A 71,636-nucleotide genomic window follows, 5' to 3' on the forward strand; every position below is an offset into this window, starting at 1 on the left:
AAAAATAAAGTTGAAAGAATAATATAATGAATACCTCTGTACCTTTCAATCTAGACTTATCAACTGTAAGCATTTTGTTTTTGATATTTATTTTATTCGACTGGGTCAGGTCTTAGTTGTGGGACACACAATCGTCGTGTCATGCAGGATCTTTCATCAAGGCACACAGACTCTCTAGTTTTGGCATGCGGGTTCTGGAACATGTGGGCTCAGTAGTTGTGGCCTGCAGGTTTAGTTGCTCTGCAGCATGTAGCATCTTAATTTCCTGACCAGGGATCAAACCTGTGTCCCCTACATTGCAACGAGGATTCTTAACCACTGGACCACCGGAGAAGTTCCTTTGCTATCATTTTTAATAATTCTAGTTTTTATTCTAGTACTTTGAGTTGTGTCATTCTACTACATTCTGGCCTCCATTCTTTCTGATAAGTCAGTCATTAATATTGAGTCATTCTTGTATATAATTTTTTTTTTTTTTTTTTTTTTTGCTGTTGTTGTTGACGGCACTGTGTAGCTTGCAGGATCTCAGTTCCCTGACTAGGTATTGAACCCAGGTCAAGGCAGTGAAAGCCTGGAATCCTAACCACTAGGCCACCAGGGAACTTCCTACATGTTTCTTTCTTTTTTAAATTGCTGCTTTCTTGATTTTCTCTCTATCTTTAGCCTTCAAAAATTTGACGAAGATCTCTGCTTTTATCCTACTTAGAGTTTTTTGTGCTTCTTAGATCTATAGATTGATGATGTTCATTGAATTTGGGAAATTTTGATTATATCTTCAAGTACATTTTTCTGCCCCTGTTTTTCTCTCCTCTTCTTCTGGGGCTCCTATTATATATGTCTTAGAATGCTTGATGTTGGCCCATGGGTTTCTGAGAATATCTTCATTTTTCTTCAATATATTTTTCTCTCTACTCTTCAAATTGTGTATCTATTGGTCCATCTTCAGGTTCATAGATTATTTCTTCCAGTTTGAACTTACTTTTAAATTTCTCCAGTGAATTCTTCATAACTATTATTATGCTCTTTAATGACAGCTTCCATATGATTCTTAAAAAAATTTTGCTAGCAGTTCTAGCATATAACCCTTTATGTGAGACAGCAAAAGAGACACAGATGTATTGAACAGTCTTTTGGACTCTGTGGGAGAGGGCGAGGGCGGGATGATATGGGAGAATGGCATTGAAACATGTAAATTAACATATGTGAAATGAATTGCCAGTCTAGGTTAGATGCATGATACAGGATGCTTGGGGCTGGTGCACTGGGATGACCCAGAGGGATGGGATGGGGAGGGAGGTGGGAGGGGGGTTCAGAATGGGGAACACATGTACACCCATGGTGGATTCAAGTCAATGTATGGCAAAACCAATACAATGTTGTAAAGTAAAATAAATAAATAAATTAATTAAAAAAGATAAAATAAAATTTTCTCATATGTAAAAAAATAAAGTAAAAATAAACTATATCTTGGTTTGTTAAAAAAAATATAATTTATATATGTATAAGTATATGCACATGTATATATTAATATACATAACTCAACCATAAAAAAGAATGTAATTCTGTCATTTGCAATATTGTAGATGAATGAGCCTACAGAATACTAAGCTAAGTGAAATAAGCTTAAGACAGAGAAAGACAAATACTTTATGATGTCACTCATATGTGGAATCTAAAATAATAATACAAATGAATGTATATAATGAAATAGAAACAGACTCATAGATATAGAAAATAAACTAGTGGTTACCAGGAGGGAGAGGGAAGAGGGAAAGGGCAAGTTAGGAATATAGGATTAAGAGATACTAATTACTATGTATAAAATAGATAAGCAACAAGGTATAATGTACAGAACAGGGAATTACAGCCATTTTTATAATAACTTTTAATGGAGTATAATCTATAAAAATATTGAATCAGTATGTTGTACATCTGAAACTAATATAATATTGTAAATGAACTATATATAAGCTTTTAAAAAAGGAGTGTGAATATGTGCCAAGAATAGAAACTTTGTGTTTGTTCATTCTCACCCACTAACACTCAGAAAGGCATTCTTCTCCCCACTCCTCTCCTCCCATCCTATCAGACCAAGCTCCTTAGTATGGCTTCAAACACCTCATCCCTTGCTGCAAGCTGTACTGGTTCCACTGGCCTGGAAGAAAACTCACATTTCTCATCCACACTCCTTCTTTCCACTTCTCTTGTTCTACCCTTCCATCCACCTTCCTCTCCAGTCATCACCCTCATCATAAGAGCACTCTCATGCTTAGCCCCGTCCCAAGACTCAGGATGAGACCACTCCCTCTCCTAGTCTTTCCTTTCCTCCTCTTTGTCAATGGTAAAGCAATGGTAAAATTCCTACAAGCCCTGACATCAAAAACACCTCAGATTCTTTGTGTTTCTCAGATTCTTTGTTTCCCATTTCGGTCTATGCCTCCCATTGTATATCCCAGTGTCTTTGTGTATCAATGTTTGAGCATCAGAGTGTTTGTGTATATCCCAGTGACAATGTGCCCAAGTGTCAATGTGTTTTAGCTTCTGTGTGTCCTAATGTCTTTATGCCTTAGTGTCTTTCTGTTTCAGTGTTAGTATATCCTAGTGTTTGTATGTCCTAGCTTTTCTCTATGCTCAAGTATCTATGTGTCTTGGAGTTGGTGTTTGGATATCTCAGCATCTGTGTTTCCTGCTGTTGGTATTTACCCTCATGTGTAAATGCCAGTGTCTCTGTGCCCCAGTGTCTGTACATGTCACAATGACTATATTGAACAATGTTTTTGTCTTAGCATCTGCGTATATCTCAGAATCTTTGCTTTTACAGTTTCAGTAATTCCTAGTGGCTGTATACCTCAATGTCTATGTTTCCTAGGTCTGTGAATTGCAAGGTCTGGGTATGTTCCAATGACTGTCCTACTCTGTGTGTCCCAGTGTGTGTGTCCCAGGGTCTCTGTGTGTCCCATGGGCCAAATGTGCCTGTGTTTGTGTCCCAGTCAATTGTTCTTATTGTCTCTCTTATTGTCAGTTCAGTTCAGTTCAGTTCAGTGACTCAGTCGTGTCCAACTCTTTGCAACCCCATGGACTGCAGCACGTCAGGCCTCCCTGTCCATCACCAACTCTCGGAATCTTCTCAGACTCATGTCTATTGAGCCTGTGATGCCATCCAACCATCTCATCCTCTGTCGTCCCCTTCTCCTCCTGCCTTCAATCTTTCCCAGCATCAGGGTCTTTTCAAATGAGTCAGTTCTTCACATCAGGTGGCCAAAGTATTGGAGTTTCAGCTTCAACATCAGTCCTTCCAATGAATATTCAAGACTGATTTCCTTTAGGATGGACTGGTTGGATCTCCTTGCTGTCCAAGGGACTCTCAAGAGTCTTCTTCAACACCACAGCTCAAAAGCATCAATTCTTTGGCGCTCAGCTTTCTTTATAGTCCAACTCTCACATCCATACATGACTACTGGAAAAACCATAGCCTTGACTAGATGGACTTTTGTTGGCAAAGTAATGTCTCTGCTTTTTAATATGCTCTCTTATTGTCAGTATATACTAATTCCTGTTTCCTGGTGTCTATACATCCTATTTACTGTATGTTCCAATGTTGTATATTTCCTAGTGACAGTATATTCCAGTGTTTAAGAGCATTACAGATATGGTTCTCATATCTGTAGGCCCCAGTGTTTGTATATCCCAATGCTTGTGATTCCTGGTGTCTGTGTTGTAGAATCTGTGACTGTCCTAGTGTTAGTGTGTCCCAATGTCTGTGTACCTCATGTGTATGCACTGATATCCATGTGGTCCAGTGCCTGTATATCCCAGTGTCTGTTTCTTAGTGACTATGCACCAGTATCTATGTTCCCAGGGTCTGTCTCAATGATTATATATCCCCAAGTCACTGTATATCAAAGTTTCTATGTGTCTTAAGTTCTGCCTGTATCTGTGTACCATGATGTCTATGTATACCAGTTTCTCTTTTTCTCTGTAAATTAGTGCATTAGTGCCCATGTGCCCCCAGTGTCTGTGTGCCAGCATGTTGGTTGTATAGCTTAGTTTCAGTGTTTCTGTGTGCCTCAGTCTCAGTGTCTATCCCACTCTATGTGCCCTAGTGTTTTTGTACTAGTGTCTGTGTGTCTCAATATCTGTGAAAAGAGTGTCTGTTTGTCCCAGTGTCAGTATATCCCCATGTCTGTAAGTTCCAATGTCTATGTATCCTAGTGTCTGTGCAAGTCCCAATGTACTGTATGTTCTATTACCTGTCAGTGTTTGTTTGTCCCAGTATTTGTATGTTCCAAAGTGATTGTGTGTTCTAGAGTAAGCATGTTGCAGTGTGTCTATGTATTTCAGTGTTTCGTGTGCTTAGTGACTGTATCCCAGTTTCTGTGTGTTTGAGTCTGTGTGTCCCAGTGTCTACATATTTCAGTGACTGTGTCCCTTTGTTAGCATGTTGTAGTCTGTCTGAATCTCAGTGTTTGTGTGCCTCATGACTGTATCACACTGTATGTCCTAGTGTTTGTGTTCCAGTATCTGTAGGCTTAAGTGTTTGCTACTGTGTATGTCAGTGTCTGTATGTTTTCTGCTGTCTGTATATCCTAGTTTGGGAGGACCCTGGTGTTTATGTATTCCATTGTGTACCACACATCTCTATGTATCAGTGTTTGTGTGTCTCAGTGTCTGTATGTCCCAGTGATTTTTTTTTCTCAGTGTTTATGTACCTTGTTTCCCAGTGTCTAGGTCCTTCACATTTCACTAGTGTCCCTAGTGACTGTATCTCCCAGTGTTTCTGTATATCCAATTGTCTATGTGTGTCAGGGGCTGTGTCCCATTGTCTATACACTCAAGTAGCTGTGTCTAAATGTTTATGTATCCCAGTGTCTATGTACTTTAATGTCTATAAGTCCCTGTTTCTGTCTACTTCTGACTGTGCAACAGTTTGTGTGTCAAAATGACTGTGTGTCACAGTGTATATATAATTCCCAGTACCTATAGATCACAGCCTCTCTGTACTCTAATGGCTGGGTGTCCCAATATTTGTTTATATCCTAATGACTGTATGTTCTAGTATCTGTGTGTCTTTATGTCTGTGTATGTTCCAATCTCTGTGCACAAAGATAGGAAAACACAGATACTAGAATACACAGAGGCTCACAAATGCCCTGACACAGAGATGCACAGAATTTTTATATGTCCCATGGTTTGTGAACCCCAGTGACTGTTTGCATGTTGTGTATGTCTCTTAATTTCAGTGTTTGTATACTTCAGTACCTGTAGCCCAGTGTCTGTGTGTCACAACATCTGTTTGATCCTGTTTTGTGGTGGTTCTATGGTGGTTCCATGTCTGTATGTGCCTCAATAACTGTATGTCCCAAGATGTGTCCCAATTTCTGTGTGTTCTGATGTCAGTGTACCTCAGTGTATGTATATTCCAGTGTTTGCTTGTTCCACTGTTTGTGAGGCAAAGTGTCTGTATGTCTTAGTGTTTTTATATGTCCTTATGTTTCTGTGCTTCAATATCTATATTCTATTTTTGTGTATTCTAGTCTCAGTATGATCTCGAGTTTCAGTTTTTTCATATTTCAGTCTCTTTGCCTCAGTTTCCTTGTGTCCCAGTGGTGCTGTGTCCCTGTGTGTGTGTGTGTGTGTCCCAGGTTCTATGTATCCTTCTGTTTGTATATCCCAGTGTCTGTGTATACCAGTACCTGTGTGGTAGTGTCTGGTCCCATTGTTTCTGTGTGCCAGCATCCCAGTGTGTTCTGATGACTGTTCTAGTATCTTTGTGTGTTGTGTTAGTATATTCCAGTGTCTCTCTGTGTTTTAGTGGTTGGCTATATTTCCCAAGGGCTATGCGCCTCTTAATATCTGTATGAGCAAGTGTTTGGCTGTGTTTCAGTGTCTGCATATTTTAGTTTCTCAAGGTTTCTGTGTCTCAGTGTCTCTGTGTCTGGTGTCTGTGGTTTCCTTTGCATATTGTAGTTCACCATCTGCATATCCTTGGTTCCCTATAATTCTGTGAGTTTCTGTTTCCCGTTCTTTATGCACCTGTCTTATACACTCTATTGGTCTTTTTATTTCAGTGTCTGTATGTTCACTTCTCTGGGTTTCTCGGAGTCTCTGACTGTATTCTCCTGCTTCTATCTGTTGTCTCTGTGTGTCCCTGATCTCTGTATGTTAGTATCTGTGTATCCTTATCCTTCAGTGTACTTGAGTCTTTGCATATCTTGAACCTCTGTGCTCTAGTGGTCTATATCTCCCTATCTCTGTGTGCCCATGGATCTCTGCATATTAGTGTCTGGGCATCCAATGAGCCTTTCTGCTTGAGTGTTGATGCAACCCCTTTTCTGTTCACCATTGAATTTTTGTGTTCCTGAATCTTTACATGTTCCTGGATCTTTGCACTTTCCAGAGTCTTTATGTCTTTGGGTCTTTGCTGTTCCTTGAATCTGCGTGTCCCTGAGTCTTTGCATGTGATCTAGGATCTAGTGTTTGTGCATCACTGTGTCAGGGCATTCATGAGCCTCTGTGTGTTCCAGTATCTGTGTGTTCCTATCTTTCTGCATCCCCAAGTTTTGCATATCCCTGAACTTTCATGATCCACTGTAAGTGTGTCCTGGAACCTCTGTATTCCTGTTCTGGGTGTCTCTCTCTGAGCCTCTGTGTTCTAGTGTCTGTACTCATGAATCTGCATATGCCTCCTTCCATGTGCCCTTTGTTGGTGAATCCCTGAGTCTGTGCATTTCTGGAGCTTGGCTCTCCATGTCTGTGATTTAGCATTTACCCTACTTCTCCATTTATTTTCTCCAACTTTTGCCAATGTTTCTGTATTAGTTTCTTGATGTTGCTATGGCTGTGTCTTAAGTTGCTCTGTGCCTCAATACCATTCTTTCTTAGTCCATAGATCTTTTTATTTAGATTCTCATGACTGTGTTCTTGTTTCTGTGGGTCTGTCAGGGTGTTTCTTTGTATTGGTTCCTCTTTTTGTCTTGCTCTGTCCTTGTTTTTGTTTTGATCTGACTCACCATGTCTGTGTCACTGTCTCTCTATTTGTGTCTGGTGTCTGGATCCATGTCTTTTTATTTTTTATCCACTATCTCTGTGTCCCTGGGTCTGAGTCACTGTCCCTATCCTTTCATTTGTGGCCTTGGTTCCTTTTTTGTGTGTCTCTATTTCTGGGCATCCCCAGGTGTATCTTGGTTCAGTGTCTTTGCCCATTTGCTTATGTTCTGTGTGTTTGTCTCTCTATGTCTAGGTTTCTTTATTCCTATTTTGATCCTTCCAGAAGTGTGTCTATGTTTCTGTCCCTATGTCTATCCTGTATCTATATGACTATGTTTGTGGGTTCACATCCCCATGTCTACTTGTTCTAAGATTTCTCATTCTGAATTCCTGTATCCCAGTCACTGTGTCACAATATCCCCATTACTCCTGGGCTTATCTTGCCTGTCCTTATGTCTGTTACCTGATCTGAAACTTATCTCTTCAATGGTGTTTGTCATGGTTGAGGTGTCTGATTCCCATGTCTTTGTCGTTGGATCTCTAACTATATAAATCTATGCTTCTGTCTCATTCTTAGTGTGTTCCTCTGCATGTGTGTGTGTCCTTGCCTCTTTATCACCAAGTCTGTATCTGTGTAACATTGAATCTTTGTCTATGTCCTTATAGGTTTCAGGTCTTATGTCTCTGTGTTCTCTTCTCATCCCACATCCCATGTCTGCATGCCATCATGTCTGTGTGTTTCTACCTCTCTGTCCTTGGTGTGATCTTGGCCAAAGACCAAGACTGTGGTCTTGGTCAACGTCAAGACCAAGACTAGGGTCTTGATCAATGTCAAGACCAAGACTAGGGTCTTGACCGATGTCTCCCTGGTTACCTCTGTGTCCTTGTGTCTCTGTGTCTGAATCTCTATCTTTTCATTTTGTATGTTATTATGTCTCAGTGTCTTCATATTAGTCACTGTGTGCCTGTTCCTGGGTGACCTCATTTTTATCTCTCTGCCTCTATCTTTGTGACAGAGATAGCACCTCAAAACGGGGATATAGAAGCTCAGCCAGAGAGCATCTGTTTCTCTGGGTTTATGTCCCTGATGCTATCACTCTGGTTTCCTGCCCCCATCTTTGTATGTCTATATACCCCTATGTCTATTCTGTTTATTTTGAAATCCTTGCATTTCCATATGTCTCTATCTTTACCCATTCATATCTATGTCCTCATAGCTATTTCTGTGTGTGATCTTGTGACTTTGGTTGTGAGTAGTATATGTGTATGTCTACTGCTGTGTCATGGGATCCTTTTTTGTTCATTCATTTCTTCATTCAGCAATTATTTACTAAGCACCTACTAAGTGCTAAGAACTGGGGATACATTGTTACTGCTGCTAAGTCGCTTCAGTCACGTCTGACTGTGTGCAACCCCATAGACGGCAGCCCACCTGGCTCCCCCGTCCCTGGGATTCTCCAGGCAAGAACAATAGAGTGGTTTGCCATTTCCTTCTCCAATGCATGAAAGTGAAAAGTGAAAGTGAGGTCGCTCAGTCGTGTCCGACTCTTAGCGACCCCATGGACAGCAGCCTACCAGGCTCCTCTGTCCATGGGATTTTCCAGGCAAGAGTACTGGAGTGGGGTGCCAACATAGATGATTTAGAAAATGTCCTTGCTCTCAAGTAGCTCACTGTCTAAGTAAGGGATCCAGACAAGTAAATAGTATGCACACAGTATGTACAAGTAAGTACATAGTATGAAAGGTGAATTTGAATGGAATGGGGGTGGGCTGTGGGAACACAGGTGTCCAAACTCAATCTATGGGAGGGGTCAGGGAAGGCTTCCTAGAGGAAGTGACAACTAAGACTTGAAGAATGTGCAACATTTACCTGAATGAAGCCAAGGAAGGGAATCCCACATAGAAGGAAAAGCACATGCAAGGGCTGATTGGTGGGTTTGTTAGAGGAACTGTGTATGTGTGCATGCATAGTCACTCAGTCATGTCTGAGTCTTTGTGACTCTATGGACTATAGCCCACCAGGCTCCTCTGCCCATGGGATTCTCCCAGCAAGAATACTGGAGTGGGGGCCATTTCCTCTTCTAGGGGATCTTCCTGACCCGACTGAACCCACATCTTCTGCATCTTCTGCCTTGGCAGGCAGATTCTTTACCACTGAGTCACTTGGGAAAACCTAGGGGAACTGTAAGAGCTTTAAATAAGCCATGGGAGCCAGAGAAGGTTGTGAGGAGTACTGGTGCCTCAGGTTTTTGTTTTAAGGAAGTCACTTCTAAGGTTGCTCTGAAGTATGGATTAAAAAGGGTACAGACTGGAGACAGTAAAGGCTGTTAGGAGGTAGGAGTCTCGAGGCCTCTAGGTCCATAGATCTGCATATCTTCGTGTACGTGTTCTGGTGAATGTATCATTTAGTGCCTATGTTAGTGTGTGTGTCCCTGTGTGTTTTCATGTCCTCAGAGCTTTGTTCCTGGTCAACCCTGTGCCCTGGCCTCTGAGTCACCTAAACTCAGGTCTCCTGGCTGTGAGGTTCAGGGACCATCACAGGACATAGGCAATGTAGGGTTGGCCCAGAAACCACTGTACATGAGAGCATTTCACCAGTCAGCAGGAAGCTAAGTGGGGCAACAGTCTTGGTGAGTCCTTCAGCAGCTTCTTGCCTAGGACCACAGGCACATCTGGGCCCTGGTGCCTCTTCAGTTTTGGCCCCATAGGCCCTGCCACCAGCTTGATGTCTGCATGCTAGAACTGTCCTGACAGAGAGAGATAGAATACCAGTCAGGTCAGTGTCCTGAGTCCCACTGATAACTCTGAGAGGATCCTAAAGCAGGGAACCTTGAAAGAAAAGTAGGAGAGAGGAGAGGAGGCAAAGGCCTGGAGGAGGGAAGAGACTGAGCACTGTGTGCTTTGTGGAGGAGTCAGATGGGACAGGAATGTAGTATGAAAGTAGAGAGCCAAAGTGGATGAGTTGGCAACAGACAGGGTACAGTTTGGCTTGAAGGAGATGACAAGTTAGATTAGAGAAGTGAGGAGGTTCAAAGGAAGTAAAAATATCTGTCCAATCCACCATCACTGCCCAAGTTCTTTGGTGGGGGTCTCAGCCTCAGGTTCTGATAGTGTCTCCTGACCTACAGTTTGGCTTTCTGCAATCCCCCTTTACAGCAACATCCAGAGGGATCTTTGTAATACTCAGATCTGACTGTATCTTTCTCCTGCTTCCCTGATGGCTCAGATGGTAAATAATCTGTGTGCAATGCAGAGATGAGGGCTCAATCCCTGGGTCGGGAAGATCACCTGGAGAAGAGAATGGGTACTCACTCCAGTATTCCTGCCTGGAGAATTCCATGGACAGAGGAGCCTGATGGGCAACAGTCCATGTGGTCTCAGAGTCCGACACAACTGAGCAACTTTCACATTCACTTTCTCCTGCCTATGCCTTTTCATGACTCCCATTGTCTTCAGGAAAAGTCAAATTCTTCATGTGGGCACTCTGGTCTGACTACTCCAGCTCCATCTCCTCCAATCTCCACTCTTTTCCTCTACACATTTGCTTAGCTTTCCATACTCAGTGCAGGTCTCTCTCCTACAGGAGATCTTTCTTGAGCTCCAAGGCTGGGCAAGGTGCCTCACCCTGGATTCCTCCAGCTCCCTGGACTGCTTTCTGTCTAGCACTGATAACTCACTGGGATCACTATCCATGTCTGGGTTTGTCTTCTTCCTAGACCAGGAGCTCTCCAAGGGCAGAGCTTGGTTTTGATTCTTCTTTGGGGTTTGAGGGTCGAGGTGCTGGGGGCTAACTGACCTTTCACTGTGGCAGAGTTTCTCTTCGGACTGGTGCTCCCTGACCACTATCAGCCTCAGTAACACTTACCCAGTAGGCCATGGGCTAAGGGGCTGAGACTTGAGCCACTGACCACATAGAACTCCAGGTGTGGTAGTTGCAGACTGCTGGGGTTCTGGTAGTGGTGCTGGAGACCTAGGAACTCAAGGTAAAGCCCAAGGTAGAGGGTTTAACATGCTGCAGCAGTCACACTGGAGCTCTAGCTAGGGCCTTTTCAGTAGTGCAGGCTGGTCCCAGGACAGAAGCAAGGTACCCTTACCTTGCACAGATATGGAACTGTGGGTAATGGAAACAGTGTAGGCCCAGGGTTTACAGGGGCCCACAGGGCCAGCACAAGATTGGTATATGCCTACAGACCTACCTGGAAGTAGGTACAGATCTGGTCCTTGTGACCTGGCCTTGATGGTACCCTAAGCAGCTGTCTACTCACATGCAGCCCTGCGGGGAGAAGAATGCTTACCGGGAGCACAGAGTTTCACATTGTCATTCACATGGTCACTCATAGCACAGGAGGGGTGAAGTCTCAGTGCCTGAAATTCAGATGAAGTGGTGCAGATTTGTGGTTAGAGTGCTAGCTCCTGAGGATAGTGCTTCTACCATAGCCTATCCAGCTGCTCGTTCCTGTGCAGTGTGTGAGCATGTATGTATACGTGTGCATGCTTACCCCAGTGGGGCTGTTTGCATGTGTGTGCTTGCCTCTGAATGTGTAAATGTGTGTGTTTAGTTCCATTCATCTGACTATCTCTGGGCATATCAGTGCATCTGTATATTTGGGAAAAATGTTATGGTAGAGTGTGTATTTTTTGGTTGTATGTTTATATATGTCTCTGGATATGTGTCTCTGGGCTTCCTAGGTGGCGCTAGTGGTAAAGAACTTACCTGCCAATGCAGGAGACATAATAGACTGGGGTTTGATCCCTGGGAAGATTCCCTGGAGGAGGAAATGGCAACTCACTCCAGCATTCTTGCTTTGGGAATCCCATGGACAGAGGAGCCTGGTGGGCTATAGTTTATAGGGTCGCAAAGAGTTGGACAAGACTGAATAGACTTAGGACTCATGCTGGATATCTTAGCATTATAAATCTTGGTCAATAGTTTATGTCATGTGTGTCTGGTTGTGTGTTGGTACATATTATGTATCTGGGGGTGTCAGTGAGTATGCATCTGTCTGTCTATCATGGAATTTGTGTACATTGGTGTGTTTTATGTATCTAGAGTAGCAGAGTGTGTGTGCCTCTGTGTGTTGAATTCTTGTGAATTGGGATGACTCTGGGGTTATCAGTGTATGTATGTTTATATATGTGTCATTGTGTATATCTGGGCATGTATTATGCAGCAATATGTATCTGGTTGCATATTTGTATGTTACTATGTGTAGGTGTGGAAAGTGTCAAAATATATGTCCCTGGATGTGAGTTTTTGTGAGTTTACTGTATGCCCTGGTATGTGTATGTGTATCTATGAGTGTCTTGGTGTTAGAGTGTATTTGTGTTTTCATGTGTCTGAGTATGCACTTGTATGTTAGTGAGGTGCACTGCTATGTGTTTGTATTAGTCCACAAATGTCTGGGGGTGTTGACATGTATATTTGGCTGTGGAGTTATATGAGATAGTCTTTGGTGCTCTCCCCTGTCTTTGGGTCATCTATGAGTTGTAGCAGATTCCCTGGATGCTCATCCAGTGTGAAGAAGTTCCTCTCTTCTGAGTGTGGGATGTGTATCACAAAGTGGGGTCCCATTTATTGCAAGGCAGGAGGCACAACTCTGTAGTTATAACCTTAGAAGGTATGGGAGGTGAGGAGAGGGAAAGAGAGAGGAGGGGAAGATAGTAGGCCATGTTTATTTCCCCAGAGAGACAGTCCAGCCCCAGTCCCAGTGCACAAGCTGTCCTATACTCAAATAAGTCAGTAAGGGTGGCTGGCTTATTCAAGGATGAGAAAGTGAAGATGCTTGGCAATATGCCTGCAAAAGATAGGAGGACTGTGTTGATAGGAGACTGATTATTACATTCCTAGTAACTCTGGGGCCCCCTGGCCTCTGAGTTACCCCAAATTCCTGAGCTCAGTATTTAAGTCTTTTCTGGTATCTAGTCCCTGCTTAGCTCTCCACTCTTCTCTGTATGCTCCAGCCTAACTGAACTGAATATTCTTATGGGTACCTTGCCTTATCTTGCTAGTGACCCCATTGTTTCTGTTTCTCCTGCTACTTGGAATGTTCTCCTTCTTTTAACTAGTAATATTCAATTTCTACTCATTCTTCTAGGTCAGCTCAAATGCTATTTTAAAATTTTATTGATTTATTTTATTTTTGGTTGCACTGGGTCTTTGTTGAAGCACCTGGGGCTCTTCCTTGCTGTGTGTAGGCTTTTTCTAGTTGCTGCAAGTGGGGGCTACTCTTCCTTGTGCTGCATGGGCTTCTCATAGTGATGGTTTTTCTTGTTGCAGAGAATGGGCTCTAGGGTGAGTGAGCTTTAGTAGTTGCAGCATGTGGGCTCTAGAGTGTGGGCTCAGTAGTTGTGATGCACGGGCTTAGTTGCCCCACAGCATGTGGGATCTTCCCAAACCAGGGATTGAACCACTGTCTCCTGCATTGTCAGGCAGATTCCTATCCTCTGTGTCACCAGGGAAGTCCCATGTTAATATTTTATTTTTTTAATTTTTATTATTATTATTTTTTTTTCCAGTGGGTTTTGTCATACATTGATATGAATCAGCCATGGATTTACATGTATTCCCAATCCCGATCCCCCCTCCCACCTCCCTCTCCACCCGATTCCTCTGGGTCTTCCCAGTGCACCAGGCCGGAGCACTTGTCTCGTGCATCCCACCTGGGCTGGTGATCTGTTTCACCATAGATAGTATACATGCTGTTCTTTTGAAATATCCCACCCTCACATTCTCCCACAAAGTTCAAAAGTCTGTTCTGTATTTCTGTGTCTCTTTTTCTGTTCTGCATATAGGGTTATCGTTATCACCTTTCTAAATTCCATATACATGTGTCAGTATGCTGTAATGTTCTTTATCTTTCTGGCTTACTTCACTCTGTATAATGGGCTCCAGCTTCATCCATCTCATTAGGACTGGTTCAAATGAATTCTTTTTAATGGCTGAGTAATATTCCATGGTGTATATGTACCACAGCTTCCTTATCCATTCATCTGCTGATGGGCATCTAGGTTGCTTTCATGTCCTGGCTATTATAAACAGTGCTGCGATGAACATTGGGGTGCACGTGTCTCTTTCAGATCTGGTTTCTTCAGTGTGTGTGCCCAGAAGTGGGATTGCTGGGTCATATGGCAGTTCTATGTCCAGTTTTTTAAGAAATCTCCACACTGTTTTCCATAGCGGCTGTACTAGTTTGCATTCCCACCAACAGTGTAAGAGGGTTCCCTTTTCTCCACACCCTCTCCAGCATTTATTGCTTGTAGACTTTTGGATAGCAGCCATCCTGACTGGCGTGTAATGGTACCTCATTGTGGTTTTGATTTACATTTCTCTAATAATGAGTGATGTTGAGCATCTTTTCATGTGTTTGTTAGCCATCTGTATGTCTTCTTTGGAGAAATGTCTGTTTAGTTCTTTGGCCCATTTTTTGATTGGGTCATTTATTTTTCTGGAATTGAGCTTCAGGAGTTGCTTGTATATTTTTGAGATTAATCCTTTGTCTGTTTCTTCATTTGCTATTATTTTCTCCCAATCTGAGGGCTGTCTTTTCACCTTACTTATAGTTTCCTTTGTAGTGCAAAAGCTTTTAAGTTTCATTAGGTCCCATTTGTTTAGTTTTGCTTTTATTTCCAATATTCTGGGAGGTGGGTCATAGAGGATCTTGCTTTGATTTATGTCGGAGAGTGTTTTGCCTATGTTCTCCTCTAGGAGTTTTATAGTTTCTGGTCTTACATTTAGATCTTTAATCCATTTTGAGTTTATTTTTGTGTATGGTGTTAGAAAGTGTTCTAGTTTCATTCTTTTACAAGTGGTTGACCAGTTTTCCCAGCACCACTTGTTAAAGAGGTTGTCTTTTTTCCATTGTATATCCTTGCCTCCTTTGTCAAAGATAAGGTGTCCATAGGTTCGTGGATTTATCTCTGGGCTTTCTATTCTGTTCCATTGATCTATATTTCTGTCTTTGTGCCAGTACCATACTGTCTTGATGACTGTGGCTTTGTAGTAGAGTCTGAAGTCAGGCAGGTTGATTCCTCCAGTTCCATTCTTCTTTCTCAAGTTTACTTTGTCTATTCGAGGTTTTTTGTATTTCCATACAAATTGTGAAATTCTTTGGTCTAGTTCTGTGAAAAATACCGTTGGTAGCTTGATAGGGATTGCATTGAATCTATAGACTGCTTTGGGTAGAATAGCCATTTTGACAATATTAATTCTTCCAATCCATGAACACGGTATGTTTCTCCATCTGTTTGTGTCCTCTTTGATTTCTTTCATCAGTGTTTTATAGTTTTCTATATATAGGTCCTTTGTTTCTTTAGGTAGATATACTCCTAAGAATTTTATTCTTTTTGTTGCAATGGTGAATGGTATTGTTTCCTTAATTTCTCTGTCTGTTTTTTCATTGTTAGTATATAGGAATGCAAGGGATTTCTGTGTGTTAATTTTATATCCTGCAACTTTACTATATTCATTGATTAGCTCTAGTAATTTTCTGGTAGAATCTTTAGGGTTTTCTATGTAGAGGATCATGTCATCTGCAAACAGTGAGAGTTTTACTTCTTCTTTTCCTATCTGGATTCCTTTTACTTCTTTTTCTGCTCTGATTGCTGTGGCCAGCACTTCCAACACTATGTTGAATAGTAGTGGTGAGAGTGGGCACCCTTGTCTTGTTCCTGATTTCAGGGGAAATGCCTTCAATTTTTCACCATTGAGGGTGATGCTTGCTGTGGGTTTGTCATATATAGCTTTTATTATGTTGAGGTATGTTCCTTCTATTCCTGCTTTTTGGAGAGTTTTAATCATAAATGAGTGTTGAATTTTGTCAAAGGCTTTCTCTGCATCTATTGAGATAATCATATGGTTTTTATCTTTCAATTTGTTAATGTGGTGTATTACATTGATTGATTTGCAGATATTAAAGAATCCTTGCATTCCTGGGATAAAGCCCACTTGGTCACGGTGTATGATTTTTTTAATATGTTGTTGGATTCTGTTTGCTAGAATTTCGTTAAGGATTTTTGCATCTATGTTCATCAGTGATATTGGCTTGTAGTTTTCTTTTTTTGTGGCATCTTTGTCTGGTTTTGGAATTAGGGTGATGGTGGCCTCATAGAATGAGTTTGGAAGCTTACCTTCTTCTGCAATTTTCTGGAAGAGTTTGAGTAACATAGGTGTTAGCTCTTCTCTAAATTTTTGGTAGAATTCAGCTGTGAAGCCATCTGGTCCTGGGCTTTTGTTTGCTGGAAGATTTTTGATGACAGTTTCGATTTCCTTGCTTGTGATGGGTCTGTTAAGATCTTCTATTTCTTCCTGGTTCAGTTTTGGAAAGTTATACTTTTCTAAGAATTTGTCCATTTCATCCAAGTTGTCCATTTTATTGGCATAGAGCTGCTGGTAGTAGTCTCTTATGATCCTTTGTATTTCAGTGTTGTCTGTTGTGATCTCTCCATTTTCATTTCTAATTTTGTTAATTTGGTTTTTCTCTCTTTGTTTCTTAATGAGTCTTGCTAATGGTTTGTCAATTTTGTTTATTTTTTCAAAAAACCAGCTTTTAGCTTTGTTGATTTTTGCTATGGTCTCTTTAGTTTCTTTTGCATTTATTTCTGCCCTGATTTTTAAGATTTCTTTCCTTCTGCTAACTCTGGGGTTCTTCATTTCTTCCTTCTCTAATTGCTTTAGGTGTAGAGTTAGTTTATTTATTTGGCTTTTTTCCTGTTTCTTGATGTAAGCCTGTAATGCTATGAACCTTCCCCTTAGCACTGCTTTTACAGTGTCCCATAGGTTTTGGGTTGTTGTGTTTTCATTTTCATTCATTTCTATACATATTTTGATTTCTTTTTTGATTTCTTCTATGATTTGTTGGTTATTCAGAAGCGTGTTATTTAGCCTCCATATGATTGAATTTTTAACAATTTTTTCCCTGTAATTGAGATCTAATCTTACTGCACTGTGGTCAGAAAAGATGACTGGAATGATTTCAATTTTTTTGAATTTTCCAAGACCAGATTTATGGCCCAGGATGTGATCTATTCTGGAGAATGTTCCGTGTGCACTTGAGAAAAAGGTGAAGTTGATTGTTTTGGGGTGAAATGTCCTATAGATATCAATTAGGTCTAGCTGGTCCATTGTGTCATTTAAGGTTTGTGTTTCCTTGTTAATTTTCTGTTTAGTTGATCTATCCATAGTTGTGAGTGGGGTATTAAAGTCTCCCACTATTATTGTGTTACTATTAATTTCCTCTTTCATACTTGTTAGCGTTTGCCGTACATATTGCGGTGCTCCTATGTTGGGTGCATATATATTTATAATTGTTATATCTTCTTTTTTGATTGATCCTTTGATCATTATGTAGTGTCCTTCTTTGTCTCTTTTCACTTCCTTTATTTGAAAGTCTATTTTATCTGATATGAGTATTGCGACTCCTGCTTTCTTTTGGTCTCCATTTGCATGAAATATTTTTTTCCAGCCCTTCACTTTTAGTCTGTATGTGTCTCTTGTTTTGAGGTGGGGCTCTTGTAGACAGCATATATAGGGGTCTTGTTTTTGTATCCATTCAGCCAATCTTTGTCTTTTGGTTGGGGCATTCAACCCATTTACATTTAGGGTAATTATTGATAGGTGTGGTCCCGTTGCCATTTACTTTGTTGTTTTGGGTTCACATTTATAAAACCTTTCTGCATTTCCTGTCTAGAGAAGATCCTTTAGCATTTGTTGAAGAGCTGGTTTGGTGGTGCTGAATTCTCTCAGCTTTTGCTTATCTGTAAAGCTTTTGAATTCTCCTTCATATCTGAATGAGATCCTTGCTGGATACAGTAATCTAGGTTGTAGGTTATTCTCTTTCATTACTTTCAGTACGTCCTGCCATTCCCTTCTGGCCTGGAGGGTTTCTATTGATAGATCAGCTGTTATCCTTATGGGAATCCCTTTGTGTGTTATTTGTTGTTTTTCCCTTGCTGCTTTTAATATTTGTTCTTTGTGTTTGATCTTTGTTAATTTGATTAATATGTGTCTTGGGGTGTTTCGCCTTGGGTTTATCCTGTTTGGGACTCTCTGGGTTTCTTGGATTTGGGTGGCTATTTCCTTCCCCATTTTAGGGAAGTTTTCAGCTATTATCTCCTCGAGTATTTTCTCATGGCCCTTCTTTTTGTCTTCTTCTTCTGGAACTCCTATGATTCGAATGTTGGGGCGTTTCACAGTGTCCCAGAGGTCCCTGAGGTTGTCCTCATTTCTTTTGATCCTTTTTTCTTTTTTCCTCTCTGCTTCATTTATTTCCACCATTTTATCTTCTACCTCACTTATCCTATCTTCTGCCTCCGTTATTCTACTCTTGGTTCCCTCCAAAGTGTTTTTGATCTCATTCATTGCATTATTCATTTGTAATTGACTCTTTTTTATTTCTTCTAGGTCTTTATTAAACAGTTCTTGAATCTTTTCAATCTTTGTTTCCAGGCTATTTATCTGTAACTCCATTTTGTTTTCAAGATTTTGGATCATTTTTATTATCATTATTCTAAATTCTTTTTCAGGTAGATTCCCTATCTCCTCCTCTTTTGTTTGACTTGGTGGGCATTTTTCATGTTCCTTTACCTGTTGGGTATTTCTTTGCCTTTTCATCTTGTTTAGATTGCTGTATCTGGAGTGGGCTTTCTGTATTCTGGAGGTCTGTGGTTCCTTTTTGTTGTGGAGGATTAACCCAGTGGGTGGGGTTAGACGATTGGCTTGTCAAGGTTTCCTGGTTAGGGAAGCTTGCGTCAGTGTTCTGGTGCGTGGAACTTGATTTCTACTCTTTGGAGAGCAATGGAGTGCCCAGTAATGAGTTTTGAGATGGGTCTATGTGTTAGGTGTGACCTTGGGCAGCCTGTATGGTGATGTTCAGGGCTATGTTCCTGCGTTGCTGGAGAATTTGCGTGGTATGTCTTGCTCTAAAACTTATTGGCTCTTGTGTGGTGGTTGGTTTCAGTGTAGGTATGGAGGCTTTTGGACAGTCACTTATTACTTAAAGTTCCTTGTAGTCAGGAGTTTTCTGGTGTTCTCAGGTTTTGGGCTTAAGTCTCCTGCCTCTGGATTTCAGTTTTATTCTTCCTGTAGTCTCAGGACTTCTCCAACTATGCAGCCCTGATAAGAAAACTTCTAGGTTAATGGCTAAAAGATTCTCCCCCGTTAGGGACACCCAGAGAGGTTCACAGAGTCACATGAAGAAGAGGAGAGGGAGGAGGGAGATAGAGATGAACAGGAGGAGAAAAAGGGGGACTCAAGAGGAGAGAGACAGATCTACGCAGCTGTCTGTTCCCAGAGTGTTCTCCGTAGCCCAGTCACCTACAAAGATTCACAGAATTGGATTGGGAAGAGAAGGGGAAAGGAGGAAATAGAGGTGTTCTGAGGTAGAAAACAGAGAGTCAAGATTGGGAGAGAATAATCTTCGGTTTAAAAATAGGGCTTCTCTTCTTTTTTTTTTTTTTGTAAGGTTATAGTGTATTGAAAATGAAAATTAAGGAGTAGTAGAGGAGTACTAGAGGACTTTAAAAGAAATAAGAGAAAAAGAAAAATAGAAAATAGAAGAGAAAAAGGAAAGAAAAAAAAGAAAAAAAAAGAAAGAAAAAGAAAAAAAAAGAAAAAAAAGAAAAAAAAAAAAGGAAAAAAAATTTTTTTTCCCCCTAATTAAAAAATCGTAAAAGTCTATGGAAATGAAAGTTAAGGAGTAATGGGGGAGTAATGGGGGATTTTAAAGGAAAATAAAAGAGAAAAAATAAGAAAGAAAAAAGAAAAAAGAAAAAAAAATAAAAAAAAGAGAAAAAAGGAAAATTATATCTAGGAGTTTCTCTGGAGCTGTTGCGGTCAGTGTGGGTTTGGCTCAGTTTCAGATAGCTCCTCGTTCCAGCTTACGCTCCTCGATATCTACAGGCTCCTCCGGTGTAGTCAATGTTTCCTAGAGGGATTTTAATCTGTTGCACCAGTCCCTTCTGAAGCGGTTCCCTTTGTTTATTTGGCTTCTGTTTGCCAGTCTCTTCAGAGCCTCATTTCTGCCCTGACACAGGCGGGCGGAGGTGGACTCTTATTCAGGTAGCTAGTTCCGTCGCTCTGCGGGGAGGGGCTTGCGCCGCGGGGCTTGCGCCGCCGGGATGGGCTGGGGCTGCCAGGAGGGGCTGACGCTGCTCTCTCCTCTGCGCTGCTCAGGCTCCCGGCTGTTCTATATGGAGCGCGCCCCGCGCTGCGCGAGGTTCCAGCCCTCGGGTGTTCCACAAAAGCGCGGAGGGAAAAGCTTAGCCTGCTCTCAGTGCCTTCCCCGTCAGAGCGGTCCAGGCAGCCAGGGGCTTGGTGGGCGCACCCCCCCCAGGTGTGGCGCGCCCACTCCCTTCCGCGGACCCAGTCTCAGTTTCCGCTGGCGCCAGTCGGGTGCATGCGCCTTCTGCCCTCCGCGTCCCCAGCCCCAGTCCCCGCCCGCGCCGGTCGGGTGCCTGCGCCCTGTGTCTCGCCGCGACCTTCCCCTCCCCCCTGCCTCCTGCCTCCGGCGGGGCTGGGCCGGTCCGCAGCCTGCGAGCTCCTCTCTGGACCCTCTCGGTCTCTTTGTTCTGCGAACTGCCGGCAGTGTGGTTGGGCCGGCTAATTTACTCTCTCTCCTTTGGTCTCCCACAGTTCAAGTTGGCAACTCACAGAAGCTCCCTCCGATTGTCCTCAGGGCACTCAGGCCCGGACCCTACCCCAAGCAATGCCGCCTAAGAGCTCCCGGGACGGATCTCCGTCCTTAGCTCTTTTGTCTCACTTTTTATCTTTTATATTTTGTCCTACCTCCTTTCGAAGACAATGGGCTGCTTTTCTGGGCGCCTGATGACCTCAGCTAGCGATCAGAAGTTGTTTTGCGAAGTTTGCTCTGCATTCAGTTATTCTTTTGATGAATTTGTAGGAGAGAAAGTGGTCTCCCCGTCCTACTCCTCCGCCATCTTGGCTCCTCCGTCCCATGTTAATATTTTAATTTGCATTTTCATTATGACTTAAGAAGTTGGATATTTGTTCTTTTTGAAGTGCTGGTTTTAAGTCAATTTTCAATTGGATTGTCCTCATTTTTCTTACTGTAGATTTCTAGAACTTTGTTATATATTATTAACATAATGAAAGCTTGGGGGTCTTTGTCGGGGGAGCTCTTTGTTCACCTTTCGCTAGTACTGCAGAACTTTCCTGAGATTTCATGCTGCCTCTATCTCCTCCAAAGATCTTTTCAGAATTGCTGTCCCAATGTGGATTCCCTGCCAAGTGTAAAAGAAATAGGAGAAATCCTTCACACTCTGAGGGCAAAGATGTCTCCAGCCCACCAAAAGGCATACCTTCCTTCTGATTAGGAAAGTCTTCATTGGCTTCCCAATCTGACCTTGTGTGTTGCCAAGACTGAGACCTCATGCTCCCCATGGCATCTTAGTTTTTCAAGCTCAGTTATGTTCAAAATTCTTCCTTATAGCATTTATGCACGCATTCACTTGATCATTTATTTATTCATTCAGGTGCTGTTTAAGCATCAGGAACATGGTTGTGAAAAAGTCAGTCATGATTTCTGACGTGGTGAAGCTCATATTTTAGTTGGGAAGGCAGGCATGAATGAAATTATAATTACCAATTGTGACAAATGCTATAAGAAAGAAAGAATAGAATGACTGAGGGAGTTGCAGGTACTCAACACAGTATGGAGCAGTAGTAAGGGGTAAGAAGGACATCTGAGTTGATATTTAAGGCATGATCTGGAGCTTAAGTGACAATGGAAGAAATGAGGGTGGTATGTAGGGGCAGGGCAAAGCAGGTCAGAGCAATTTTCAAGCAGGGGGAACAGCTTGGAAGAGTCCCCGAGTGAAGGCAGGGGAGAGGGTAGGGCCTATTGGAGGAACAGGAGGAGTGTGAGTCGGAGAAGGTGAGGTCAGAGAGGTATGGGATAGAGGGCAGGTCATGCAGGGACTTGCAGCTCATAAAAAGGACTTTGAACTTTATTCTAAAAAGTATGATAAGAAATGATAAATATGATAGGAAACCCTTGAGGGGAGTTAAGTAGGGAAGAGACATGAAGTGATATATGTTTTTAAACGATCCCTTTGCTGAGGAAGAATGTCCAAGAGAATGTCTCAAAAAAGGAAGCAAGAAAACAAGTGATGAGTCTGGAACAGTTTTCTAGGTGAGGCACAATGGTAGTCTGCCCTAAGATAGTGACAGTTGGGGTAGTGAGAAGTGGGTGAATTTGACAAACAGAGATAACTGTGTCAGGAATTAAAGACAGATGGGATACTGGGAGGGAGGATGGTGAAGGAAAGGGGTATGTCAAGAATGTCATGCCCAAATTTCTATCCCTGTGAATTATTGTCACCCCCAACTGGTTCTAATCCTACCCTATAAGGTCACCTGGGAAATGTCACTCCTCTCAGGAAGGTGAATAGTGAAGTAGTGAATCACATTCATCATGGGACCAAAGTGTGCAGGTTCAAATCTCTTACTAGATGTGGAATAAGTTAGGTTACTTCTCTGTGCTTCAGTTTCCCCATGAGTAAAATCCAGATAATAAGAGTTTTTTGGTGAGAATTAAATGAAGACTACAAGTACAATCTGTAGATCAGTACCTGTACATAGGAAGAGCTAACAAATGTAAAAAACTAGAAATAAAACCACCATATGACCCAGCAATCCCACTCCTAGGTATATACCCTGAGGAAACCAAAATTGAAAAAAACACTTGTACCCCAATGTTCATTGCAGCACTATTTACAATAGCTAGAACATGGAAGCAACCTAAATGTCCATTGACAGATGAATGAATAAAGAAGTTGTGGTACATATACACAATAGAATATTACTTAGCCATAAAAAGGAATGCATTTGAGTCAGTTCTAACGAGGTGGATGAACCTAGAGCCTATTATACAGAGTGAAGTAAGTCAGAAAGAGAAAGATAAATATCATATACTAATGTACGTATATGGAATCAAGAAAGATGGTACTGAAGAATTTATCTGCAGGGCAGCAATGGAGAAACAGACATAGAGAACAGACTTATGGAGATGGGGAGAGGGGAGGAGACGGTGAGCTGTATGGAGAGAATAACATGGAAAGTTACATTACCATATGTAAAATAGATAGCCAATGGGAATTTGCTGTATGTCTCAGGGAACTCAAACAGGGGCTCTGTATCAACCTAGAGGGGTGGGATGGGGAGGGAGATGGGAGGGAGGTTCAGGAGTGAGGGGACATATGTATACCTATGACTGATTCATGTTGAGATTTGACAGAAAACAACAAAATTCTGTAAAGCAATTATCCTTCAATTAAAAATAAAAAAATGTAAACATTATTTCACAGCCTTTGGAAAATTTAGACAACTGTCATCATCTTCCTCATTTTTTATATTCTTCTCATTAAGCAGGGCTGTTTGGATGGCTGCTATCCAAAAGTCTACAAGCAATAAATGCTGGAGAGGGTGTGGAGAAAAGGGAACCCTCTTACACTGTGGGTGGGAATGCAAACTAGTACAGCCACTATGGAGAACAGTGTGGAGATTTCTTAAAAAACTGGAAATAGAACTGCCATATGACCCAGCAATACCACTTCTGGGCATACACACCGAGGAAACCAGATCTGAAAGAGACAGGTGCACCCCAATGTTCATCGCAGTACTGTTTATAATAGCCAGGACATGGAAGCAACCTAGATGCCCATCAGCGGACGAATGGATAAGGAAACTGTGGTACATATACACCATGGAATATTACTCAGCCGTTAAAAAGAATTCATTTGAACCAGTTCTAATGAGATGGATGAAACTGGAGCCCATTATACAGAGTGAAGTAAGCCAGAAAGATAAAGAACATTACAGCAAACTAACACATATATATGGAATTTAGAAAGATGGTAATGATAACCCTATATGCAAAACAGAAAAAGAGACACAGATGTACAGAACAGACTTTTGAACTCTGTGGGAGAAGGTGAGGGTGGGATGTTTCGAGAGAACAGCATGTATATTATATATAGTGAAACAGATCACCAGCCCAGGTTGGATGCATGAGACAAGTGCTCGGGCCTGGTGCCCTGGGAAGACCTAGAGGAATCGGGTGGAGAGGGAGGTGGGAGGGGGGATTGGGATGGGGAATACATGTAACTCCATGGCTGATTCATGTCAATGTATGACAAAACCCACTGCAATGTTGTGAAGTAATTAGCCTCCAACTAATAAAAATAAATGGAAAAAAAAAAAAAAGCAGGGCTGTTATGGAGCACAAAACAACCAATCAGACCTACCTTGCCCAGGGGTGCTCCCATTTATAACCCCACATCCCTTCTCTGCTTGTGAAGCATAAGCAAGTCTCTTGTCCAACAAAGCAAATGTCAAAGCCACAGCTTGGCCATTTTGTTTCTGTGCATTTCCCAGTCTTAACATCCCTTCTCTCCCATGGCCTCTAACTCTGTGCCTATGTGCTGAAGCCCAGAGAAGTCAAGTATCTCGTTTAAAGTCTCAAAGCAAGCAAGCAAGTGGCTTAAATCATGAAAATCTGCACGGGCTTCTGGTTCTTAGTGCTCTCTATTCTCTATTCCCGTGTGGCTGGACCTCTTGTTCATAGACACAGGTGGTGCTTTAGGGCTCTGGCAACAGGTCATGCTGATGCCAGAGCCTTTCAGGGGGCAGCAGAGAGGGTAGGGTGGGATGAAAAGGAGTAATGATGAATTCTCCAAGGGCAGAAATGGTCATGGTACTGCTGGGACTTGTGAGACTTGAGACTGTGCTTGGGAGTATGCAAAGCCTCTGGAGGTGGGGGCCTGAGCTTGGCAGGCCTGGAAGGTAATGGGATTTTGGGTTTATTAGGAGTTGGTGTCCTAGATTGGAAAGTGATAAACTGAGGGAAGGTTGGTGAGGGGGAGCACTAGGTTTAAGAGGTAATGGAATTTTAGGGGTCTTAGGTAAGAGGATCCCAGGTCTAGGATATGGCATGTTGTTTGGGGTCTTAGGAGCAAGAACTCTTGCTGCGGTGTGTGGTGGGTATTTGAGGATCTGATGTGTGGAGAATTCAGGCCTGGGCTGTGACAGGCTTTTAGTTGATTGTGGTATAAGTACCTCAGGTTGCAGGAGTGATGAGGCATCTCGTTTAAGTTGTAATGGAGCACCAGGTTTGGAATACAGCAGAGTAGCATGTTTCATAGGGCCAGTTTGGGGATGGGCTAGAATGCTAGAATTCAGAGGTGGGACTTGTGTCTTGAATTCATGGCTAATACAGTACCAAGGTTCTGATGTAATGGTGTGCTGGACTTCAGAAGCAATAGGGCACCAAAATTTGAGAGCACAATGAGAGCAGGTTTTGTCCTAAATTTTGGCTGAGCCAAGGTTCCAGAATCCTGTTATGCTGGAATTTGGGGCTTTGGGTATGCAAGGGTATATGGGGTACTAGGGCTCTGACCCAGTGGCCTTAATTCCTTGGAACTGGGCATCTTCTTTGTAGAGATGAGTAGTTGAGGATAAGTAGAGCTTTGGTTTCACAAGCTTTTATTTGGGAGAAACCAAGGGCACTAGGTTGGCTGGGTTGTGCCTGCCCCTAGGCCATGACTAAGGGCATGATGGTGCCTGGTCCATCTGTGGTAGTCTGTTTCCTGGTTTTCCCACTGGCTTCTTTGGGTTGTGCCATGACCAGTAAAGTCAGAGGTGTGACAAAATTTTGTTAAGGGGACAGATTGAGGACTTTGGCAGCCAGCATGTGGTGAGTGCTGGCATCACAAGCCTGGAAGCATGCCTTCAGTAGCTCTGTAATGGTGATGTAGGCCCAAAGGCAACGTATGAAGTGGGCTACATTGGGGGCTGGCTCCTCTGGGCAACCAAAGGCATTCTGGCTGCTGTTGGCAGCTCACTGTGGCAGGCCATAGAAGCTGATCCCTGGGGCCATGGGCTTTCAGGTGGATGTTTAGTTCCTACTTGCCTAGCTGCACTTGGCCTGCCACTACAGGCCTGAACCACCAAAGTAGTTGGGGAAAATGGCCCAAGGAGAGGCCCCAGTCAAGCCACCCAGGTAGTCCAGATGCACATCTGCTAGCAGAGACATGGAGATTGCTTCATAGAGGCCTTCTGGCTGTAGGGGCTGCACTGGTGTCTTCGTATATGTGGCAGGCTGCTCCTCAGTTCTCTAGGGACAAACAACACAGCAGTGGGAAGTCAGCATCATTCCCAAAGGCCAAGCTGAAAAGGGCCACTTTGTTGCTTGGTGCCTGATGGATGTTAGAGAGGATCACACTGGAAGTTGTCACTCCAGCTGTGGGCTTCCCATCTGTCAGGAAGATGATGAGAGGGATCCTCCCCCACACTGGGGCTCCTCCCAAGCTCCTGGTTGCTATGCTTCAGCACTGAAGCAGCTGCCAGCAGAGCCGTGTTGATGTCAGTCTCTAATTGGAGAGCAGACTGTGAGACCACCTTTTCTAGTAATTTCTACCCCCATTCCAGACACACTGAGCACTTCGTCAACCTCCCAGGCTCAGTCACATCTCCTTATCTTTGCTCAGACTGTTTCCGCTGTTTATCCTTCCCAACTCCCCACACCCACACAAACTTCCTGAGATCTGACAGTGGGTCCCACATGTCCTTGGCTTTTATCACTCCCTGTCTCAGATTGCTTTGCCTGTTTCCTGGGGGATGTCTCATTCTCTAGTCAGATTGGCAGCTCCTCAAGGATAGCATCCCCACCTCTATGCTACAGGGGAAGAAGGGGCTGCATGGTCAGGAGGTGGTGGGAGGGGGATACTTCAGTAACTGTCTGAGAGAGGATTGATCAAAAGCCAAAATCAGGGCAGAAGCTTACTCAAAATACTTAGAAATAAATATCTAGATTATTGATAAAATATGAAATGAAAGTTTTAGCAAATTATTTTGAGTAAATGCTTTACGAGGAGGAAACTCAGCCCCAAAGAGGAATATGCCCTAAAATACATGGAGAATTAGCTGTGCTCTTTCTGTTAGGCAAAGAAGCACAGACAGATGAAGGAAGATATTTGTGTAAAATGTAAAAGTGATATTTCAGACATTATGAGAGGTAAAGTGGATGGGTGAATGATGGGAGAATTTCCCATGTCACCAGAGTCTGCCAATTTGGGTCGGTAGGTCTAACACTTACAACCAGCATCTTCCATATGGCCCAGGTAGTCCGTAGTACTGTGGACATTCTGGATGGTGGCTTGGATGGAGCCTCCAGCTTTGCAGACACTGTGTAAGAAAAGGAGGTGATGTTGAAGTAGTCACTGGCCCACAGGTTACCAAGGATAACATTCATTGCCTTTTTAGTCTGTAGGATATAGATGAAGTAAAGGAGATGGACCAAGACTTGAGGTCTTGCTCAAGACTGAAAGGCACTTTCTATACAAAGTATTGAGGTCTAAGTGTTGTATGGTTTTAACATTTTCTGACTCTCAGTTCAGTTCAGTTCAGTCGCTCAGTCATGTCTGACTCTTTGTGACCCCATGAATCACAGCACGCCAGGCCTCCCTGTCCATCACCAACTCCCGGAGTTTACTCAAACTCATGCCTATCGAGTCAGTGATGCTGTCCAGCTATCTCATCCTCTGTCGTCCCCTGTCCTGCCCCCAATCCCTCCCAGCATCAGGGTCTTTTCCAATGAGTCAACTCTTCGCATGAGGTGGCCAAAGTATTGGAGTTTCAGCTTCAACATCAGTCCTTCCAATGAACACCCAGGACTGATTTCCTTTAGGATGGACTGGTTGGATCTCCTTGCAGTCCAAGGGACTCTCAAGAGTCTTCTCCAACACCACAGTTCAAAAGCATCAATTCTTCAGTGCTCAGCTTTCTTCACAGTCCAACTCTCACATCCATACATGATGACTGGAAAAACCATAGCCTTGACTAGGTGGACCTTTGTTGGCAAAGTAATGTCTCTGCTTTTTAATATGCTATCTAGGTTGGTCATAACTTTCCTTCCAAGGAGTAAGCGTCTTTTAATTTCATGGCTGCAATCACCATCTGCAGTGTTTTTGGAGCCCCCCAAAATAAAGTCTGACACTGTTTCCACTGTTTCCCCATCTGTTTCTGACTCTAGCACTCGGTAAATCTAGAAGTCCTAACTAAGACCTAAGTCAAAATGCTCTATAGGCTCTAATGGCTCAAAGCCTAGAACTGCACTGTCCAATGGTAACTGCTAGCCACATGTAGTTATTTAAATATAAATGTACATTGTTGTTGTTCAGTCACTCAGTAATGTCCGACTCTTTGCGATCCCATGGGCTGCAGCATGCCAGGCTTCCCTGTCCATCACCATCTCCCTGAGATTGCTCAAACTCATGTCCATTGAGTCAGTGATGCTATCCAACCATCTCGTCCTCTGTCATCCCCTTCTCCTCCTGCTCTCAATCTCTCCCAGCATCAGGGTCTTTTCTGAGTTGGCTCTTCACATCAGGTGGCCAAAGTATTGGAGCTTCAGCACCAATCTTCCAGTGACTATTCAGGGTTAATTTTCTTTAGGATTGACTGGTTTGATCTCTTTGCAGTCCAAGGGACTCTCAAGAGTCTTCTCCAACACCACAGTTCAAAAGTATCAATTCTTCTGTGCTCAGCCTTCTTTATGGTCCAACTCTCACATCCACACATGACTACTGGAAAAACCATAGCTTTGACTAGACTGATATTTGTCAGCATTTAACTAATGTTTATCTTTGCAGTATATTTAACTAACAAAATGTATGTTAGCTAAAATTGAAGAAAAAATCAAAATTCTGTTTCTTCCCTTGCAGTAGCCACATTTCAAGGGTTCAATAACCACATGTGGACAGCAGCTACTGTATTGGACAGTAAATTAGTACATCTAAAAGTACATACTTTTAGAACATTTCCAGCATCAAAAAAGTTCTGCTGGACTGTAGTGGTGTAGAAGGTTCAAGCTCTGTGCTTTCAGAGCACTAGGATTCATGTGTTCCTATGGTTTCTGAACCCCATGACCCAGAATTCAATGATTCCAGGGCTGCCCTAAAGTTTAATAGTGTTGGATCCCCTGGAGAAGGGAATGACTACCCACTCCATTATTCTTGCCTGGAGTATTCCATGGATAGAGGGGCATGGTGGGCTACAGTGGTTGCAAAAAAGTCAGACATGACTGACGACTAACACGTCAATAATTTTGCATGCTTTGATTGCTGTTCTCTCTAATCTGTTCTTCTGCATTACCATCTGTTTCTTCCAGGGTGGTCTTCTCACCAGTCCCCAGCTAACCTAGATTCCATTTCATCTCCACAACTTTGCTCTTTATTTATTTATAGCTTCACAGTTACTTCAGTTGTTCTTTCTCTGGGCAGCCCTTCCTTGACTGCCTACTCTGATCAATGCCTTTCACACCCAGACATTCTCTGTCCCAGACATTCTCTGTCCCAGACTATTTGCTGATTATCTTACTTGGAATATTTTCATCCTCCATACAGATACTGTGTCCTCTGAGAACAGGGCTTAGAATGCTACTTCCCCTTGGCTCCCTTCTCCATGATGTATTTAGTATAGGGCTAGACTCAAGGAATATAGTATGTAGGTTCTAGTATTAGGTACCATTTATAGGATACTTGCTATGTTCCTGGCACTGTAGTTTAGATGCATAAGCTCATTTTATCTTCACAGCAACACAACAAACAAGGTGCTAATAATATCCTCATCTTACAAGTGATGACATTGAGGCTCAGAGAGTGAAGTGGCTAGTCATTGATGGACCAGGGACTCAAATGTGTATTTTGGAGGTGTTAAATCCAGTGATTTAAGGCATAATCTTTTATATATGTGTGGATTCTAGAAACCACATGTAGAACTTGTGCCTTGCCTTTCTCTCTACAGCTTAAACTGATAGAAGATGCCTTGAATGCTCCTAAGTAGGTAACAAGTTTTCCTGCCATAAGATGGGATAGGTCACACATTCTGGGATCAGAAGCTGAGCACCATATTCTTATTTCCATTGAGAGGACTGACACATAAAGGATGACTTTTCCTAAGCATCTCCTGTTATCCAGGGACAGATTATGTTTTTAGAAGTGTGTTGCTTAATCTCCTACTATTTGGAGATTTCCCAGCTGTCTTTCTGTTGCTGATTTCCAGTTTTATTCCATTTAGTCTGAGAGCATAGTTTGTATGATTTATATTATTTTAAATTTGTTAAGGTGTGTTTTATGACCCACAATGTAGACTGTTTTGGCAAATGTTCCATGTGAGCTTGGGGCCAATGTGTATTGTTGGATGAAGCATTGTATAGATGTCAGTTAGATCCAATTAATTGATGGTGCTATTCAGTTCAACAGTGTCCTTATGGATTTTCTGTCTGCTGGATATGTCCATGTCTAATATGAGGAAAGTGAAGTCTCCAACTATATGAATGATTTTTCTATTTCTTCTTGCAGTTCTATTCACTTTTGCCACATATATTTTGACACTGTAATTTCAATTGGATACACAGTAAGGATTATTATGTCTTCTTGGAGACTCAACCTTTTTCCATAATATAATGCACTTCTTAATCTTGACAATTGTCTTGCTCTGAAGTGTACTTGGTCTGAAATTAATATAGCTGTTCAGCTTTCTTTGGGTTAGTGTTAGCATAGCATATGGTTCCATCCTGTTACTTTTAATCTATCTGTGTCTTTATATTTAAAATGGGTTTCTAGTAGAAAACATATAGTTGGTTCTTTTGTTTTGTTTTCTTTTAATTGACACTAACAGCTTCTATCTTTTAACTGGTATATTTAGACAAGTCATCATTAAAATGATTACTGATACAGCTAGATTAATATTTGCTATATTTTAACACTGCTTTCTCTTCATTTCCCTTTTTTGCTTTGTCTCTTACTCTTTTATCTGACTTCTTTGATTTTAACTGAGTGTTTTATATGGTCTTGTTTTCTCTCATCTCTTAGCATATCCATTATGTTAAGAAAATTTCTTAGTGGTTGCCCTAGAGTTTACAATATGCCTTTACAGTTAATCCAAGTCCACATTCAAATAACACTTTACAACTTCATGCATAGTTCAAGTACCTTGTGACAGAGTAGTCCAATTCCTTTCTTTTGTCCCGTATAGCACTGCTGTCATTAATTTCACTTATCAAAAAGCTATAATCACTGAATACACAGTTGCTCTAATTATTCTGAGTAAATTGTTATCTGTTAGATCAATTAGTTTAAAAATAAAATATATTATTTTACCTTTATTTATTATTTCACTAACAATCTTCCTTTCTTTATGTAGATCCAAGTATCTGAGCTATCTCATTTTCCTTCTCTCTGAAGAATTTCTTTTAACGTTTAGCTGTGCAAGACAGGTCTACTGGTGACAATTCTCTCAATATTGGTTTGGCTGATAAAGTTTTTATTTTTCATTTTGGAAGGACAATTTTGTTGTCAAATTGGGTGGTTTTCTCCTTCAACACTTTAAATATTTCACTACCCTCTCTTTTTCCTTGCATGGTTTCTCAAGAGAAATTCAATGTAATTCTTATCTTTGTTCCTCTATAGGAAAGATAATATTTTCTGTGGGCTTTTTCAGGATTTCTCTTTGTCTTTGATTTTCTGCATATGCCTCCATGCACATCTTTTAGTATTTATCCTGCTTAGGGTGCTCTGAGCTTCAAGGACCTCTGATTTGATGGAGGTCATTTGTTATTTGGAAAATCTGTGCCTGTTAATCCTTCAAATATTTCTTCTGCAACATTCTTTCTTCTCCTTATGGTATTCCCATTAAACATGTTATACTTTTGTACAAGTACATAGCTTTTGGATATTCTGTTGGTTTTCTTTTTTATTTTTTTCATTCTCTTTTCTATTTGTTTTTCAGTTTGGGAAGTTTCTATTCTCATATCTTCAAGTTTACTGATTCTTTCTTTGGCAATGTTCAGTTCCCTGATGAGCCATAAAAAGCATTTTTCATTCTTGTTACAGTGTTTTATATTTCAAGCCTTCTTATAAATTTTCTTAGTGTAAACCTCTCTGGTTAAATTTCCCATCTGTTCGTGCATGTTGTCCACTTTTCACATTAGAATCCTTGGCATATTAGTCATACTGGGCTCCATGTCTATGAAGGTCCTAATTGATAAGGAACCAAGACACTAAGGTAGGCCTAGGCCTATAAGGTCAAAGGGTGATGGGATGGCAGGGAGTCCGGTCTCAGGGAACCACTGATCCAGCACTCTGCTTTCTGAGTTTTCTAAATCAAAAGCTACAAAAGACCCCCAGAGTCCCTGTTACCTGCTTCATCTTGGTACCACAGGTGGAGCCACTCACATCAAAAACAAACTCCACATTTTTACCAACAGGTTGGAAGGCCTCTGGGTGCAAAGTCATGAATAAAATAGCCGTTGTAAATCTGAGGAAAGCAGAGGTGAAATCAACAAAAACTGTGAAAGCGTCTAAATCAAGTCCTCTCTTATTTTGCTACATAAAACTCTACTCTTTTCCTTCCTAGGCCTTATCACTGCTGCCATTAAACAAGCATTTGTGGGATTGCTTGCTCAATGTCCGTATCCTCCAGCAGAACTATGTATCTCTGCTGGTCAGACTGCAAGCCCAGGGCCTGCCCCTGAGTGCAGAGAGAATGACTGGCTTGAGGCCAAAGGCTCCAAGGATCAGGATCTCTATAATATGTGAGTTCCTGTCTGTGAGAGCTGGGCTTGCACAGTCTTGAGGGCCCCGAGGGACTATTTGCCTGGGCTCCAGGAACTGTAAATACTGTTTCAACCTCTCTCTATAGAGTGAGTCTGAGGCCCAGCTCCACTGCTGCCAGGGGCTGGGAGTTTGCAGGGCCTCCCTCTCCTCCTTCAGCCTCCTTTCTGCTGTTGCTGGGCAGAGCAGGGAGGGGAGGAGGGAGCAGAGGCTGAGAGAGCAGTTTGCTCAGAAGGGATTGGTTAGACCAGGTGCAGATGCCTTGGGCTATCAGGTATGTGATTGGCTGCTGACCCCCTTCCCCCACTCCATCTCTCTTTCTGCAGAGCCTGGGGCCTGGGACAGTTGAGGGAAAGGGAGGGGGAAGTTGGGAGGGCCCCCAGGACCAGTGGCAGCTCAGCCTAAGGAAGTATAGGCTTGCAGAGGGTCTGTCCTGCCCAGAAGCCTGAAGCAGGCTCTGCCCCAGGATAACCAGCTCATTCTCCTCTCAGACATTCAGGCATTCTCTGATCACAAAGCTAGACACACTATCTCCTCCCCTCTTGGAGGGCAGGAGCTGGGAGTGGAGAGAAGGAAGGAAGATGGGAGGACATCCTGCTCTTCCCCTCCATGCCAGCCTTTTAATTAATTCACAAGCACAAGTTTAGGCTCTGTCTGCACTTTTCCCTTGCACACTACAGCAGTCCCCCAAGGCCTGAGTCAAACATCCTGCAACTGCCCAAGCAACAGGCAGAGTCTAGCTGTCTTTCCATGTTCTTCCCATACCTGTGTAGGTGAGAGCTTCTGGGAAAATCACATCCCATCTCTCCATGCACCCAGGTTCCCTGGTGGTGCCACACCTCACATCTTATACACCAGCAGCATTACCTCTCACACTCCCTTCAGCTATCATGCCACACTGTTCTCAGGAACCGTCTCCCTTCCCTCCACAGGAGAACACTAAGGGCACCAGGCCATGTCCCTTGGACTGCACGCTCCACTCTTGCACAAGGTCCACATGCCTTTATGCCTCATCCCTCTACTGAAAGACAAAACAATCCTTCCCTGACCCCATGCATGCGCAGCCTCCAGGACCTAACAGGAGCCTGACTCCTACTGTCACACCCCACCCATGCACCCGACTGGGTCTTCTTTAGAATTTAAAAATGTTGCTGTCTTTTCCACCCACTAACACAACCTCCATTCATCCCGATCCCACCCAAACTTCAAACCAGCTCCTTTCTTCCTGGTAGCATGCCGAGGTAACGAACTCACAGCTGTAATGGTCTTCTCATCTCCAGTTTACTCCACTGCCTACTGGAGCCTAGGTCCCACCCTCACCACTGATCCTTCTCTCACCAAAGGCAGCAATGACTAGTTGGTTTGAAAACTCACTGGATGTACTTCAGTTCTCCTCAGACTGCACCTCCCTGATGTAGTTCACAATTGACAATCACTTCTGGTCCTTAGCAGAATTTTGTCCCCTGGGATTCAGAGATGACAAAAGCTCCTTATTCTCCTCCAGGCTCTCAGGCCCATGGAATTCAGTCTCTTTCTTCAGCTCCATGTTCTTCCTGTGTTCCATAAGTAGTGTTGCCTAATATTTGTCAGTCGTGGCATGCAAAGAAAATGATTACATTTGTGTAGCACAGTGGGGGAAGTGGTGGGCATTTAGAACCCTGAACAGCCCGATGTCAGTTGGTGGGGCTGGATAACCCAAAGGCTGTGGAGGTCAATAGCTGCTTGACTGGGAAGCTCTGCTTTAGCAACTGCCATCCTAGATCTGCTCTTATGGCTCTAGACATTCTGCCTGGGTCACCTCCCTAGCTCTTTTGGATTCAGCCCATGAATCTCCATTGCTGACCCCACAAGTCCTTCTCCAGTCCAATGCTCCTCACTCATCCCCCTCTACAAATTCATACCCACTCACCACTGGACCCATTCCCTTGGATGGCTGAAGCCTCTGGTGTACGCTGCCCAAACAAATTCATTACCTTCCTCCCATCCCGTCCTTGTGTGTGTGTGTCACTTAGAGGCACCATCGTGCACATGTTCAGTCCACATACAAACCTGAGTGTCACCCTGAATCCTCCTGTGTCCCTCACTCTTCACAGCTATTCAGCCACAAGTTCATGCTGGTTTGATCTGCTGGATATGTCTCAGATCCACCCTTCCTCACTGTCCCAAACTAATAAAGCCCCAAGTTAGGACTTCTTTCCCTCTGGTTTCCCTGCTTCTATTGAGGTCCCTTCCCTCCACACATCTTTGCAGCAGCTGTATGGTCTGGTGTTTCTAAACACAAACCTCATAGCAACACTCCTTCCCATGGCTTGCTCCCTGGGCATGTTCAACATAAATTTTATATTCCTTATCAAGCCCCTGCACCAGTCATGGCCTTCAGGCTCACCTCTGAAAATAACATGAGCCTCAAATCAATGCTTCAGGAGCTCCAATCCTCTTGTAGTTCTCTTCACATCCCTGGATTTTTCCAACCTCCATTCTTTGTATCATTCAGCCCTCAGTTTACTAGTCTGCCTTTGCCTCTGAGAGCATCCTTCCCAACCTGGCACATGTCTTTGAATTCTTTAAGACCACAGTATGTCTTTACTTCCTCCAGGGAGCACTCCCTGACCTCCTCACCCCTCACAATGGCTTCCATCATACTTAAGATTCATTGACAAAGCACTTCTCATCTTGTGTCATTCTTGCATGCCTCTGTTTCACCTGGAGACAGTAAATAAGATCAGTGTGATTCAATTCAGGTTTCCCAACCAAGGCAGCAGTGGGCATAACAGATTAGGTGTTCATGGAGTGAGGGTGTTGGGCTTTGAAAGGCAGGCATACTCAAATAAAATGGTAGGTAGGTGGATTGAAGGGTTCTTGTGTGGCAGATGCAGGAATCAGAGCACACAGTGGATGGGAGTATCAGTTCAATTCAGTTGCTCAGTCGTGTCTGACGCTTTGCGACCCCATGGACTGCGATATGCCAGGCTTACCTCTCCAACACCAACTCCTAGAGCTTGCTCAAACTGGCCAGTGGTGCCATTTGACCATCTCATCCTCTGTCGTCCCCTTCTCCTCCTACCCCAAATCCCTCCCAGCATCAGGGTATTTTCCAATGAGTCAGTTCTTCACATCAGGTGGCCAAAGTATTGGAACTTCAGCTTCAGCACCAATATTATTCAGGACTGATTTCCTGTATGATTGACTGATTTGACGTCCTTGCAGTCAAAGGGACTCTCAAGAATCTTCTCCAACAACACAGTTCAAAAGCATCAATTCTTCAGCGCTCAGCTTTCTTTATGGTCCAACTCTCACATCTATACAGGACTACTGGAAAAACCATAGCTTTGACTAGACGGACCTTTGTTGGCAAAGTAATATCTCTGCTTTTTAATATGCCGTTTAGGTTGGTGATAGCTTTTCTTCCAAGGAGCAAGCGTCTTTTAATTTCGTGGCTGCAGTCACCATCTGCCGTGATTTTGGAGCCCAAGAAAATAAAGTCTGTCAGGGTTTCCATTGTTTCCCCATCTATTTGCCATTAAACGATGGGACTGGATTCCATGATCTTAGTTTTGTGAATTTTTTTTCTGAATGTTGAGTTTTAAGCCAGCTTTTTCACTCCTCCTTCACTTTCATCAAGAGGCTCTTTAGTTCCTCTTCGCTTTCTGCCGTAAGGGTGGTGTCATCTGCGTACCTGAGGTTATTCATATTTCTCCCGGCAATCTTGATTCCAGCTTGTGCTTCATCCAGCCTGGCATTTCACATGATGTAATCTGTATATATGTTAAATAAACAGGGTGACAATGTACAGCCTTGGCATACTCCTTTCCCCATTTGGAACTAGTCCGTTGCTCCATGTCTAGTTCTAACTGTTGCTTCTTGAGCTGCATACAGATTTCTCAGGAGGCAGCTAAGGCGGCCTGGTATTCCCATCTCTTTAAGGATTTTCCACAGTTTGTTGTGATCCACACAGTCAAAGGTTTTGGAGTGGTCAATAAAGCAAAAGTAGATGTTTTGCTGGAAGTCTCTTGCTTTTTCTATCATCCAGGGGATGTTGGCAACTTCATCTCTGGTTCCTCTGCCTTTTCTAAAGGCAGCTTTACATCTGGAGGTTTGAACACCTTTTCCAGCTTGAACATCTGGAAGTTCTCAGGTCACATGCTGTTGAAGCCTCGCTTGCAGAATTTTGAGCATTACATTGCTAGCGTGTGAGATGAGTGCAATTGTGCAGTAGTCTGAGCATTCTTTGGCATTGCCTTTCTTTGGGAATGGAATGAAAACTGATCTTTGCCAGTCCTGTGGCCACTGTTGCGTTTTCCAAGTTTGCTGGCATATTGAGTGCAGCACTTTCACAGCATCATCTTTTAGGATTTGAAATAGCTCAACTGCAATTCCATCACCTCCACTAGCTTTGTTCGTAGTGATGCTTCCTAAGGCCCACTTGACTTCACATTCCAGGATGTCTGGCTCTAGGTGAGTGATCGTACCATCGTGATTATCTGGGTCGTGAAGATCTTTCTTTTATAGTTCTTCTGTGTATTCTTGCCACCTCTTCTTAATATCATCTCCTTCTGTTAGGTCCATACTGTTTCTGTCCTTTATTGAGCCCATCTTTGCATGAAATGTTCCCTTGGTTTCTCTAATTTTCTTTTTTTCTTTCTTTCTTTTTTTTTTTTTTTTAGTTGGAGGCTAATTACTTCACAACATTTCAGTGGGTTTTGTCATACATTGATATGAATCAGCCATAGATTTACACGTATTCCCCATCCCGATCCCCCCTCCCACCTCCCTCTCCACCCGATTCCTCTGGGTCTTCCCAGTGCACCAGGCCCGGGCACTTGTCTCATGCATCCTACCTGGGCTGGTGATCTGTTTCACCATAGATAGTATACATGCTGTTCTTTTCAAATATCCCACCCTCACATTCTCCCACAGAGTTCAAAAGTCTGTTCTGTATTTCTGTGTCTCTTTTTCTGTTTTGCATGTAGGGTTATCGTTACCATCTTTCTAAATTCCATATATATGTGTTAGTTTGCTGTAATGTTCTTTATCTTTCTGGCTTACTTCACTCTGTATAATAGGCTCCAGTTTCATCCATCTCATTAGGACTGGTTCAAATGAATTCTTTTTAACGGCTGAGTAATATTCCATGGTGTATATGTACCACAGCTTCCTTATCCATTCATCTGCTGATGGGCATCTAGGTTGCTTCCATGTCCTGGCTATTATAAACAGTGCTGCGATGAACATTGGGGTGCACGTGTCTCTTTCAGATCTGGTTTCCTCAGTGTGTATGCCCAGAAGTGGGATTGCTGGGTCATATGGCAGTTCTATTTCCAGTTTTTTAAGAAATCTCCACACTGTTCTCCATAGTGGCTGTACTAGTTTGCATTCCCACGAACAGTGTAAGAGGGTTCCCTTTTCTCCACACCCTCTCCAGCATTTATTGCTTGTAGACTTTTGGATAGCAGCCATCCTGACTGGCGTGTAATGGTACCTCATTGTGGTTTTGATTTACATTTCTCTAATAATGAGTGATGTTGAGCATCTTTTCATGTGTTTGTTAGCCATCTGTATGTCTTCTTTGGAGAAATGTCTGTTTAGTTCTTTGGCCCATTTTTTTTTTTTTTTTTTGCTTAAAGAAAATCATTTTATTGGATTTATTCTACCGACTTGTCTTCCCAATCGACTTCATTTTATTTTTTTTTTATTTTTTTTTCTTTTTTTCTTTTTTAATTTTTATTATTATTGTTTTTTTTTCCCAGTGGGTTTTGTCATACATTGATATGAATCAGCCATGGATTTACATGTATTCCCAATCCCGATCCCCCCTCCCACCTCCCTCTCCACCCGATTCCTCTGGGTCTTCCCAGTGCACCAGGCCCGAGCACTTGTCTCGTGCATCCCACCTGGGCTGGTGATCTGTTTCACCATAGATAGTATACATGCTGTTCTTTTCAAATATCCCACCCTCACATTCTCCCACAAAGTTCAAAAGTCTGTTCTGTGTTTCTGTGTCTCTTTTTCTGTTCTGCATATAGGGTTATCGTTATCACCTTTCTAAATTCCATATACATGTGTCAGTATGCTGTAATGTTCTTTATCTTTCTGGCTTACTTCACTCTGTATAATAGGCTCCAGTTTCATCCATCTCATTAGGACTGGTTCAAATGAATTCTTTTTAATGGCTGAGTAATATTCCATGGTGTATATGTACCACAGCTTCCTTATCCATTCATCTGCTGATGGGCATCTAGGTTGCTTCCATGTCCTGGCTATTATAAACAGTGCTGCGATGAACATTGGGGTGCACGTGTCTCTTTCAGATCTGGTTTCCTCAGTGTGTATGCCCAGAAGTGGGATTGCTGGGTCATATGGCAGTTCTATTTCCAGTTTTTTAAGAAATCTCCACACTGTTCTCCATAGTGGCTGTACTAGTTTGCATTCCCACCAACAGTGTAAGAGGGTTCCCTTTTCTCCACACCCTCTCCAGCATTTATTGCTTGTAGACTTTTGGATAGCAGCCATCCTGACTGGCGTGTAATGGTACCTCATTGTGGTTTTGATTTACATTTCTCTAATAATGAGTGATGTTGAGCATCTTTTCATGTGTTTGTTAGCCATCTGTATGTCTTCTTTGGAGAAATGTCTGTTTAGTTCTTTGGCCCATTTTTTGATTGGGTCATTTATTTTTCTGGAATTGAGCTGCAGGAGTTGCTTGTATATTTTTGAGATTAATCCTTTGTCTGTTTCTTCATTTGCTATTATTTTCTCCCAATCTGAGGGCTGTCTTTTCACCTTACTTATAGTTTCCTTTGTAGTGCAAAAGCTTTTAAGTTTCATTAGGTCCCATTTGTTTAGTTTTGCTTTTATTTCCAATATCCTGGGAGGTGGGTCATAGAGGATCTTGCTGTGATTTATGTCGGAGAGTGTTTTGCCTATGTTCTCCTCTAGGAGTTTTATAGTTTCTGGTCTTACATTTAGATCTTTAATCCATTTTGAGTTTATTTTTGTGTAAGGTGTTAGAAAGTGTTCTAGTTTCATTCTTTTACAAGTGGTTGACCAGTTTTCCCAGCACCACTTGTTAAAGAGGTTGTCTTTTTTCCATTGTATATCCTTGCCTTCTTTGTCAAAGATAAGATGTCCATAGGTTCGTGGATTTATCTCTGGGCTTTCTATTCTGTTCCATTGATCTATATTTCTGTCTTTGTGCCAGTACCATACTGTCTTGATGACTGTGGCTTTGTAGTAGAGTCTGAAGTCAGGCAGGTTGATTCCTCCAGTTCCATTCTTCTTTCTCAAGATTACTTTGGCTATTCGAGGTTTTTTTGTATTTACATACAAATTGTGAAATTCTTTGGTCTAGTTCTGTGAAAAATACCGTTGGTAGCTTGATAGGGATTGCTTTGAATCTATAGATTGCTTTGGGTAGAATAGCCATTTTGACAATACTGATTCTTCCAATCCATGAACACGGTATGTTTCTCCATCTGTTTGTGTCCTCTTTGATTTCTTTCATCAGTGTTTTATAGTTTTCTATATATAGGTCTTTTGTTTCTTTAGGTAGATATACTCCTAAGTATTTTATTCTTTTTGTTGCAATGGTGAATGGTATTGTTTCCTTAATTTCTGTTTCTGTTTTTTCATTGTTAGTATATAGGAATGCAAGGGATTTCTGTGTTAATTTTATATCCTGCAACTTTACTATATTCATTGATTAGCTCTAGTAATTTTATGGTAGAGTCTTTAGGGTTTTCTATGTAGAGGATCATGTCATCTGCAAACAGTGAGAGTTTCACTTCTTCTTTTCCTATCTGGATTCCTTTTACTTCTTTTTCTGCTCTGATTGCTGTGGCCAGCACTTCCAACACTATGTTGAATAGTAGTGGTGAGAGTGGGCACCCTTGTCTTGTTCCTGATTTCAGGGGAAATGCCTTCAATTTTTCACCATTGAGGGTGATACTTGCTGTGGGTTTGTCATATATAGCTTTTATTATGTTGAGGTATGTTCCTTCTATTCCTGCTTTTTGGAGAGTTTTAATCATAAATGAGTGTTGAATTTTGTCAAAGGCTTTCTCTGCATCTATTGAGATAATCATATGGTTTTTATCTTTCAATTTGTTAATGTGGTGTATTACATTGATTAATTTGCAGATATTAAAGAATCCTTGCATTCCTGGGATAAAGCCCACTTGGTCACGGTGTATGATTTTTTTTAATATGTTGTTGGATTCTGTTTGCTAGAATTTTGTTAAGGATTTTTGCATCTATGTTCATCAGTGATATTGGCCTGTAGTTTTCTTTTTTTGTGGCATCTTTGTCTGGTTTTGGAATTAGGGTGATGGTGGCCTCATAGAATGAGTTTGGAAGCTTACCTTCTTCTGCAATTTTCTGGAAGAGTTTGAGTAACATAGGTGTTAGCTCTTCTCTAAATTTTTGGTAGAATTCAGCTGTGAAGCCATCTGGTCCTGGGCTTTTGTTTGCTGGAAGATTTTTGATGACAGTTTCGATTTCCTTGCTTGTGATGGGTCTGTTAAGATCTTCTATTTCTTCCTGGTTCAGTTTTGGAAAGTTATACTTTTCTAAGAATTTGTCCATTTCATCCAAGTTGTCCATTTTATTGGCATAGAGCTGCTGGTAGTAGTCTCTTATGATCCTTTGTATTTCAGTGTTGTCTGTTGTGATCTCTCCATTTTCATTTCTAATTTTGTTAATTTGGTTTTTCTCTCTTTGTTTCTTAATGAGTCTTGCTAATGGTTTGTCAATTTTGTTTATTTTTTCAAAAAACCAGCTTTTAGCTTTGTTGATTTTTGCTATGGTCTCTTTAGTTTCTTTTGCATTTATTTCTGCCCTGATTTTTAAGATTTCTTTCCTTCTGCTAACCCTGGGGTTCTTCATTTCTTCCTTCTCTAATTGCTTTAGGTGTAGAGTTAGTTTATTTATTTGGCTTTTTTCCTGTTTCTTGATGTAAGCCTGTAATGCTATGAACCTTCCCCTTAGCACTGCTTTTACAGTGTCCCATAGGTTTTGGGTTGTTGTGTTTTCATTTTCATTTATTTCTATACATATTTTGATTTCTTTTTTGATTTCTTCTATGATTTGTTGGTTATTCAGAAGCGTGTTATTTAGCCTCCATATGTTTGAATTTTTAACAATTTTTTTCCTGTAATTGAGATCTAATCTTACTGCACTGTGGTCAGAAAAGATGACTGGAATGATTTCAATTTTTTTGAATTTTCCAAGACCAGATTTATGGCCCAGGATGTGATCTATTCTGGAGAAGGTTCCGTGTGCACTTGAGAAAAAGGTGAAGTTGACTGTTTTGGGATGAAATGTCCTATTGATATTTTCTTGAACAGATCTCTAGCCTTTCCCATTCCATTGGTTCTGCTATTTCTTTGCATTGATCACTGAGGAAGGCTTTCTTATATCTCCTTGCTCATCTCTGGAACTTTGCATTCAGATGGGTATAGCATTCCTTTCCTCCTTTGCCTTTAGCTTCTCTTCTTTTCTCAGCTATTTGCAAGGTTTCCTCAGACAACCATTTTGCCTTTTTGCATTTCATTTCCTTGGAGATGGCCTTGATCACTGCCTCTTGCAAAATGCCATGAACCTCTGTCCATAGTCCTTCAGGCACTCTGTCTATCAGATCTAATCCCTTGAATCTGTTTGTCACTTCCACTGTATAATCGTAAGGGATTTGATTTAGGCCATACATGAATGGTCCAGTGGTTCTTCCTACTTTTATCAATTTATGTCTGAATTTTGCAATAAGGAGCTCATGATTTGAGCCATAGTCAACCTGTGGTCCTCTCTTTGCTGACTCTATAAGGAGTATCAGTTGTACTCTAATGCCTGGTTGCATCTGTCCTATCCACAAATTTACTCGAGGCAATGCTGGGAGGAGTAAAGAATGAAAAAAGAGACAAACACCTCAATTTACACACATATGCATGTATATACACACACACACACACACTCACACCCCAGAATACCATGTTACGGCTCTGGTGCTTTCTACTAGCATGACACCCTCAGTTCCTATTCTGAGAGGGCAAATTCTCTTTTTTTCCCCTACATAACAGGCTTCTGTCACACTTCTATTCCTCGACACATGCTATTCCCCTCTCTCCGCATGTCATTCCCTTCACCCTGTCAGCCCAGGCCTAGGTAAACTCTGGTTAGTTTTCCTATGCTGACCTAAAGGCCAGCTTCAGCAGGAAGACTCCCGTGAAACCCTCCTCAGCAGTATCCATACATAACCCATTACAGGTTTATACACAGCACTTAGCACCTTTTATGATGGCTCAACTCTATGTATCTGGCTACCTCAGGATGGGACATTCCAAAGAGAGACTAGGGGCTGCATCCAATTTACCCTGATTTCCCAGAGTCAGTGCAGGCAGGATGCGGCTAGAGGTGGTTTCCTGCTTGGTGGAGGTGAGTCCACATATGAATGAATGAATGAGGAAGTGTTTGAGGAAAGGTGTGACCAAAGCACTATACTAGCCCAGAATAGAGAGAGGAATTGTAAGTGAGGTGGGGTCACCATGGAAGTGGCCTTGAAGCACAGTCTTCAAGGACGAGGAGGACACTCACCAGTGGAGAAGGGAAGGGGAAGATATTCCCAAGGTGGCAGATAGTTGGAGCACATACTCAGGCACAGATGTTTGGCAGGTTCAGGTGCTTTGGGACAATGGTGTGTGGTGTGTCATGGTGTGGGGCAGCTGCAGGATGGTTTGTGTGCTGGAGGCAGTGAGAGGTGCTGTGGAACAAGCAGGCTGGGACCAGACATCTCAGGCTGCCACACAATTGTTGTCAAGACAAGGGTCCCGGATCAGCCTCTACTCCTCTGGAGGAGGATGGGACCTCGGCATTTCTTTTGTGAGTGCGTGAGCTCAGAATTTATGGGCTCCCAGTTTAGGCAAATGGCTCAAGTGAGGCTAAAAGGCTTTTTAAAATGTAGAGACATCCAGAAAGCCCAAGAGGACACGAGAGTATCAGAGCTGCAGAAAGTATGAGAGACTAATCACTGGCCAATATTTCCCTTCCTAAAAGGACTGGTTAGGAGTGGGCTATGGCTTGCTTCACTTAGGAGTGTGTTTACCTGGAGTTCAGTTCAGTTTCTTGAATTCAAGTTCCAGGTCTCTAAGCCTTTGGGGCACATGTGCCTCCCCGCTGTGAAGTCATGTGTTGCTACACACCATCTTGTCCGTGTGCACTAGTCCTCACTGATCCCCAGGGAGAAACAAATAAGTACCTCGTGGAGGCCAGCGCCTTGTTTCCCAGGACTGCCTGACTCCTGAGCCCACTTTTCATTCTGCTGGCCCTCTCACGTGCACGTCTCCTGTGATATCCTCCAATGCTACATCATACTGGACCACAACGTTGGCCATGATCCCTGAGCTGGAGAAGGCAGACTTGTCTTGCAGTGTTGGACAGAAGGTAATTCGGACACAGGTCTCTCCCCTCTCAATCCTGGTGGATGGGAGCGAGTCAGCCTCACCTGCATGGGTGGTGGTATGAAGAGCTCACCAGGCAGAAAGCCAAGTAAAGGGACATCAAAAGGGGCAATATCTAGGGAGGGTGAGAAGTGAGCTCTGCACCACCTGCTGCTCCTTTTGCCTGCAACGCCCCCACCCCACCTGCCCAAATACCACATGCTTCTCCCAAACCTATAATCAGCTCCCTCTACGCTGCCTCTTCCAAGCAAGCCCAGCCTGACAGGCCCAGCCCCCACTCAGCTCCCAGGCTCTGGCAGTCTGGCTATCACTCACAACTTCATCCTGGCTCATTTGCCATCCATCCTGGAGCCCAGGCTCTGGAGGAGTGTCATGTCCTCATGAGCCTGGATCTCCTCCTGGAGAGACCCTGGGGTGTGCGTTGCAGAGAGAGACAGATACACAGACAGGGCCTCTGTCTCCCCCAACACCCCTTACTGCTGTGGGAACTTACAGTCTAGCAAGGTTCTCTTCTAGCTAGAATTTCATGTGTTTTCTTCCCCCCTCTGCCTTTTGACTATCACAGAATCACGTGTGTGAAGAAGCCTTTGAGCACCTCGTGAAATCACAGATGAATTTCTGGTCCCGGATGTTTGCTGAGCGGGCCACAAGATCAACTCCTCTGGAATTTCAGTGCAAGACAAATGTCCATTTAGATATGCCTCTGTGCCTCCTTTCCCGCCCCGCCCCTGCCCCCCCCCCCCCCGCCACCCGCCCCGCCGAACATGGAAACTAGGGAATTCTGCTCCCCACCCCCTTTCCTGCTACAGCTGTCAGGAAGCTTAGGGGCAAACTGAGGCCCCATACTCTCTGAGGCGCCTGCTTACATACATTCCCTTGGCTTCCTTCCTTTCAGAGGTCTTTGTTCTGTTTGATCTCCACAGGATTGGCTCTCCCCTCTGTTTTAACCCTTAAGGAGAAGGGGTGGAGGAGGCAGCTGCCATTTATGGCTTAGGGTTTAAGAGTGCAGGCTCCAAGGACTCAGTTGCTGCCTGTGGGCCCCTGGACAAGTTATTCACACCCTCTACACCTCAGACTCCTCATCTGTAGCCTGGGAAGGAGACATCCAGAAAGCCCAAGAGAACACGAGAGTATCAGAGCTGCAGAAAGTATGAGAGACTAATCACTGGCCAATATTTCCCTTCCTAAAAGGGAAGGATAAAAAAGGAAGGATAATAGCTCCTCTTTCATAGATAAAGTTGGTGCAAATTCAGTGAGATCATTTATGGAAAGCATTTGGAACCATACTTGGATCTTAGTAAGTGCTTGATAATGCTAAGGATTACAATTATCATCAGTTCTTCATTACTGGGTACCAGTGATTTGTGGGGAGGAATTTTCTCAAATTCTCACAGTGGTCCTGGGCCATAGATTGTGCATGCTCATTGTGCAGATGGGAAAGGTGAAGGAGAGCCAGTGAGTGATTTGCCTGCTGCCTCACCTTCACAGAAGGTCAAAGCTGGGATTTGAACCCCAGTCTGTGTCTGTGTCTCCCCGCTCCGCATTCCATGCTATCTGTCTGGGTGAGCAGGGTCAAATTAGGTAGGACCTTCGAAGCGAAACAGTTTAGTGAGAGTGGCCACATAACATGGATGATTTCTCTGTGCCTGTCCACTCGTCCCTCAGGGGAGGCCTCTAGCCCAGATCACTGGTTCTCCAATATGATTGGACATCAAGCTCACTCACAAATGGGTTATAAAGATAGATTCCTGGGCCCCTCCCAACCTGCTCATGCAGACTCCAGAAGGGTGAGGCCCAGGAATCCATTTTTATACAGCTCATATAGCGATTCTGCTGTAGCCAGTGTGGCCTTCAAATGCCTCAAGATGAAGTTTGAAGCAAGGCTGGCAGCCTCGGTGTTTCTCCGGCCTATAGGACTTGAGATATCCTCTGGGGCAGCCTGTCTTTCACACTGTCATCCCATTGCCTCCCATTCTCAGTCGAATTCTGGAGGAAAGTAAGTGTGCATTCTGAATCTCCTAGCATTGTTAATATATCATTTCATGGAGCCAATCCAGCAACTCCTTCCCTACTTTTTACAATTTTGGAGGGAAATCGCTAGTGTGGGATATATGGCACTTAATGATTTCACACAGTTGGTTCAGATAAGACCAAGTTCGTAACCAAACTGTCTTCAACTTCAAACATGCCCTCTACTCCTTGAATGAGAAAGGAACCTAGGATAGAAGTAGTATCAGAGGTAAGCAGATGGAAAAGGGGCAGGTTCCTTTTCAGGAAAGGCCTCTATTATGGTTGACCCATAATGCTGCCCCTACACTTGTGTGGTGTTGGTGCACATGCAAGTTGTCCTCAGAGGTGATACATGAACATATCCAATGCTTGTCTTTTCTAGCACTGTAACCTCTGCACTCAGCCTTTTCACCAATTGGCCAGACCTCAAGCTCAACACCAGCTGGTACTGGTCCAGAGAACGGATCTCATGAACGTGAGGGCAGCTGTTAGATGATCTAGATTTTCCGACCCCCCTCTCTGGCGCCAGCAGAACTGACCAGACTTCTAGTTCAACTAAGTCCCTCGCCCACAGTGAGTATTTACTTACTTTTAAAACTGTCTTTCTCTCTCATTCACCCCTTTAAATATTCTGCCTAAGAAATTTTATTACAGGCAATTTACCCAGAGCAAAACTATGTTAGTGACAATCTGAATGTACAATAAAACAATAAAAGGCTAATGATTTGTTTTACAAAATGAGGTTTCAATTTATACACAATACCTCTTTTTTAAAAATTAAATTATTTATTTATTTTACTTTACAACATTGTATTGGTTTTGCCATACATTGACTTGAATCTGCCATGGGTGTGCATGTGTTCCTCATCCTGAACCCCCCTCCCAACTCCCTCCCCATCCTATCCCTCTGGGTCATCCCAATGCACCAGCCCCGAGCATCCTGTATCATGCGTCGAACCTGGACTGGTGATTTGTTTCACATATGATAATTTACATGTTTCAATGCCATTCTCCCATATCATCCCGCCCTTGCCCTCTCCCTCTCCCACAGAGTTCAAAAGACTGTTTAATACATCTGTGTCTCTCTTGCTGTCTCACATACAGGGTTATCATTACCATCTTTCAAAATTCCATATATATGCATTAGTATACTGTATTGGTGTTTTTCTTTCTGTCTTACTTCACTCTGTATAATAGGCTCCAGTTTCACCCACCTCATTAGAACTGATGCAAATGTATTATTTTTAATGGCTGAGTAATATTCCATATGCAATACCTCTTGCTCTTCAAATAACTCCTCACACTCATCCCTCCCCCATGCTTTAGATTAAACTTATTTATATGGCATTGATTCCTCAGTATTCAATAGCTAAACCTATTCTGTCCTTGGTTAAGCTCTTTTGGAGGCTGAGAGGAAACCCTGAAGGAAGACAATAGATTTCTGCCAGCAGAATAGAACTCAGTTAGAAAACAGGATTTGATTTAGAGAAATCTCACTTGAACATAACTTTACTGGAAGATGCCAATTCTTAAATAAGCCATATCCTGCTGGCAGGAGGAAGGTGGAAGTGGGGAAAAAACACCCATTTATTGAACACTTACTGTCTTATAGGTTTTGATATTCATTAACTCACATCATCTTCATGTAATCCTATGAAGTAGAGATCCTTGTCCCCACTTTACAGAGGCAGAGATTGAGGCCAAGTGAGACCGTGTGTAAGCCCCTGATCACACATCTAAGATGAACTTGTCATGTTTCAGACTGAATGGAGCCTTACCTGATGCCTACATGAGCAGCTATTTTTCCTTGCTGATGGGCTTCTTCATAGATTTTCTTTACCTGGTCCTTCTTTTCGACTTCTGCAATGTAGACTTTATTGTTGATGGTCCCAATGGAGCAGAAAAGAGGAAGGACAGAGAGAAACAAAGGAAAAAAGAGATGGTCAGAGACATAAAGAGAGATACATAAAGAAGGCAGAGGAGGAAGATGGGGAGTGGGAGAAAAAGAGCAAAATAAAACCATGAAGCCAGAGTAGGAGAGGAGAGGAGAGGCCAGGGAGATAAAACCAGGTGAAGCAGTTATCCTTATCTCCATTTGTCAGGTGGGGAAATAGAGACCACACAGTTGGTATGTGGTGGAATTGGTTTTAGGACTTTATGTTTTCCAAAGTGTTGAATGAATTTCGCTGTTTTGGCACATAAAATAATTTTAGGTGGGATACAACTGAACATTTTTGTTTTAGTTGCCATATATTTACTATAATGTGTATTAAAAATATATCTAGCATGTTGAACACATGAGATCATATATATTGTTGCTTAGAATAAGCCTAACAAGTAATATTAAGAAGTGTATCTATTTAAAGAAACTGTATTAAGTAAATAATACAGTGGGTAGCACAGGCTGTAAAAATTGTGAAAGCGGAATGCAAATTACTGCAAAGGCATCTAAGTTTGACCTTGACTTTAGGGGGCTTGACCTTGACCTTAGGGGGCTCAGAGACTGGTGAGATACTCAGACTTGTTTCACCCACATTTTTCCTGTTGCTCTAAGGAAGGTAGGGAAATATAATGGAATTCAAAGAAGGGAAGTAGTACCTTAGCCCAAGTCTTCCAGAAAAGGTCCTAGAGGAGACAGCCTTGGTTGTTTGGGAGGTCAAATCAAGGAAGATTTGGACAGATGGCAACTTTTCAGTCTCCTTTATTGGCTCCTTCTCTTCTTGAGTCTAAGTCTTTGGGACACTTTGAGGTGCTGTTGTAGACCTCCCCTTCCTCTCCTCTGTTCTTTCTCCAGTCACTCTGTAGGTGAGGTCATCTAGTCCCATGGCTTTAAATATCATTTGTACACAGATGACTCCCAAATCTGTATCTCTAGTATGGACCTTTCTTCTGAAATCCAGACCTATATACTGCTTATTTTACATTTCACTAGCATTTCCAATAAGCACCTAAAGCTTAAGGTATCCCAAACTGAGTTCCTTGTATCTCCCTTACCTCCCAATTCCACGCCTTCCCTGGTTTTCCTTATCTCAGGAAATAGTTGTTCCACTGAAAATCTTAGCGTCATGCTTGACTCCCTTCTTCCACTCATGCTCCACTCCTAATCCATCAGGGAATTTTGGCCCTATCTTTAGATACATCAACAATCTACTTCTCACTACTCTCACAGTTACTACTCTAGTTTAAACTACCAACATTTCTTGTTTTGTTGTTGTTGTTTAGTTGCTAAGTCGTATCCAAATCTTTTGTGACCCCATGGACTGTAGCTTGCCAGGCTCCTCTGTCCATGAGATTTCCCAGGCAAGAATACTTGCGTGTGTGCTCAGTCACTAATACTGGAGTGGGTTGCCATTTCCTTCTCCAGGGATCATCTAGACCCAGAGATTGAACCCACGTCTCCTGCAGTGCAGGTGGATTCTTTACCTCTGAGCCACCAGGGAAGCCCTTTCTTGCTTGGATAAATGCAGTATTTATACTAACTGGCCTCCCTCTTTAAAGTCTTGCTGCCTTATTATCTGTTCTCTTCACAGCAATTAGACAGATCCTATTAAATCTTAAGTCAGGCCATGTCCCTTCTTTGTTCAAAACTCTCTGTGGCTCTTGTCTCAACTCAGAGTAAAAGCCAAAGTCCTCTCAGGACCTCCATGGCCCTATGCTTTCTGGCTTACTGTCACCTCCATATCTCTATCTCTTCCTACTCTTCCCATTTTCATTCCTCTTTAGCCACAAAGGCCTCCTTGCTGTTTCTTGAAAATTTTTTCAGCACACTCCTGTTTAAAAGCCTTTGCTTGGAACACTCTTCCTCTAGATATTCACAAATCTTATACTCTTTCTTGTTTTATGTCTTTGTTCAAATGTCATTTCCTCAGAGAGACATTCTTGATCACTAAAACAGCATCTTTCCTCTCTTTATCTCCCTTGCTCTATTTTCTATTTCTTTGTAGCACTTCTCATTCACAAACTGACATATATTTTTTTGCTTATTTTTCCCTTATCTGTTTTCTCTACTGGACTGTAAGCTCCTTGAGGACAAGGATTTTTGTCTGTCTTAATTGCTGTATCCCCAGTGCCTGAAATGCTGCCTGGCATATAGCAGGCATTCAACAATTATTTCTGGAATGGGCATTCCCCACAGACAGCAAGAAAATACAGGGATCATGTTTTAGGGAATAAAAAGTTGTTAGATTTGGATGGAGCAGAGAGGTAGGAAAAGGAGTTATGGAGAGAAGTCTGGAGTGGTTGGGTAGGCTTAGATAATAAAGAGCTTTGAACACCAGAATCAATGAGCTCATATGGCAGTGATGACTTGATATGGAGAATGGGAGTCCTAGATAAATCTTGAAGTGGGGATGGGTCAGACCTGGTTTTTGAGGAGTGATAGATAGTTCAGTGTCTTAAAAAATATTACTGTAATTCTGTAAGAGGCATGAACAACAGCCTCTATTTTACATATGGAGAAACTAATGCACACATACCACGAAGTGGTTGGGGTGGAATGAACTTATTTGGCCAAAGCAGCAGTTTCTAGGAACACTTGAGGAGCATTTGCAACCTGCAGAAGAGACCACTCAGGCAGGAAGTGTTTCTAGACAGCTGAAACAGACTATTGCTGTGGCTAGGCTCATGCGGGGGTGGGCTGAGCTGGCATTGCCCCAAGGTCTCCTAGTGGATTGTGGGAGTGTAGGGTGGAGCTAGTCAGGCAGCAGCACACTGGAACCTCTGTGTGTGTGCTGCCTCCAGCAAGCATACTTTCCATGCAGTCTGCCCAAGAGCATTTCCTCCAGCCTGCTTTGCTTAATTAACAAAAATATTTTGGAGTTTTTTGTTTTTATTTTTCTAGTAGAGCAAAAATGCACATTCTGTCTGACTGCTTGGCTCTTGCATCATTTGATCAGCAACATCCCTGGTTAGTCCTCATATGCCAAACCCATGCCATCTTTTTTGCCTGTGATTTTCCTGAATTATCCATGTACAGTGATCCTGGTTCCTTCCAATCTTACCTATTTGGAAATCATGCTTCCAGGAAGCCCTCTTTAATACCTCAGCTCTTTTCCCATAAACTCCCTAGGCAGGTGCACACTGCCTACCTCCTCCAACCTTTCCTCTCTTTAGGGGAGTGCCATCTGTCCACCAAGGCCAGGAGGTTCCTGATGACAAAACTCAAGCCCTAGGGCTGCTGTTGATAGAGGCTTATAGATTCTTTATGCACAAAGCCCACCTCTCATGAGGGGGTCTGAGCAAAGGCCAAATCTATGGCTGTGCTGAACTCACTCATCTGCTAAATCTGAGTTACAAGCCAGGAGCCATTTTTCTAATTCATATTAAGGTATTTTATAAGCTAGTGAGGCCTCAGTAAGCTTCTTATTTGCCCCTCCTCTCACATTTACCATCTCAAAGAAGGCACTGTCATCTACCAGGTCAGACAAGCTGGAATCAGGTGGGCACCCTCTATGTTTACTTACTCACTCCCCACATGTATGCACCAGGTTGTTTCTCCCTCCTTATGATTTCTCAAATCCCAGCTCAGCACACTGCTTTAGCCCTCAGCAGCTCTTATGTGGATGTTGTTCCGAGCTCCTTATATTTTTGTATGCTTCAAGATAAATCTATTTGCTGAGTAGTATATTTATAGATTATATAAATTAATAAATAATATATACTTGGGAAGTACATGGTCAAGTTTTTTCTGATGGGTCTGCAAACAGATAAGATGGTTTGGAGACCATCAAGTAAGTGCCAGGTACTCGGCTGCCCTCTACCACATAGTTCTTTCTTACCTCTCCAGTCTCATTTTTGACTACGCTCTACCACTGCTTGTGCCCTACACTCCAGTGACACTGAAGGCCTTCCAGATCCCCTAATGAGGAAACATTTGTTCCCGTGATCCTTTTGCCTGGATTCCCCAGCCCTGCCCTCACCCTGTTTTCCTGATGACAGCTCATGTTTCAAAACTCAGTTGAGGTGTCATTTTTGTCATTGGTATGGGTCAGGGAAACTGACCATTGTCTCCTGGTTGGCCTCACCATTCCTACTATTCCACATTCTTGCTTCTCTTTTTTCCCAGCATACTTTATTAAAATTATCTGTTTTCATTTTTATTTCCCCCATTAGATTGTGAACTCTTTGGAAGTAGGACCACTGCAATTAATCTTCCTGTTTCCATAATACCAAGCCCAGTGTAAGTCACATAGTCAGCCTCAAGAAGTGTTTGGTTCAAAAAATAATCAAACAAATATTATCAATGACATATTATCTGTCTGCCACTAATTTTAGCATATATTTTCTTATATATTAGTTAATTTAATCCTTGCAAGTGGGTTCAATCTTATCCCCATTTTATGGATATGTAAAATTAGATGCTGATAAGTGACATCACTTGTCCTGAGTTTCATAGCTGGCAGAACCAGGATTCAAACTCAAGAGTGCATGCTCTTTATCACTATGTTTGCTGAAAGAATGAACAAAAGAATGAATAAATGTTTGCACATATGAATAAAACAGTGATTTTGGAAGCAGATTTACATGGTAAAATTGGAGATAAAAGCAAAGTGAGGCAGATCCAGGTCAAAGATGGCTTCATGGGCCTCGGCATTGGGCCTGAATAGAGGTGACCAAGCTGTGGGCATAGTGGGAAACCATGGTAGAATGCCTGGAGTAGCTTTTCATCAATAGCAGAGGGAAAACATGAAGCTGGGTTAGATAGACTCTATCCTTGGCCCAGGGCTCCTGGACAAGACTGAAGGTACAGGTTTAGAAACTGAGGCCCAGAGAAGAGAGAAAACACACTCTGTCATTCATTTTGTGGACCTGCCTAATATTTGAGTGAGCTTTACGAAGTCTCAGAACCGAAGACTCACAGAAGATCACAAATCAAGGGACAAGTTCTTCTCCAACTGTAATGTGCACATGAATTTCTTGTATCTTTTTATTTTATTTTCATTTATTTTTATTAGTTGGAGGCTAATTACTTTACAATATTGTAGTGGGTTTTGTCATACATTGACATGAATCAGCCATGGATTTACATGTATTCCCCATCCCGATCCCCCCTCCCACCTCCTTCTCTACCCAATCCCTCTGAGTCTTCCCAGTGCACCAGGCCTGAGCACTTGTCTCATGCTTCCAACCTGGGCTGGTGATCTATTTCACTATAGATAATATACATGTTTCGATGCTGTTCTCTCGAAACATCCCACCCTCGCCTTCTCCCACAGAGTCCAAAATTTGTTCCGTACATCTGTGTCTCTTTTTCTGTCTTGCATATAGGGTTATCGTTAGCATCTTTCTAAATTCCATATATATGTGTTAGTTTGCTGTAATGTTCTTTATCTTTCTGGCTTACTTCACTCTGTATAATAGGCTCCAGTTTCATCCATCTCATTAGAACTGATTCAAATGAATTCTTTTTAATGGCTGAGTAATATTCCATGGTGTATATGTACCACAGCTTTCTTATCCATTCGTCTGCTGATGGGCATCTAGGTTGCTTCCATGTCCTGGCTATTATAAACAGTGCTGCGATGAGCACTGGGGTGCACGTGTCTCTTTCAGATCTGTTTTCCTCGGTGTGTATGCCCAGAAGTGGGATTGCTGGGTCATATGGCAATTCTATTTCCAGGTTTTTAAGGAATCTCCACACTGTTCTCCATAGTGGCTGTACTAGTTTGCATTCCCACGAACAGTGTAAGAGGGTTCCCTTTTCTCCACACCCTCTCCAGCATTTATTGCTTGTAGACTTTTGGATAGCAGCCATCCTGACTGGCGTGTAATGGTACCTCATTGTGGTTTTGATTTGCATTTCTCTGATGATGAGTGATGTTGAGCATCTTTTCGTGTGTTTGTTAGTCATCTGTATGTCTTTTTTGGAGAAATGTCTGTTTAGTTCTTTGGCCCATTTTTTGATTGGGTCATTTATTTTTCTGGAATTGAGCTGCAGGAGTTGCTTGTATATTTTTGAGATTAGTCCTTTGTCTGTTGCTTCGTTTGCTATTATTTTCTCCCAATCTGAGGGCTGTCTTTTCACCTTGCTTATAGTTTCCTTTGTTGTGCAAAATCTTGTGTCTTTTTAAAATGCAGATTCTGATTTAGCCAGTCTAGAGTGAAGACTGAGGTTTTGACTTTGTAACAAACTCCCAGGTGATGTTGATGCTCCTTCTCCATGAATTTTACTTTGAGTAGCAAGGCTTTAGAATATAACATAGTGGCTGTCATTCATTGAGCTCTACTCTATACAAGACACTGATATACATGTCTATCTCTATATCACAAAATCTATTCTCCCTTTTTTAAAGTCTTCCCTGGTGGCTCAGATGGTAAAGAATCTGCCTGCAATGCAAGAGACCCTCAATCTCTGGTTCGGGAAGATCCCCTGGAGAAGAAAATGGCAACCTATTCCAGCATTCTTGTCTGGGAAATCTCATGGACAGAGGAGCCTGGCAAGCTACTGTTCATGGGGTAGCAAAGAGTCGGACACAACTGAGCAACTAACACTTCCTTTCTCAATTCCCTTTTTAGGAACTCAGGTGTAAAGAATTGCACCTGGGTACTTCCCTGGCTGTCCAATAGTTAAGACTCTGCACTTCCACTGCAGGGGTGCAGGTTCTATTCCTGGTTAGAAAACTAATATCTTGCATGTTGCATTGTTGTTGTTCAGTCACTCAGTCGTGTCCAAATTTTTGCTACTCAATGGACTGCAGCACACCAGGCTTCCATGTCCTTCACTATCTCCCAGAGTTTGCTCAAACTCATGTCCATTGAGTCGATGATGTCATCCAACCATCTCATCCTCTGTCACCCCCTTCTCCTCCTACCCTCAATCTTTCCCAACATCAGGGTCTTTTCCAAATGATTCAGCTCTTCACATCAGGTGGCTAAAGTATTGGAGCTTCAGCTTCAGCATCAGTTCTTCTAATGAACATTCAGGGTTGATTTCCTTTAGGATTGACTGCTTTCATCTCCTTGCTGTCCAAGGGAATTTCAAGAGTCTTCTTCAGCACCACAGTTTGAAAGCATCAGTTCTTTGGTTCTTAGTCTTCTTTATGGTCCAACTCTCACATCTGTACATTACTGGAAAAACCATAGCTTTGACTAGATGGACTTTTATTGGTAAAGTGATGTTTCTGCTTTTTAATATGCTGTCTAGGTTTGTCATAGCTTTTCTTCCAAGGAGGAAGCATCTTTTAATATCATGGCTGCAGTCTCTGTCCACAGTGATTTTGGAGCCCAAGAATAAAGTCTGTCACTGTTTCCATTTTTTTCCACATCTATTTGCTATGAAGTGATGGGGCCGGATGCATGATCTTAGTTTTTTGAATGTTGAACTTTAAGCCAGCATTTTCACTCTCCTCGTACACCTTCATCAGGAGGTTCTTTTGTTACTCCTCACTTTATGCTATTAGGATGTCATCTACATATCTGAGGTTGCTGATATTTCTCCGGCAATCTTGATTCCAGCTTGTGCTTCATCCAGCCTGGCATTTCGCATGACGTACTCTGCACAGAAGTTCAATCTGCAAATAAGTCTGTAGCAAGGCTTGGCCAAAAGAGACAGAGAGAAAAAACAGAGTTGCACCTGATAAGTGCAATCAGGCACTAAAAGCAAGATAAGCATTTGGCACCCATGATCTTACTTAAGCCTCATCTTGGCTCTGTGGGCTACATAATATTTTTGTTCATATTGTACGGATATGTTAACTGGACCCAGCACCTGAGGTCACACAGTAAGTAACATATCGACCTCCTTCCTCACCTTTTCTAAAGCTGTGATCCCTCCATCTACCCACATATCTAGTTCATTCTCAGTGTGGGGCAGTGGGAAGTGAGGGCATTTGTGACCAGATGGACCTAGAATAAAATTCTGGTTTTGCCACTTCCTGTACTTAATCTCAGAAACTGAGCCTCAGTTTCCTCTCTATGTGACAGGGATAATAGTAGAAATTAGCTCACAAGGAAGCTGTAAGGACTCAATTAAATAATAATGCTAAAATCCCTGGTACAGCAACTGACATGTGCTCAGAAAATAGTTAACTCTTCCCTCTGGCCCTAGATTCCTAGGACTGAAAAAGCAGAATAAATAACCATTCCCTCTTGCCCTCAAGGAGTTAATTTCCTTGAAAATCCAAGAGCTCTGTTCCATCACCCCAGAACCAACCTTTGTGCTTGATGATGGTGAGGAGGGCCCAGAAGGACCTGGTATATCAGTTCCAGGAGAACAGTCAACAAAAAGCTGATGTGGATGAAGCATCTCCACTTAGTCATGATGATATCTCTGGCCTGGTGCTGTTGTTCATGTTCAGAAGGTTTGAGCCCAATCTCCAAACATGTGCTCTTTTAAATCTCCAGGTATCCCTTCTCTTGAGAAGGAGGGACTGTCCTGTAGGGTGAGGAAGGCTCTGAATGTGGCATTGAATACACATAAGCCAGGACTGTCCAAGAGCTGGGGTTGGCATCTTGCCTGGAGAGGGGCCAGTTCCATGTCTCCCTTTTCCCCGTCATCTAGCTGTAAAATGAATGGAAACTAAACATACTAGAGTTCTGGGGCTGTCTGTTTGCTGGGTTGACTCAGGGTGGGATTTTTCTTTCCTATAAACATCCACAGGAGCCCAGTAACTGAGGCCACAGAAAGGTCACTTAGCACAGATCATCTTTAAAAGGTAGCAGATATGAGAAAGGGGTTGGTGGGGCAAGGCCCCAATCCTGGTCCTTTCTGACACAGATTTTAGCCTTGAGACAGGAAGGACTTATGGTTCCATAATAATTAAGACTCTCACAGACATGAAACTTACAATGTGCAGAATAGTCAGAGGCCAAGACAGTCTAGAGCAGGATTGAGAAAATAAGATAATGGTTCAAAATAGAACTGCTGGACTCAGACCATCTGGGTTTGAGTCTTGATTCTGCTACTTACTGACAGTGTAATATTGAGAAATTTAATTAATTGCTTCATACCCTCAGTTTCCTTACCTATATGATGAGAAGAATAATAGCACCTACTTTATAAAGTTGTTATGAAGATTAACTAAGGTTGTACTTTCAGAATGCTTGACACACAGTAAGTGTTCAGTGAACATTAGCTTCTAGGACTAGAGAGGGATGAAACCTGACTGAGCTCAAAAATATGGGAAACTCCCTCCAGAGACCTAGGTTGGGGAGGGGTGTGGAGATGCTGAGTTGATTGGCATCAGTTTGTCTGTGGGAACCCAGAGGTGCTCTGGACTGTGTCTGTAGGAACTGTGGAGGACAAGAGTGAGAAGTGGAGCCTAGAAAGAAAATTACTCGAAGATTTGCACACATGACATCAGCATTAGTCAGAACCCCTATATCTCTGCCCTTTCCACCCACATAGAGAACATGTAGCTCTAGCACTTACCTTCAGGCAAAATCTCTAATGACATTTTATAAACTGCATAGGGAACTTTCAGACTTCTACTATGGTGTTTGGTACCACAGAACAAAGCCTCCTCATTCTTGTATTTGGGTGATCCATGGCCTGATAATTGCCACCTCTCCCAAGTCCACAAGAGGTTTCCTGTCAGAATTCCCTCATGGGAGAGAGCCCTAGCTAGAATACAGTCTTGCTTATATAACAACTAGCTACCAGTCCTTTTCCCTTAATTGGGATGGATAACCAGGGGTCCTCAGGCAAATTAAGGGAACCTGCAGCATGAAAGCAAAAGACTGAAGTAAGCAAATAGAACAACTGACCCCAGAGAAATTTGGAAATTTTGGAAAGAAAAGAGAATTTCATAAAAGAAATTATCTTCAGCAAAATTCAAGAGGGTAAAACAGGAATAAAATAAGAACGAAATGCCACAGAACAGGAACAATCAGACAAAAGAAAGACTCAGGAGTGGAAATAAGTTGCTGAAATTAAAAGAAAAGCAACAGAAGGAGTGGGAAATAAAATTAAGGAAATTTCCCAGGATTTAGGGCAAAAAGACACAAAGAAACACAGTGTACAAGAGAAAATTTAAGAGATGAAGATTAATCCAGCAGGTTCACCATCTGAATAACAGGATTTTAGCCAGAGGGAACAGAAAAAATGAAGGACAATTTGTCAAAAACATATTAGAAGTTAATTTTCCAAAGCTGAAGAAGGATCTCCAGAATAGGTCCCCAGAAAAATGAACCCAGGAAACAGTGGATCCAACCCAAGTAGTTACTGCTACAGCCTCCTCACAGGTCTTCAAGTTTCCTATTTTGTCATCACCCCCACCCCGCCCCACCCACTTCACCAGTATATCTGCACAACAGCCAGAGGGAACCTTTACGTGTAAATCTATGGCTGATTCATATCAATGTATGACCAAAAAAAAATAATAATAATAAAAAAAAAATAATTAAAAAAAAAAAAAAAACAAAAACTCAAGTCAGATATTCTCCCACCTCGGCTCAAAACCCTCCTGTGGATCCCACTGTGCCTTTCATGGGGGTGGGCGGGGGGGGGGGGCGGCGGCGTGCTATAAGAGTAGACCCTCATTACCTATCTGGCCTCATTTTCTGTTACTTCCCTCTTTGCCTTCCTCCACCTGTCTAGCAACACTGACTTTTATATTCTTCAAAAAATGACAAGCATGACCCAATCAAAAAATGGGCCAAAGATCTAAACAGACGTTCCTCCAAAAAAGACATACAGATGACTAACAAACACACGAAAAGATGCTCAACATCACTCATCATCAGAGAAATGCAAATCAAAACCACAATGAGGTACCATTACACGCCAGTCAGGATGGCTGCTATCCAAAAGTCTACAAGCAATAAATGCTGGAGAGGGTGTGGAGAAAAGGGAACCCTCTTACACTGTTCGTGGGAATGCAAACTAGTACAGCCACTATGGAGAACAGTGTGGAGATTCCTTAAAAACCTGGAAATAGAATTGCCATATGACCCAGCAATCCCACTTCTGGGCATACACACCGAGGAAACCAGATCTGAAAGAGACACGTGCACCCCAGTGCTCATCGCAGCACTGTTTATAATAGCCAGGACATGGAAGCAACCTAGATGCCCATCAGCAGACGAATGGATAAGAAAGCTGTGGTACATATACACCATGGAATATTACTCAGCCATTAAAAAGAATTCATTTGAATCAGTTCTAATGAGATGGATGAAACTGGAGCCCATTATACAGAGTGAAGTAAGCCAGAAAGATAAAGACCAATACAGTATACTAATGCATATATATGGGATTTAGAAAGATGGTAATGATAACCCTATATGCAAGACAGAAAAAGAGACACAGATGTATAGAACAGACTTTTGGACACTATGGGAGAAGGCGAGGGTGGGATGATCTGAGAGAATAGCATTGAAACATGTACATTATCAAGTGTGAAACAGATCGCCAGTCCAGGTTGGATGCATGAGACAAGTGCTCAGGGCTGGTGCACTGGGATGACCCAGAGGGATGGGATGGGGAGGGAGGTGGGAGGGGTGTTCAGGATGGGGAACACATGTAAATCCATAGCTGATTCATGTCAATGTATGGCAAAAACCACTACAATATTGTAAAGTAATTAGCCTCCAACTAATAAAAATAAATGGAAAAAAAATGACAAGCAGGAGACAATGCTAGGCACAGTCCTGCTCTAGAACCTTTGCATTGGCTGTTCTTTCTATTTGGAATGTTCTTTCCCCAGGTATCCACTTGGCTAGCTCTCTCACTTCATGCAAGTTTTTGTTCATGGGCTAACTTTTCAGTAATCTTTCCCTGACCAACCTATTTAAAATTGTGATAACCTCCCACTCTCACTGGCATTCCCTATCCTTTTTTTCCCTGATTTTTTCCTCCATGGCACTAGTAAAACTTAAACTTGTTATATATTTTACTTATTTATCTGATCATTTTCTTTCTTCCTCACTAGAATATTACTCCATGGGGACAAGGATGTCTGTCTATTTCACTGCTGTATCCTCAGATTCTAGAACAGTGCCTGGCACACAGTAGATTCTTAATAAATATTTGTTGAAAGAATGAATAAAATAAAGGCAAACAATTCAAAGAAAAAAGAAAGGCTATTAGAAAATTCATGTGTATATGTTTGTGTGTGTGTGTAACTGTTCAAGAAAATCATGGGCTAACTACAAAGCTAAATGAAATGCAACATGATTATAAGCAGATGATGGGATATAAGAGGGACTCCTTCTGGCCTTGATAGTAGAAACATTCTCTTTTAAGATGCCCAAATATTGTGACATTATACTTGTAGAGAAGGAACTGTATTCCTGGCTCACCACTTAGCTTGGTTTTGAAAAATAGTCATGATAGTGTAGATGCTGTTTATTGTTTTTCAAGTTTTATAGTCAATCTGGGGACAAAGCAGGGAAGACCTGGATGTGGCTGCAGAACAGAATGTAAATGTTAATAACCTAGACAATGTAAAGGAAAGATGAGACTGACAATGCGGGTCATTGAATGGTAGAGGGAGGGTGGTGATTCTAATATCCTTGTCTTAAAAAGTAGGTGGTCAAAATTATCTGTCAAAAATAAATGGAATAAAGTTTAAGTATATAGTCTTTTCAAGTTACAAAGTCAACTAGGAACAAAAGAGGAATATAAGTGTTAAACACTGCAGGGGAGTCGAGGGAAAAGTGAGGCAGTGTACATAAGCAAAGCCCTCATTGTCATACTTGGGAGTCAACAGGATATTGTCTGAATTTTATAAACCAAGAGATAAAGTATATAGGTGTTTTCTAGAGTTGTAAGGCAACCACCAGCAGAACTAAGTGCAAAAACTGTTAAAAGTTTGCTTTGAAGGGGTGGGATGGAGATGAGGAGGGTCAAGGCAGGGGACTAATCATTTTTAGCATATTCTCCTTCTGTACTGTTTGATTTTTGCCTTGTATGTGCATTATTCTAATAAAAATAAGATCCTAAAATGTATAATGATTTTACAACAAAATAATTATATATCGTATGATACTTTATGACAATATCAGAAAGGGTATGTGGATATCCAATTAGACTTGCCCTCCGGAGAGGAAAATCATACTGTAATGTGTCTTGATATGTTTATGAAGAGGATTGGAAATGATATTATGGGACGTAATACCCCATATAGTGGTAAAGTCTCTGGTATTTGGAATCACAATGACCTGGGTTCAAGTTCTCTTTCTGTCATTCACTAGTTGATCTGTCATGGGCAAGTTACCTCCCTTAACCTCAATTTGTCCTTTGTAAAGTGAGGCTAATGCTCATACAGTAGAAATGTGAGCCCCTGAAGAGAAAAAGCCACCTCTGTAGAGGTGCCTAATATATAGTTGGTGTTCAGCGTTTGCATGTGAGGCCTGAACTTGCCTCACAGGTGTGTGCAAAGAGAAGAGGAGAAGTGTTAGTCCAAAAGTGGGTAGCTGGTTTCCTTGTCTAAGGGAAATTTGCCTTTGGTTTAACAAAATGTATTCATTTTGGTTGTGGAAACAATAGCTCTCAGGGCTTAAAGTGATACAAATTGAATTAAATTGCCCTGTACATAAAAGGGAGAAAACAGTGAGAGTTCACTAGCAGCTCAAGGGAGAGGGCACATGAACCTGGAAATGGAAAGGACAGGAGCTGCTCCCTCCGCGTGTTTGGAACAGAAAGAGCCCAACAGAGATATGGATTGGAGTCCAGGAGAAGAGTTGGCTAGGAAGCCTGTCCCAGTGATGTGAACAACTTAGGAAATGTGAAGAGCAGGAAAGTCTGATGTCCAATATTAACTTGATTGCTATGTTGTGCTGTACAACTTAGATGACTAAAGAAGTGATAGATAGCCTTGGAAGGAAATCTTTGCCACTTGCTCCCAGCTTTGAGAATTTTCCAACATTCAGAGGTACTGATTTTATATAGTTTGGGGGAAGGGAAATGTGTTAGGAGAGGACTGGTGGTGAGGATATTCTGGGCTTTCCATGTATACTTTAGGGGTCTGAAATCTTGACTGCTCTAGTATTAGGCAGTTTCATTCCCTGACATTCTGCATTAAGCAGTCTTTAGCTTGCCTTTCCTTATCTCCTGAACAAAGCTACCTGGTGATAACTCAGCTTTTCATCTTTGTTCCAAGTTAATATGTAGGATCTATGTGATTGCAGGTATTTGCCTGCTGATCTGTGAATGCTGGAAACCCATCTGGGACCCAGTGACCTAGGTTTGTTCAGAGTTTCTGAGCAGATGCTGAAGATCAAAAGATTCCAAGTGTTCACAAGGAGAGAAGGTGGTGGGAAATCTCCCTAGTCAAATGGTGAAGGTTGCAAATGAATTTGTTTTGTTCTCTCCTGATAAAGTTTCATCCTGTCCTTTGATCCCCAGATCATAAGATAAGGGTGGTTATGGTATGTGGTTATGGTATTATTCTAAGAGGGTGGTGATATTAACAGGGAACTGGGGAAGTTTGACTTTGAAAATTTTGGGGAATGCCTCTCCGATGGACATGGACTGAGACTTTGGCTGAGTTCCTTGAGTCCAATAACTGCTAAGAGTCCAACTTTATATTCTTTTAAAGTTACTCCAGGATCCTAAAGGCCGGAACCAGTACTTAAAATGCTGTGAAATTTAAAATGATGGAGGTATAACAGAAGGTAGATGTAACAGAGGGCATTCAATGGGGAAGAAATTGTATGAGCAAAGGCTCTTAAGTAAGAGAAGGCAGGATATGTCTGGTGATAGTGAAGTGTTTGGAATATAGGCAGCACTCAGAAAAATAGCAAGAAAAAGGCTGGAAAACTAGTCAGGGCTATATTTTGGGAGAGGCTCAGAATCAAAGTCAGACATTTCTTTAAAGAGTAGTTTATACACACTGTCAGGAATACTTCACCTGCAATTCACATTTCAACTCACTGCAATCATAGAACTGCTGTATGACTCACAGATATAGAGAACAAACTAGTGGTTACCATTGGGGAGAGGGAAGGGGATTAAGACATGCAAGCTATTAGGGAAAAAATAAGCTACGAGGGTATATTGTATAATACAGGGAATATAGCTAACACTTTGTAATAAGTGTAAAAGGAAAGTAGCCTTTCAAAATTGTATTAAAAATATAACATTAAAAATTAAAAAAAGAAACCTGTCATATGGCATAGATTCCCAAACAGTGGCTTCAATAGGACATACACATAGTGATCTCACCTAAAAGAAATCCAGAGTTAAGCAGTCCAAAGCTGGCGAGGTGGCCCTATGAAATTGTTAGAGGTCCCGATTCTTTTTAGTTTACTCCTCCACTATCCTTAGGGTGATGACCTTTGTCCTCACAGCCTTTATTCCAGAAGACATGCTGAGTCCAGGTAAAAATCAGATGTTCTATCACTAGGGAAGGAGAGGAGAATGTATATTGAGGCAAATAATTAGCAATCTATGCCACAAGTGTCTGTACTGAAACTATCCCTTCCAAGGTCACCAGAAACCAGACCACTACCTGACTGCTACAATCCCTAACCATTTTTTCAGGCCTTTTCTTGACCTCTGGGTAGCATTCAACGCTACTGACCCCTCCCTCCCTTTGAAATATTCTCTTCCCTTGCTTTTGTGACATTACTTTCTCCTGCTTTTCAATCTCCTTGGTCATTACTTATCTGTCTCTCTCCTGGGCTCCTCTTCCTTTGCATATGCTGAGGTCACTGCTGGCCTCCAGGGCTCTTCCCTGGCCTCCTTCTCTTCTTAAGGTTTTCATTCTTCCCAGGTGCTCTTGCTCTTTCCCATGGATTAAAGAACTGTTCATATTATAGCTCGGGGATGGTGCACTGGGATGACCCAGAGGGATGGGATGGGGAGGGAGGTGGGAGGGGGGTTCAGGATGGGGAACACATGTAGATCCATGGCTGATTCATGTCAATGTATGGCAAAAACCACTACAATATTGTAAAGTAATTAGCCTCCAACTAATAAAAATAACTGGGAAAAAATTAAAAAAAATAAAGAACTGTTCATACTATAGATCTGTAACCTCAGTCCAGACCTCGTCTCTGAGCTTCAGATATGTATATTCAACTGCCTGTGGGTCATTTCCACTTGGCTGTTGTGCAAGAAACTCAAAATCAATGCCCAGGTCCCCTTCATTAATATTCCATGTATTAGTGAAAGGGGTTACCTTCTACACATTTGATCTCTCAAATTAGATTCCCAAGAGTTCCCTTTGACACTTCCCTCCTCCTCACTTCTTTTCCTACATCCAATTATTCATAAGGTCTTGTCATTTTTAATTTAATGTCTCTGAATTCAGCCATTTCTCACCACCTCCACTGCTACCATTCTAGGCCTAACCACAGTCACTGCTTACCTAGATGACTACTCTCCATTTCTCCAGGAAGACATCTAATTCATACTCCTAATGGGTTAGGCAACTAGAATGGCATTCTTTCTTTAAAACAAATCTATGTTGTATCCAAGCCTAGAACCCTTCAATAACCTCTTGGTGTTCTCAAGATCAAGAACAAAGTCCTTACCTTGGCATTCAAGGCTTGCCGTGATTTGAAAGGGATGGGAATTTAGAGTACGGGAAGTGGAAGAAAGGAAGGGCTGTGTCTAATGCGAAATAAAGCCCTGTAGCTGGGGAAGAGAATCTAGGAGACAGGAAAGTGGTGAGCTGATGTCACAAACTTGGAGCAAGCAACAATTTAGAGAAAAAAATCAGGAGAATAGTAACCCACCTTGAATATCTATAAAGTGTGTGTGCATGTGTATACATATGTTGAATTGTTCACAGAACATAGGGATTCACATTTCATTTGCTTAAATGATGAAAGGGTGACTTCATAAAGCAGAAGGCATAACCATTTTAATTATTTTTGGATGTAGGAAAGGTATTGAATATTAATCCTATAACTGACCACTATGTTGAATTTTATTATGGTTCCTAATAGTTTTAATTGATGCTCTCAGGTTGTCCAGCTCTGCATTCATACTCCGTAATTAATAATAATGTTGTCTTTCCATTTTTTATACATCTTATTCTGTTCTCCTGAATAGACTCAATTACTTATATGAATTTGTTATGTGATAAAAGTACCATTTCAAATCAGTTGGGGAAAAGATGGATGAATTTGCACATGGTGTAGGGAAGAGACTACATTTTTTTTGGAAAATAATCCTTATGCAAATGTTTGAGTGATCAAACTTTTAAATGTAAATAATAGAGCCATAAAACTGAAAAAAAATGGATTATTATAAAATAGAAGTCTATAAAGCATCTGTAAGCATGAAGCAGAATCCAGTCATGATAAAGGAAAACCTGATACATTTCACTACATAATAATTGAAGCTTTTTGTACAACAAAGAATATTATAAATAACATGAAAGATATTTGTAATATATGCAGCACACAAATGTGCAAGAGACATTGCTTGTGGAAATGTTATTCTGTGTATCTTTTTAGAGTAAGTTGACAGGTCTGTGTATCAAAATGGAGTCAACTCTGCTTGTAACAGTAAATAAAAAATGGAAACAATTGAAATATCTATGTACCCCTGGAATGGTCAAATACATCATGGGACATTTATACAGAAAAGATTATGGAGCAGTTAAGAAAAATGTACAGTATGGAAAGCTGTAAACAGCTTAATTCTAAAGAATATACAACTGGGAAAAAAAAAACCCAGGTCACAGAATAACAGATATAGTGTACCATTTGTGGGAAGAAAACTCAAATAATCAGTATATGAATAGAAACAAATCTGGAAGAATGTATATCAAAGTATTAATAGTGGCTATTTCTGGGGCATGAGCTAAGCATGTTACAAATTTCTGTATTATTTGAAATTTCACAACTACAACACATTACTTTTGCAATAAGCAAAAATAAAGATATAAAAATAAATATATTCAATGAATGAATCGCTTTGAGGCGGTGGTTTTGGTTTGGAATGGCTTCAGACCGAGCCTGGTACAGTGGCATAAACACGGCCTTTGGCGTCAGACAGCCCTGAGCTGGGCCCCATTGCCCCACCCCCCGAGGAAGGAGAAGGGGGGTGGCAGGGGGCTGCGGAAAGGGGCTGGGCTGGGCTGTCTGCAGCTCTAGTCCAGGACGCTGACTTCCAGAGAGACTGAGAGTCGGCAGACAAATTCCGGACTCGCTGGAGGACAAGGTGAGGGACGTTGAGATTGAGGTTTCCAGACAGTGGTTCCAGTCCTCTCGAACATAGAGCCAGGCAGGTGGGCAATTTTTACTGCACCACTGCAGCTAGGGGAGAGGTTACTCGGAGCGAGATGTAGGCAATGAAGACGACCAAGAGAGTAGTAGGTTTATGGACTGGAGAGCACAGAGCAGTTGAGGAAGGGAGGGGAGAAAAACTGGGAACTGGGCGTGTTGAATGGTGAATGGGGAATATGAGGGGGAAGGGGAATACTGAGGGGAACTGGAAATTCAGAGAAGAAAATAGGGGAGTGTAGAGAATGGTTAAGGAATACTAGGGGAGGGAGTGCAATAGTAACATGAAGGAGGATGATGTGAGGAATGGAAATAAGGAGTCCTGTCGGGTAAATAGGAAAGTCAATGGAGAACTAGGGAGCGGGGATCAAGGCAGAGGGAATACGGACTGGTACGAAGTGGGGGATAAGGAATGAGGAGTAGGGAGCGGGGGAAGGGCAGACGGAGGCCCCCCTAGGGAGGCGGAAAGGGGCGGGGCCACTTCCGGCCTGGAGCGGGGAGGGAAGTCTCTGAGTTTATGAGGGGCTCAGAGGGTGTGGACGCATTCAGGAATTGTAGAAGGACGAGGTGAGCAGCCCTGGATCTGAGCCCGGGAGGGGTCTGCCCCACCCTCTGGGATCTGCAGAAATCCTGCTGTAAAGGACCGGATCGTACCGGATCTATCCAGTCAGGAAGGGAGGGGACTGGACCTTGTTTGGCTGGGCCTAAAGATGGAATCACTAGCTCAGTACTGATTTGAGGAGGGGGTGTATTAGAGACGGGGAAGAATCAAGATGCTCTTGGGCCCTGTTTGGAGGGGGAGCGTATTATGAAAAAGGGCGGGACCAGGCAGTGTTCTGGACTTGGAGTTATTCAGTAGGGGAGGGGTCAGGACTACCGGACACTGCGACAATTTGAGAGTGAGGTTTGTTGGGGAGGGGGCGGGACCGAATGATACTATGAACTTGGAGAGGGGCGTGTTGGAAAAAGGTGTTGGACTGAGTCCTCGACTATTACGCATGCGCACTATGGATCGCTAGAAAGGGGCGTGTAGAGAAGGGCCAGCTTGGAGAGACACCAGCTGCTGAGTGCGCATGTGCAGGGTGGACATCAAAGAAAGGGCTTCTGCTGGGAAAGCGGGTGGGGCTGAGATGGGCCCTGCAACGGATGCGCATGCGCATTGTCGACTTGCGGCTAGGGGGGGGTGCGCTGGGAAAGGGGGCGGGGTCCTCAGGGCTGCCGCGCTGGCACATCTTCCTGGAGAAGGGGAGGGTGCGGCTGCAGAGAATTGAGACCTAGACGTTCTGGAATACTGAATTTGAGAACGAAGTCTTTGGGTGGGGGGGGTGGGATTTGGGAGGGTTTGGGATTGGGTGGGGATCAGCCTCCAGGCAGAGCGGGAGAGATGTTCAGTGGGTTTGCCTCTTGACCCAGGCTTTCTCCCCTTCAGGCTCAGCTCTTGCCAGGCCGACTTGAGACATGTCTGACACAAGCGAGAGTGGTACGGGTCCAACCCGCTTCCAGGTAAGCCCTTCTTCTGCCCTCTCCCTAGCTGCTTTTGCTCTCCAACTCTTGTTGCTGCCCCCAATCCCTTGGCACCTCCCCTCATCCTAATCATTCTCCACCTACCTCTTTGCTTGGGTGCTGCCCCCCTCCCCCAAGTAGAGGGAGGGAGGAGGGAAGGAAGGAGGGAGGAAGCAAGTCTAGAGGGAGATTGGGCCCGCCCCTCTTCTGCTCTGGAGAGGCCTTGCTGGGCAGAGTGGTCAGAGCATACTGCAAATAGGAGTTAGTATAGGTCAGAGAAGTGAAGCCCTGGAATTTTGGAGCCATTTGCTTAACTGGGGGTGGGGAGAAAGTCTGTGAGCTTCCCTGCTTCATCTTGCAGGCTGAAGCTTCAGAAGAGGACCCTGGCTTGAAGATGCAGACCATACTGACAGTGACCCAGAACTTGGAGGCCTCAGAGACACCGAAGGCCTCAAAGACACCAGAGGTCTCAAAGGCCACAGAGACCTCAAATGCTGTAGGAGTCTCAAAGGCCACTGAGGCTCAGGAGGTATCTGCCACTCAGGCTTCACCTACCACTAAGCTGACCGATACCCAGTTTCTAGCAGCCAAAAAGAAGAGTCCTGCAGCTGACACCAAAATGCAGCATACTGACCCTCAGGCTGTGACAGTGCCTGCTACTGAGACCAAAAAGGTCAGCTATGTGGCTGATACAAAGGTCAATACAAAGACCCTGGAGACTGAGTCTACTGCCTCTCAGGCTCTGGCAGATGAACCTGAGCCTGAGGGTGCAGCTGGTCAGGCTCAGGAGAATCAGGATACCCGGCCCAAGATCAAGGCCAAGAAAGCCCGAAAGGTAAGATCTTTGCTTTTCTACTTCTCTCAGTTGGTTCATGGTTCTGTAAACCTTTAGAAGGTTGGTTTCCTCTCCTCATAATAGCTGTAGGGGGACACAAAGAGGAATCTGTTATAATTCCTGTCTTCAGAAAGCTCATAGACTGGACATGAGATAGGAATACGAATAGCCAAAATCTAAACAAAATGCAGTTTATGTTTATGTAGTAGCTTACCATATGTCAAGGGCTTGAGCTAGGCATAGTGACACAGGTTATCTCATTAAATCCTGAAAGTGATCTAGTTTTGTAGAGAAGGAAGTTGAGTCCCAGAGAGGCGGAGTGACTTGTCCAGGGTGATATAAACAGAATCAGTGGTGGACACAGGAAGAGGAGAAGCCTCAGGCTTTACACTTGGGTTGCTCCTGGCCTGGTGGGAAGATGAAACTCCTACTTGGAAACCAGTGAAAGATGAATACAAGACTCAACATGGCCAATATCTAGTGAGTCAGGCTGTTACTACAAGGGTGGGATTAGAGGGGACTTCTGGAAAAGAGAAGATGAAGGAAAAAGGACCATCTGCTTCATCTGGCAATATTGAGTTTGCTCTCTGTTGATGCAGGTGAAGCATCTGAATGGGGAAGAGGATGGCAGCAATGATCAGAGTCAGGGTTCTGGAACCACAGGTGGCCGAAGGATCTCAAAGGCCCTAATGGCTTCAATGGCCCGCAGGGCTTCAAGGGGCCCCATAGCATTTTGGGCCCGCAGGGCATCAAGGACTCGGTTGGCTGCTTGGGCCCGGAGAGCTTTGCTTTCTCTGAGATCACCCAAGGCCCGTAGGGGCAAGGCTCGCCGCAGAGCTGCCAAGCTCCAGTCATCCCAAGAGCCTGAAGCACCACCACCCCGGGATGTGGCCCTTTTGCAAGGGAGGGTAAGAACCCTGTCCTCTCCACTCTGCATTATTCTCTGCTTTGCCTGCCTTCTTCTCTGCCATTGTGTCAAGTTTTTTGCAAACATATTTTGATCTTTCCATCTTTTCCACTTCTCCCAGGCAAACGATTTGGTGAAGTACCTGTTGGTTAAGGACCAGACGAAGATTCCCATCAAACGCTCAGGTAGAGTCCTACTAACCCCTTCCTTCCTCTAGCTCTGCCCTCCATTGCCCTCTCCCTCACATGCTGAGGGCATTTCTTGCTCCCCTGCTTCCATTTATGCCCTCTCAAAGTTCTAATTTGGCAGTAGTAGCATCTTTGTTCACTAGCTCAGAACCTGTTTGTGCCACCCACAGCAGGGTTGGTAAAGGGTCTATAGTTTGGGTATGGGGGCCACTTGGCTTCACTTCAGCCCAGGTGCTCGCAACACTCTCCCCTTGCAGACATGCTGAAGGACATCATCAAAGAATACACTGATGTGTACCCTGAAATCATTGAACGAGCAGGCTATTCCTTGGAGAAGGTGAAGGGGCAGACCTGGGGGATGGGTGCAATGGGGAAACCTTGAATCAAACAAAGGAGTACATGTCTCTTCTGGGGGGCACCACAGAGACTAATCCAGCCCCGTCACTGTGCAGATGGGAAGACAGTGGCCTAGCAAGGGGCATAGACTAGCTTGAGGTCACACAGCAAGTCCATGGTAAAATCACAGCTAGGACCCAAGCTACCCAGCTTAGTCTGGGCTTCTGTCCACTGCTGGACAGTCCTGTAATGTACTTCAGATACTCACTTCTCGATTTCTTTCCCCACTCTCTGGCTCCCTGGATTCCACTAATCACAAAGATGACAATAACAATAATGCATTTGTTGCCTGTTTGCTGTGTGCTGGCCACTCAGCTAAGTGCTTTATGTGCATTATCTCACTGATTTCACATGCATACACACACACACAAATACAAACATACACACAGAGAGAGACAGACTCCTGAGTACATGGGGAGCTATGGGATGCCAAGGAAGCTGAATTCTGTGGTCTCACAAACTGTTCTCCCCATCCACAGGTTTTTGGGATCCAATTAAAGGAGATTGATAAGAATGACCACTTGTACATTCTTCTCAGCACCTTAGAGCCCACTGATGCAGGCATACTGGGAACGTAAGCTGGTATAGGGCTGGGATGGGAGGGAGGCATCTGCTTTCATTCATGGTACTAGTTCATCCCTGTCTTCTCCCTATACCCCCTTAAGAAATAAGAAGTTCAGAGCCCTTTTCTATCACTCACACGTAGTTGGAGCCCTGCACACAGGAGTGATATCTGATTGTGATTGTTTGTAGGGTGTATAAGCTTCAGGTAGTGCACTCTTAGTGTAAGATTTTCTGGTTTTCCAGAAACTTCCCAAGAAAGCAGACTTGTCATTCCTTGTCTCTTCATATTGGCCTTGGTAGAATAGTTCTCACAGGAGAGCTTCCTGGTATGAGTGGATCATGATGCTTGATGGGCAGGGGCATCAGTGGGGCTATGCCTAGAATTTTCTTGGAACTGCTGGGTCTGGGGGAGCAAGAAGGGACTCACAATTGACTGGATGCCCAGATCATACCATTCTTCTATTCTCTCAGCAACACAGGAAGAGGAGGATGTGTTTTTCCCATTTTATGAATAGGAGACTAGGTTCAATATTTTAAATGCCTTACCCAGGATCACATAGAGCTTGAAGCATAGACTGGGCAGAATTCTCCCATATCTAAAGAATCTGGGAGAAGCTAGCCTAGTGAGCTGGCTGATGTGGTTTTTTTTGCAGATGGCTGCTGGATGTAAACCTTCTCTCTGTCCCATTATTCTCCTAGGACCAAGGACTCACCAAAGCTCGGTCTCCTCATGGTACTTCTAAGCATCATCTTCATGAATGGAAATCGGTCCAGTGAGGGTGAGTGGCTGGGTTGGCAGCTGGATGGGCGGTCATGGTCAGAATTGCACATGTTCATTTTCTATCCCTGTTTCCTTTTTCCTCCCCTTGCAGCTGTCATCTGGGAGGTGCTGCGCAAGTTGGGGCTGCGCCCTGGGTATGATTGGGCTCTGTCGGCACTTGCTGTCCGTGTTGTCCTTTGGCAAGAGAGGATGGTCCCAGGATTGCATCAACCTGGTGGTCTGGTGGGGTGGGGGGGTGCTGGATTGGGTCCAGGGTTCTGACCTAGGTGGATGGGGA

General features: G+C 42.8%; 2 protein-coding genes across 2 annotated transcripts in view; one reads left to right on the forward strand and one right to left on the reverse strand.

The window, feature by feature from the left end:
• Positions 1-9,522: 9,522 nt before the first annotated feature.
• On the reverse strand, positions 9,523-56,324 carry ITIH6 (inter-alpha-trypsin inhibitor heavy chain family member 6). Its single transcript, XM_061137636.1, is given in 29 exon segments — positions 9,523-9,734; positions 10,853-11,012; positions 11,014-11,151; positions 11,154-11,264; positions 12,455-12,557; positions 12,740-12,782; positions 21,130-21,222; positions 24,247-24,311; positions 24,594-24,734; positions 24,736-24,823; positions 24,826-25,197; positions 25,200-25,444; positions 25,446-25,512; positions 25,515-25,547; positions 25,550-25,848; positions 25,850-25,937; positions 25,940-26,066; positions 26,068-26,286; positions 26,288-26,370; positions 27,096-27,179; positions 27,182-27,263; positions 32,200-32,268; positions 32,270-32,317; positions 43,932-44,125; positions 46,398-46,564; positions 47,846-47,956; positions 52,590-52,673; positions 52,675-52,744; positions 56,219-56,324. Coding segments are annotated over 29 exon segments (3,702 nt in total).
• Positions 56,325-67,378: 11,054 nt separating this feature from the next.
• The window catches only part of MAGED2 (MAGE family member D2), a 6,814-nt gene continuing 2,556 nt past the window's right edge, over positions 67,379-71,636 (forward strand). The window contains exons 1-9 of the mRNA XM_061136263.1: positions 67,379-67,501; positions 67,615-67,688; positions 68,050-68,523; positions 69,123-69,431; positions 69,552-69,615; positions 69,876-69,955; positions 70,494-70,588; positions 71,278-71,357; positions 71,451-71,493. Coding sequence (XP_060992246.1) covers positions 67,644-67,688; positions 68,050-68,523; positions 69,123-69,431; positions 69,552-69,615; positions 69,876-69,955; positions 70,494-70,588; positions 71,278-71,357; positions 71,451-71,493 — 1,190 coding nt within the window. The 5' untranslated portion in view covers positions 67,379-67,501; positions 67,615-67,643. The remainder of the gene's footprint in view (positions 67,502-67,614; positions 67,689-68,049; positions 68,524-69,122; positions 69,432-69,551; positions 69,616-69,875; positions 69,956-70,493; positions 70,589-71,277; positions 71,358-71,450; positions 71,494-71,636) is intronic.

Source organism: Dama dama, chromosome X (genome assembly GCF_033118175.1).
Source record: "Dama dama isolate Ldn47 chromosome X, ASM3311817v1, whole genome shotgun sequence".
In the NCBI taxonomy this organism is placed as follows: domain Eukaryota; kingdom Metazoa; phylum Chordata; class Mammalia; order Artiodactyla; family Cervidae; genus Dama; species Dama dama.